The sequence below is a fragment of the Polypterus senegalus genome, chromosome 8, assembly GCF_016835505.1.
Source record: "Polypterus senegalus isolate Bchr_013 chromosome 8, ASM1683550v1, whole genome shotgun sequence".
Classification (NCBI taxonomy): domain Eukaryota; kingdom Metazoa; phylum Chordata; class Cladistia; order Polypteriformes; family Polypteridae; genus Polypterus; species Polypterus senegalus.
In genome coordinates, this window is record NC_053161.1 from 161,955,146 (window position 1) to 162,027,234 (window position 72,089).

The window sequence follows — 72,089 nt, forward strand, 5'->3', positions numbered from 1 at the left end:
AACAGAATCACAACAGGTAGCAGTTGGGCCTCAGTAATAATTGGCTGCTGAGTAGCCCGCCTAGTAAAACACCATTTTATAGCAGAAAGTGCAGCCCTTGTGGATTGTTGGTAACACCTTGATGCCCCTTTATGGAAACAAGTGCATTTGGGGTATGCTGGAGGGGCTCATTGTTTCACTGCATTGTTCGGAGGCTGTGCCAGATTGTTAACCCCAATGCAGTACATGAGATGAATGGATTATAAAAACTGTGATGTCCCAGGATATCATTCAGACAGACTGCACTCTTCAAACACATCAAACTTAACTGTCTTCAAAGAATATGACTAGCTGTCGTAATGTGGTGTCATTGAATCTCCATTAAGGAAAGACTCTTACTGGAACAGGAGGTTCGGACAGACAGAACTAAAAGGAGAGCTCTCATCCTGTTAAAGAGATGTCGGTCAGTCATTGGAGAATGACCCTCTATAACGTCCTTGGACAAAAATGAAATGATATGGTAAAAATGGATCAAAATAAGAGCAATTGACAATTGAGGACTGAACACGTCAAATTTTTATAACAAAATGGTGGCTGGAAATGAGGTTGATGGGAAATGACATCATCGTTGAGGACCGGAAGTGGCATTATTATGGCGGGATGGAGGTGATGATATCATAGAGGGGCCTGTAGTGTTATGGGTCTACAGCTCGTTCAGCAAAGGCCATTTGTTAAATCAATAATCACCGCACTCGCGGCAGCTTCGTGAGGGGGCGTAGTAGTCGTAGCAAGCCGCCGGGCGATCTGCAGTGTGGGCGTTTCTCACCTAGTGCACAGGTGAGGGATCGCCCACATCCGTGATTGTCCTCGTGGCTAATGTGCTGCAGCTGCTATGGCCCCTCGCAATATAAAAGAAGCGCAAGTCGGTTGGGGGGAAAAACGAAAAGAGAAGGAGACGGAGGTTACAGGAATCTACCATTTTCGGATGGCTCGGCCTCTCCTGCAGTTGATGAGATTGCACTTTCAGTGTCACCATCGGGGATTACTCCGCTCATTGACCTTTCACCAATAATTGCCGCTATCCTGTCATCCAATGGTGACCCTGAAATAAGACTCTGGCCTCCTCCCGTGGCACAGAGGTCTCTTTTATTTATGGGCTGCAATTCTTTTTTTAAGAGGACACTTTCAAATCAAACCACTTTTTCTTGATTTCTGCAGTAGTTCTACATACAGGTGAGACGGCATTTACCGCATTAGTAACCTGTCCCCACGCCAAGTCTTTTTTTATTTTTTTTTTGACATTCCGCCTGAAAAAGCAGCAAACAAAACTGTCTTATTACATTGTACCTCATTTAAAAGCACTTCCACTTCGTTGCCTGTGAAGTTTTTTTTTTTTTTTCCTCTCTTCACGGGATCCATGATAACGGTTCTATAGTGCCCAGGCGGCATTGGGTTTTTATAAGGAAGGTTGTTTGCCAAATAAAGTAATTTGAGGGCGTTTCTGTATGCAAATTTAAATTACTATGCACGCGCACACAATTTAGAAGGAGTGCGATTCATCATTAGTCATTTCGTACAGCTGTGCGTACTCACGTTTGATAACTCACAACTTTCTTGTGCTTACGGCTGTTGGTATACGCACTAGTTTAGAGCTTGTTTTACTCTCGCTTGATAAATGAGACCCCAGAACTTGAGGGACCTTCAGATCTCAGTATGTTATTACTGGCAAAATAGTTGGTTATGATTGTTGGATTTTATGTACAAATTGTTCTAATATTATAAAATCTGAAAAACTAATGGAATTTATTTCTGAGATATCTTGAATTGGGATTCAGATACCTTAAATGCTAAAAATTGTTTTAAAAACCACCTTGCATTCACTTTAAGACTTATATGATTTATTCATAGATTAATAAATCTTGCCTGACTGAATCTGCTCATCTAAAACTCACAGTCCTTGTATCTTCGTACATCTATTCTTTTGGGGAGTTTGAATTATCCATCCATTATCCAAACACCAATCCCAGCCAACACGAGGCGCAAGGTAGGAATAAACCTCGGCCAAGGCGCCAGCCCACCGCAGGACACAAACACCCACACACCACTAGGGACAATTTAGGATCGCCAATGCACCTGGCCAGCATGTCTTTAGATTGTTGGAGGAAACCCACACAGACACAGGGAGGACCCGGTAAGCGAATCCAGGTCTCCGTACTGCGAGGCAGCAGCGTCACCACTGCGTCACCGTGCCTCCCTAGTTTGAATTATCCGAACTTTTAGTCAGGTTGTTCCACGCCAAATAATAATGCGGATTTGAGAGGACTTTTACTTTGATACATCACCGCGCGCCGGAAGTAGCTGTTACGTTCTTGTACCTCGTGCAGGTATTAAAACTGCCCGCGAGTCTTTAACGCTGCATGGTGTGCATGCGGCTTTGTATGCCTTGGTAGTCGTAGATCGGTTTTGGAGGGTTGACACCTGTAAAGAGTTTTATTTGGTAGAGAGAAAAAGAGGTGAGTACTCCTAACTCTTTAACTTTTGGTTATTGGATTTTATATGGTTTCAATTTGGAGCTATTCCACAAACTACGAGCGGTACATTCAACCACGCGTCTCTTTGCTTTTCTTGGACTGCCAGCCGCGGCCCGCATATCTCGTGTTCGGCTTACTTGCGCTTGTCGAAGCCCATTTCATGTACGTGGCGCTCGGACGGACAGTAACCGCCCTTTCGGCGTTCGTGGTTTACCTGGCATTGCTGCACGTGTCAATCTCGCGAAAACGTCGTTGCTTTACTCAAACGGCTTTTTAACTTCTGGGTATCGTTGGGGCCTTCCAACTTCGCTGTCCGGTGGAGCTCACCTGTTCATTAGATGGTCTGTAAGGAGTCCTGTGTCCCACTTTTACCTTTAGAACGCGACAAACGTGAAAGCATTAGATCTTCTATGTCTGGGTGGGAGACATAGTGGACATGATCCATCCACCCTGTTTGTAATCTGCTTAGCCATTTTGTTCTCATATAAGCACGCAGTCTCTTTGCACTTCAGGGCCACCTTAGCCAGGGGACAAAGACGGAAATAAAACTCTGCACCGGTGGAACAATAATAACGCACACAGAGAGGCAGATGTTCAACTAAACCCAGGTATTTTAAACTCCAAACAGTCAGATAAAGAATGAGTCATAGCCTTCATTTACATAATATTAGGCCCAACTATCGCGCTTCCCTGAAGCTGATCGTCTAACGTGAAATAACCACGCGTTTCCCAACAGCTTCGTAACGCCTAATATTTCGTTATCTCGTACTTAACATCGCTCGTTAATTTACGAGTATTTCCCCAAAGCCCTTGGTAACTAAAGTAGTACTCGGTCTTATCCTAAATTAACGAGTTATCCGGCCTATTTGTTCTTGTTCTGCGATTCTGTTTCGGAGAAAAGAGGTCGTTCTAAGTTAAGCACAAAAAGAAAAACACAATGACGCTTTTGTTGGGACAACGTAGTAATACATAACAACATCGACTAATATCTGTCTACTATATAATAAAACCCTAAGGTCTGTGTGTCCAGACCCTCCGAGCGATCTGATTGGTCAGTTTGGCTTTGGTGATGCGATGTATGACGCAGGAGGAGGAGTAAAGGTGCACATTGGGAGAGTCACCTTTAAAGAAGGAAAGCATAAAACTGGACAGGAGGCGGGAAGGGCTCCTCGAAAATAAGTCCGAGAACTTGCTTGGGGGATAGAGAGACACATTCACAAACTCCTCGGGCACTACCTGGCTTTGATAGGTACTGTGTGGCCAGTATACATGTAAAATGCTGGTTACATTTAGTACAAAAGAGGCTCTTTGTAGCTTTAACACCAGCGGAGTACATATTTAGTTAACTAATGGAACTCGCTATGTAGTCAGTTACATACCTGTAACTGTGACAGAGATTGAGAGGTGAGATGTTCAGTGTTTAATATTAATACAGTGGTTACCAGTTGTTACTTTACAATGAGTTCTGCAAGAAGGGACACGGTTGGATACTTGTTTAGCGCAGATTTTCCAGACATGTTAGTTTCTTCCTTCAAGCAAATAACCCTAAATGCATTGAATAAATTACCAAGCAGTGTGGTGGAGAGTAGGACTTTAGGGGCTTTCAGATCTCTACTTGATATGATTTTGGACAATCTAAGTAAATAGGACAAGCAACCTTGATGGACTGAATGGCCTGTTCTCATCACAATTTTTTGAATGTATTGAAGCATACTTTCATTAATTAACAGTGTTAAAGTAATTCAAATTCTCCTACTTTTTTCTGCATGATTTCAAATAAAAAAATTTCAAATAACTGTGTGTTGGCCTTGTGAGTATATTTAGGCAAACACCTCATGGAAATGATATCTCCTAGTGTTTTAGTATATACAATAGAGTTTTGGAGAAAAAAAAAAAAAACGCACCCCTATCTCCTAGACATTTTTCATATATTACAACAGGAATGAACAAAAACAGAGTGCACAAAATATTTTTAAATTCCGTTTCAATTAAAAAAAAAAAAAAAAAAATTTGATGCATCATCTGTAAACTTTTAAGGAGCATTAAAACAATTTTAAAAAGCATCTAAAGTGCCCAGTTAGTTTTTCAGAGTGAAACGGAACAAGATCAAGTGCAGAGTTGTAGATTATAATAAAAGGAGTCCTGAAAGGAATCTGTATTGCATAGAAGTCAAATGTCACATGAACCATTTCTTGTCCTCTCGTAAAATGCGCGGGAGGTTTTTGGTTAGCATGTTGAAGCTGGCACTGGTAAAACCTTCTGCCACTCTTTACAAAAATTGGATTTTTATTTTTATTGAGACCTTATTTAGCAACTGGCTTTTATCATTAAGCACTTTTTTTTTTTTTTCCCAAAAAGGTCTATTTTAAAACCACTTTCTAAGCCCAGTTTCATAAGTATTGATAGGTCAGAATTGCTCTTCATCCATCCATCCATTATCCAACCCGCTAACAGGGTCGGGGGTCTGCTGGACGCAGTACGCAAGGCAGGAACAAACCCCAGGTAGGGTGCCAGCCCACCGCAGGGCACACACTAGGGACAATTTAGGATCTCCAATGCACCTAACCTGAATGTCTGTGGACTGTGGGAGGAAACCCACGCAGACACGGGGAGAACATGCAAACTCCACACAGGGAGGACCCGGAAAGCAAACCCAGGTCTCCTTACTGCGAGGCAACAGCGTACCACTGTACCACCGTGCCGCCCAGAATTGCTCTTATTGTGGACAATTTTATCCAGAGTCGTTTAACAGTGTTGATTTAAAAATAGGAGTTATACATTCATGTTTGCCTCCTGCACATAACAAGCACTACACCCCTATTGTTTAGTAGAATTCCACCCCCATAGAGCTTGGGCTATGCAACTGAAACGGGTTTAGTGCTGTGGAATCTGCAGTCAATTCACTGAAGTGTCTGATCGGTTTTATGAAATCTCAGGTTACGGAATTGGGATCTAGTAGCAGAAATTCATACACCCATGTAGTAGGCAGCAGCTGCTCAAGTAACATCCATCCATTATCCAACCCGCTATATCTTAACTACAGGGTCACGGGGGTTTATCTGCTGGAGCCAATCCCAGCCAACACTGTGCACAAGGTAGGAAACAAACCCCAGGCAGAGCGGCAGGGCACACACACAAACACCAGGGACAATTTTGGATCACCAGTGCACCTGACCTGCATGTCTTTGGACTGTGGGAGGAAACCCACGCAGACATGGGTAGAACATGCAAACTCCACGCAGGGAGGACCCGTTCGCTTCCCGGGTCTCCTAACCGTGCCGGCCAAGTAACATGTCCAGTTAAATGAATTGAAAATGATTTCTTCTTTCGGACTGTATTTTAACTCCTTTTGATCTTTCTTGTTTGTAGTACTAGGGTGTTGTACCGTATTAGCCATTATGGTTGTAGTGAGAAGTCCTGCAAAATGACACCTTTTATTGGCTAACTAATAAGATTACAATATGACAGCTTTCGAGGTAACTCAGCCCCCTTCTACAGGCGAGATTACAATTCAAGGTGATCTTTCTTGTTGAAATTTGTGAAGTGTGAAGTGGATCGCTTCTGATGTGTGGCACTTTTTTGTGCTGGGGCGTTTAAAATTTTTTTCATTCCACTGATCATATACAGTTTATCCTGTTTTTGCAGTCCTGCTTACTACAAAGCAGCACTTGCATCCAGCAGGGAGCCTTAGCTCCCCAAATGCTTTGTGGAATTTTTCTAAATCGAGTTAACGGAGTAACACAAATACTCATGACACCCTTAAACCAATACATGTTGTGATCTGGCGGCCTGCCATACTTTTCCAGTATTATAGGAAACTAGCCAACCGGTGGCGTACCATACGCCGCATAATCGGGCCGTTTTTTAATGATTTTTAAGCACAGGGAGAAAATTAACATTTGAAAAATCGGTACTGTAATAAATCGGCAAGAAAAGCAACATTGTAACAATGCACGGAACGAACCAACACACAATCGTCCGTGACTGAAAACTGGCAGACCGCCATCGCTCGTGTGCCCACCTCCAACTTGTCACTTGAGTCGTTGTCGTCTTTGCACAGTCCAGAAGCACCTGTGACTCACGTAGACTTTCCGTGTTCCTGCAGGAGCATCTAAGAAGACGCATGTTTGTCGCGGATGCGAATTGCTGTATGTAGCGTGTAAAACAGTTTGTTATGGTGCACGCGTCGTAACCGAAAAGTCGGTTTTTAAAGACTGCTTACTTCATTGTGTTTTAACCTCAGTTGTAAAGGATTGTTTTGAGGATCCCATGGGATACACCTCGCAAACCGTTTTACATGCTGCATATGGCGATTCACATCCGGCGTGACTCCTTCCTGCGTGCGCCATAGGTGTCTGTCTTGTCGGCGGCTTAGTGAATCCACGCCCCTTCTGGCGTGCTTTCCATGGTTGTCTTGCCTTAGTGAATTTTATATATAGAATTATATATATATATAGAGAGATATAGAGATATATATAGAGATATATATATATATATATATATAGAGATATATATATATATATATATAGAGATATAGAGATATAGAGAGATATATATATATAGATATAGATATATATAGATATATATATATATATATAGATATATAGATATATATATATATATATAGATATATAGATATATATATATATAGATATATATATAGATATATATATATATATAGATGACAAAAGTCGACATCTGCCCTAAAAAAGTTAAAACTGTTGTAATGTTCTCCAAACTGTCTAACTTGACTCCTTAACTAAGCAGATACCATAACAATTAAAAACCTTTGTGTTTTTGGTGCTTTTCTGGTATGTGTCGAACACCTCAGTTACTTCAGCTTTCATGGAATACGTGTGGTTTAATGTCTGTGTTTCATGAAATCAAGAAATAGAAAAAATGGTAAATAAAAGTTAAGGAATCAATAAGTGCAAAAGATTTTATTCACATTTTTGATTTATTAAAGATACCAACAAAAGGTGGTTTAACAGGTCAAACTGTGGTAACCCTTTTGATTCAGAAGGCCAGTCACTCTGTGCAAGTCGCCACCTCGGCCTCCAGCAGCAGGACCCCACGCCATCAGACTTCCTCCTCCATGTTTGACAGTTGGTGTCGCACACTGAGGAGCCATCCTGTCACCAACTCGACAACATACAAACACCAGATTTAAAATTGTTTATAATCAGTCTATAAGACTTTTTTCCAGCCTGCAGTTGTCCACAGCTAGTATTTCAAGGACTTTTTTTTTTTGTCCTTTACGGAATGGGTTTCTTTCTGCCGCTCGCCCTGTCAAACCTGTAACACAAAGTCTCCTATGCACAGTACAATCTAACACTTGCTTTTTTCGACCCGCACTGTTAAGCTGTGCTTGAAGCTGTTGTGCAGTGAGGCGCCTGTCACTCCAGCTGTTGGCCCTCAGAAACTTGTCTTCTGATTGGCTTGTGACTTTGGTTCTGCCAGTTCCCCTCCTATCAGAGTTTCTTCCAGTTTCCCAAGGCCTTTGGATCGTGTAGGATACCACTGTACTCGCCGACACATTGATTGATTGATTTTTTTTTTTTCCTCCTTCAGTTTTTCTAAATGAAAGGCCTGCACTTCTAGAGTAATAATGCTGTGTCTTATTTCATTTGTTACTTGCAGCTTTCTTGCCGTTATCACTTGAATATTGCAGGGCTGTGGAGTCGGTAGATAAATACTCCGACTCTGACTCCTCAGTTTCTAAATCTTCCGACTCCCCGACTCAGACTCCTCTGTATGTATATACTATGCTAATGTATTTTCTACATCCATTGAAGGAAAGGAAGGCAACATACATGTCATTTCACCACAGAACTACTGGCTAGGAAGCCAACACTCTACTATAATGCCAGATTAAAGACAAACACAATTGATTGGCGGCGCGAGATTGCGGGTGTCCACATGGACGGGCAGATCCAGCTTGCGGAAAATCTCGACCACCGCCCCCATCCAAAGTAATGTGATGCCTCTGTCTGCTGCAGTGGCTGTCTCCTCTGTCAGCCAGCCGGAAATTTAGTGCATTGTGTCACTCACCGGCCAGCTGATCAGCAGAACGAGCCTCTGCTGGAGACAGGTAGGGAGATCTGTGTTCTCGGCTCCTTCAGCCCCCTTCACTAGCGCATAGCGAAGGGGAGCCGACAGAGCTGAGAACACACCAGATGATTTTTCAGGCGTTTGACGCGTGATGACTCGTTGAACGGCTGAAAAATCGGCAGTTCATCTGTAAATGTATGGGGGGCTTTAGGCTAGGATCACAGTTCCCTGTAACAGTGGAACACGACACAATGGAAAGCGGTGCCGCACCTTACCTGTGCATTACATCCCATATAGTGACGCATACAGTCAATGAAAAGCATGCTTCATGGTTACTTGACATGTTCGTTTTGTGGTAATATTATGCACTGCATGCATTGGGCTTTATTCTTACAGCAGAGAAGTAGTTCATTATGACTGTTTGTGAATTGGGACATTTCAACTTACTTTTTTAATTCCCATTTAAATTTAGTAGGAGTCGGAGTTGGTTAACTTTTTGCCGACTCCGACTCCAGGTACCCAAAATTGTCTCTGACTCCACAGCCCTGGAATATTGTCCAAGTAGTACTTCAGAGGATGTAGTAACACAGTCTGCTTCAACTCTGCTTTAAGACAGAATAGGTTTTTAAGTAATCAACAGAAGTTGGGACACCTGTGCAAATTATTTTCCTCAACTTGCAAGGCTTCATTTACTTGAATTGCTGCCGAACATCTGTAGCTTGTAACCTATTAGTTGAACCCTGGAGAAGGCCCATCTGTAATATTCTGAAATGTCCCTTTTTCAATTTTTTCCTAACCTAAAATTTAAACCCCTGAGAGGTTACTGCTCACCTTTTCACCATTTTAAATCATTCATTGCATTTCAGCCGATTTAATCGGAAGACAAAACGGAAGTGTTCTAAAACGTTTGACCAGATGTTTGTGTGTATATTTTTGTTTTAACAGAGGGGTAGAAATAGCTGCCAATTCCAGTTACATGGAGATGATTACAACAGAAGAGATGCATCAGGCTGACAGTCATCATTTGAAAGAAAGGATTATAAATTTTAATGAGACCCAGGCGAGTCTGTACATTAATGGGGAAGACTGTGTGCTGGGCTCGGTGGACATTAAAGATGAGCCTGTGGAAATGTCTGTTATCTCTGACACGCAAAACCGTGAAACAATAGAAAACATCAAGGAAGAGGACTTAAAGTCACCGTCCATCCTTCAGTATGGTCGTCAAGATGGAGATCTAACCATATTTGCCTCGCCTCAGGGTAGATACTCTTCATCTCGGGAAGTTTCCATCAAGGTGAGGTCTGGAACAGTGCTACCTGACACACTGAAGAAGAATGAGGCAGTCTTGTCAAGTAGAAAACGAGATGATCAGCCATCAGAAAGTAAGTGTAACATTGAAATGTATGTTTTGCTGTCATTGCTTTTACCTAAAAAAAAAAAAGAGAGTTCTTGTGCCCATTGTGGTCGAAATTTTAACATCTTGTTAAAGAAAGAAACATCCTCTAATAGGACAATTCAGTGATCAGGCTGGAGAAAAACTCTTCATTGTATCATTAATTATTCCTCAGCAAAATGCCTCGGAGGGCATCTGTTACAGAATGGTCGGAGAAAAGAAAGAATAGAGGTTCAATTTATAAACTGTTAAATATACATACGGTGTCAATCAATACATACATTTTACTCTGGTTGGTGTGTTGGTTTACACCCAAATATTTATATAGAATAAAAGTCTATTCTGGTTCTTCTTGTTTGAGATGAGACACCACCCTTGAAATTTCTGTGCATATAACAACTGTCCATTCTCGTTTATAGGACATCATCCTTCAGTACATTTTATATATTACATCAACCTTTCTTCTGGTACATTCTTTATTTGCTTGACCATCTCCGTATTTTTCCTAAACCAATTCTTATATTTTAGTGTACATTTTGTTGTTCACTTGACCTTTATTTGGTTTCCCACATTTATTAACCCTTTATGCTATTTTTCTTTAAGATGCCACACCATTAGATAGATACTTTATTAATCCCCAAGGGGAAATTCACATACTCCAGCAGCAGCATACTGATAAAAAACAATATTAATTAAAGAGTGATAAAAATGCAGGTATAACAGACAATAACTTTATATAATGTTAATGTTTAATCCCCCGGGTGGAATTGAAGAGTCGCATAGTGTGGGGGAGGAACGATCTCCTCAGTCCGTCAGTGGAGCAGGACAGTAAATCGGTGGTTTAATACATTTCATATTTCTAACAATACCCTTTTTGTAATATGGGTGTTGCCATTTTGAGTTGATCTTTCCCATTGCTGGTCACCGGATGTGAAAATCCTGCCATATTAGGCTCAGGTTCTCCCTGAAAAGATATTCTGGTTATCTTAATCTTAAATAGATTAAATCTTTAATATCTTCAAATATATTCTGGTTATCTTAATGTTAGATTGATTTGTAAAACAAAGGGACTAACATGATTTCTGTAGAGAGAGCTGATGTATACTGAGCCCTTAGCCAGAAGTTCAATGCATATTTTTGGTGCATTGTTTTAATTCTCAAGGGGAAATGGGCTTTTCGAATGACCTTTATAGAGGTTTGATTGCAGGGTCAGTCATTGTGCAGTACCCCGGAACAATTTCCAGATTAATGGCCCTGCTCAAAGATGGGGGATCCCTTCTGTCCGTAACAGGATTTGAACTGGCAACCTTTCAGATACCAGTATGGATCTTTAGCCTCAGAAATTGTAACCCTAAGGAAATGGGGAAAGTGGAAACGGAAAAGACACACATCCGTCTGATAGTCCTGTTTGTCGTACCATTGCAGAATGGAAAAAGGGAATAGAAAGGGGGGTTCAGTCTGTGGCTACACTTTCCATACCTGAAAAGTCTTCATACAGGCACTGGCGCTGTCTGGCAGTGTGATGGACAGTTGTATGCTACTAGGCTGAATGTATCCCTGCTGGCCTAATTGTTTAGTTAGAAAGGATAGCAGCCATACCAGCGAGTAGTTTGGACCCCTTTTCAGGCTTGCATCAAGTACTTTAATAGTTGTCTTTGCATATGTGTGTATGCGTGATCTCTAAACAAAAAGACATAAATTACAATAAGTACACAAGTACAGATGAAATATGAACATGAACAATCAAATGTCAGGCTGAAATTTTATATATTAGTGGGGGAGAGCAATTGCAAAAACTCAGTTCCTCAAAACTTTAAACCAACCAGTAGATGGCACCATTACTCTACTTTCTGAATTAAGGTGTGGCATAAGGCCCAAGACAGCCTTTGTATCTCAATAAATTAGAATGCCATTGTAAAGTTAATTTATTTCAGTAATTCAAATCAAAGTGAAACTCATATAGATTCATTATACACAGAGTGATATATTTCAAGTGTTTCTTTTCATTTTGCTGAATATGGCCTACAGGTAATGAAAACCTAAAATCCAGTATCTCCGAGAATTAGAATATTGTGATAAAGTTCAATATTGTAGACTCCTGGTGTCCCACTCCACTCCGCTAATTAACCTAATACTCCTCAAAGGTGTCCTGAGCCTTTAAATGGTCTCTCAGTCTGGTTCAGTATGCCACAACAGGTCATCGCTAAAGAAAGTGGCTGTTCACAGAGCACTGTGTTCAAGCATATTAATGGAAAGTTGAGTGGAAGGAAAAAATGGGGCAGAAAAAGGTGCCCAAGCAACAGGGATAACGGCAGCCTAGAGAGGATTGTGAAGTTCAGCCCATTTGAGAATTTGGGGGAGACTCGCAAGGAGTGGACTGGGGTTGGAGTCAGTGCTTCAAGAGCCACCACACACAGACATGTGTATCAGGGACGTGGGCAACACCTGTCACAGAATTGCTGGTGTCGAGCCACTCCTGAACCAGAGATGATGTCAGAAGTGTCTTACCTGGGCTAAGGAGAAAACGGACTGGACTGTTGCTCAGTGATCCAAAGTCCTCTTTTCATATGAAAGTCCATTTTGCATTTCATTTGGAGATCAAGGTCCCAGAGTCTGGATGAAGAGTGGAGAGGCACAGAATCCAAGTTGCTTGAGGTCCAGTGTGACGTTTTCACAGTCGGTGGTGATTTGGGGAGCCATGTCATCTGCGGGTGTTGCTCCACTGTGTTTTATCAAGTCCAAAGCCAGTGCAACCAGATGTCTTCCAGGACATTTTAGAGCACTTCATGCTTCCCTCTGCTGACAAGCTTTATGGAGATGCTGTTTTAATATTCCAGCAGGACTCGGCATCTGCCCACACTGCCAAAAGTACCAATACCTGGTTTAATGACCATGGGGTCACTGTGCTTGATTGGCCAGCAAACTCACCTGACCTAAACCCCATAGAGAATCTAACAAGAGGAAGATGAGAGACACCAGAGCCAACAATGCAGATGAGCTGAAGGCCGCGATCAAAGCATCCTGGGCTTCCATAACCTCTCAGCAGTGCCACAGGCTGATCACCTCCATGATGCAGTAATTCATGCAAAAGGAGCCATGACCAAGTATTGAGTGCATACATGGACAGACTTTACAGTAGGCCAACATTTATGTATTAAAATATATTTCTTTTATTGGTCTTCTGTAATATTTTAATTTTCTGAGATACTGAAGTTTGACTTTTCATTACATGTAGACCATAATCCACAAAATGAAATGAAAAGGAATAAATGCTTGAAATATCTTGCTCTGTGTGTAATGAATCTGTATAATATGAGTTTCACTTTTTGAATTGAATTATAGAAATTAACTTTTCAATGATATTCTAATTTATTAAGATGCACCAGTACAAAATAAATGGTTTGTTTCATACATTTTTTGTACACTTAAAAACATGTTGATATTAGCATCTTGGAGCAAAGTAAAGTGCAGTGCATCGCTACTTAACGATAAACAGTGAATACATTTAATAACCCGTTCATTCTTGAAGAGCAACCGTGGCCATAATAGCACATTTGTATATCTGAAAACTAAACATTAATATATGTTGAAGTATTCACTTTAATATAAAAACACATTAAACACTGCAAGAAAGAGAACAACTTCCTTTGCCGGTAACACAAACAACACACACAGTTAGAAAAGGTAGCAGCAAACTTTAACTTGAAAATGCAAACAAGCAGGCAAGAGTCGTATGGTGCGTTACAATGGATTAACCAAAACGCAGTGCATGCGCGGTAGTCCAACGGGGACGTGTCGTGGCCACCTTGAGCATGAAGCGGGGAGTTTCACACAGGCAGCATGTAACTGGCTACGTGAATGCAGCAAGCGCACACAGGTTTGGACGAGTGAAATCGTGTCTGCACAAAGTCGCGTGAGGTGTTCTTCCCCTGTGATTCCTTGTCAAGTAATCTTGACATCCTCATGGTGACACGATTATCATCCCCCTCGGAAGAGAAATTGTGTAAGATGAATGCAATGGGGATTATCCTGCTGAAATTTCAAATGAGATTTTCCCAGCAGAGTCTTCTGTCAATTGTATGCTGAATGATTTTTTTTTTTTTATATAAAAGAAGCAAAACATAAAATTATTGGTGTTGTGATTGTGTGGTTAATTTGTCATAGTAGTAGCTGTGTGGACCTTTTACACAGTGCATTTCTCAACACATACCCCGGTCCATTTGTGCAGCTAACATTCGGCGCCGTGCCTCGGCTTATTAGTATGTTTTATGAATACAGCGCTCTGTCCCATGCCACAGGGAAGCTTGTTTCTTCCACTTTCACTAAATATCTCGTCGTACATTGGGTTAGTATCACATTTTCTTGGCCACAATGTTTAGTTAGTAAATACAGCAACAATATTAAGTTAGCTTTACTTTTCACATGCAACTGTTATTCCAAATGCTTATATTAAACGAGTTGATTAAAAGGGCAGGCTCTGTTATGGGACGTACTCTGGACCCCTTGGAGGTCGTAGCGAAGGAGAGAATTAAAACCAAACTGAGTGCCATTATGAACAATGCAGCACATCCCCACTCTGACACACCAAAACTGAGGACTTTCAGCCACTGAATTACTCCACCAAGGGTCCTTTGTGCCAACACCAATACGTCTGCATAATGCCTCACTGGGACTTCCAAGTCAGAATTTCTTTGTGTTTTAATTGTCTAGCTTTATACTCGTTCCACTGTGTGTTCAGAGCAAAATGTGTGTGCTTGTTTGTTTACTTGCTCATCTACCTATTTATTTAAAAACTAGGCTGACCCGCCTTTTAAGTTGACCACTTCTTAAGGCAATTCAATATGTAGATCAATTTGATATTTTATACAAACTCATTAATTTGGTTTTATTGCATTTGAGCGGTATCACTTTAATACTCCATCCATCCATCCATCCATTTTCTAACCCGCTGAATCCGAATACAGGGTCACGGGGGTCTGCTGGAGCCAATCCCAGCCAACACAGGGCACAAGGCAGGAACCAATCCTGGGCAGGGTGCCAACCCACCGCAGGACACCCACAAACACACCCCAAGCACACACTAGGGCCAATTTAGAATCGCCAACCCACCTAACCTGCATGTCTTTGGATTGCAGGAGGAAACCGGAGTGCCCGGAGGAAACCCACACAGACACAGGGAGAACATGCAAACTCCACGCAGGGAGGACCCGGGAAGCGAACCCGGGTCACCTAACTGAGAGGCAGCAGCGCTACCACTGCGCCACCGTGCCGCCCCACTTTAATACTCGTAGTTTGTTATTTTTGTGATGAAATTTAAATTTTTTTTCTATATTGAGGTCGCCCTTTTGAACCCCCCTGATATTTACTACGCGGTGAGGCATTTGGACTTCATCAACATTAATTATTTCCAGAGACATAATTTTGTCTCTTTTTCCAGCGCATCGCGCACAAAAGCAAGGGAAGGATGGGAGCACCAGAACTCTGCTCACATCATGTCGCTTCGTACCACAAGCTGCAAGTAGTAAGTCTGTGATAAGCGGAATACCAATACGCTTTCCACTCACGGGACGGAAGGACAATCCCGACTGCTTTTATATAGTAAGAAAGAAGAAAAAGATATCGCACAGTCTGGAGTAGAAAATCATCTTTACCTGGAAAAACGAAACTACAAATCCCATCGTGCATTGCAAAATGGACAGGGCGTGTGTGAAACTCCGCGCCTGCGCAGCACTCACTGGATGGAAGAACAATCCCGACCGCTTTTATATAGTAAGATAAATAGCACTTTTCGGCAATCACCACCTGGTGGTGGGGGATACCCCAGAATAAAGCCTTATTATTCAAAAAATAAACGCAGGACAATTTTTTTTTTTTTTTTAACCCGCCAGATAACTTATCAAATGTGAGAATCTGTGTTTGTTGTGTTTCCTTTAGTTAGAAACTGCTACAAAACTACGGCAAAAAAATAGTTGCTTACAGTAATATTTAGTATTTTTGTTTTCTAATGGATGGATGATACAGTATATCTCATCTACAAGTAATGCCATGGCAGTTTTTTCAGCACTGCGGCTTTCCTAGACATGTCGGCTGTACCTGTGTGATGTTTCATGTTGCTAACACAAAGACCTTCATAGTTACAGCATTTGGCACCATGGGTCCCCCTCCGCTATCCAAAACCTCTCCTAATGGGGATCCAGGCTCAGAACCGTTTTATTGCACACAAAACAGTGAATCCTATAGAAACTCTGAGCCCCATCCCCTAATACACTCTTACACCCAAGTACCACCACACACACATTTACATTGTTTGTTCCTGCTTCAAATTGTGTATCTTTCCCATTCTGCACACCCTCAGCTGTGTCTGATTTATGTCCCTATATGGTGTGGCGGATGGCTGGGATCCTTGCCTGGTCAGAGTGTTGCCTCTCCCGGAGTATTAGATGGCAGCCCACCTGGGTTGCAGCAGTGCCTAGGACTTCTTCAGGGCTTGATAGGAGTTTGGTGCAGCCCTGTTGTGAATCAATGAGTGCTGCAGGAAGTAAACCGACGAGTGCCTGGAGCACTTCCAGGTGCCTTATAAAAGGAGGATGGAGACGAAGCTTGATTAGTGGAGTAAAAGAGAAAAAGAGAGAGGAAAAGGAGAGTGGTGTGTGTGTGTGTGTGTGTGTGTGCTTTTGGGACTGTGTTGTTTGTGGGGAATGAGGAAGGCATTTCCCACAAGGGAAAGTAAAATAAAAAAAAAAAAAGTCCTGTGCGCTTTGGTGTTGCACCTCTGTCTGTCTGTGCCAGGTTGCGGTGCCCAGCTGTAGAGGTCCACAATGGGCATCTACATATCATTGTCACTGCCATTCAATGGTAAATTTTGCGAGTGTATGACCTGCTGAATGACCGGAAATGTGAGGTGGTATTTGACAAAGATGGCCTGCACCACCTCCTTATTTGGAGGCTATTTCATGATTGATGCATCGTACAATAATGTGCTTGGACTTGTTTTGTTCAGGAGAACCTACTCCAAGTACTTATGTGTCACTTGTAGATTTTTGCTGTCGTTTTGTAAAGTAATATGTGAGAGCACACAAAAAAACAGAAGAGTAGTGTACTGCTGTTTCCAGTTTTCAGCCTATACGTTTGCTCATCCAGTGGGATGTTTCATCGCATTGGTTAAGATTTATTGGTTGGGGACTTTTTGATTGATGTATAACATTTGGGTATTCCTTATACAGAATAATTACTTTTTTGTGCCAGTTTATGAAACCACACATGATTTTATACCAGATTAAAAGTTAACCATAAATATTGTAACAATTTGATCACTAGGAGTGTAAAGTCGACACCCGTCACTGGAAACAAGGTATTGCTTGTCTATCTGTGGCATAGTTCACCTATATGTCATGGTGAAAGATTTTTAAATAATTGCTCTGCACGGTACCGGGGCACTCGGGGGTGTAAGAGACTACAGCTTCAGCTAAAAGCCAAATTATTCCCTGGGGACAAATAAAGTTCTTGTGTCTCTCTCTCTCTCTTTTAAATAAGCTGAGTGAAGTCAAAACCACCTAACCAAAGGTACACACATACGTAACCATTTTGAACTTTTCCCCAAAGGTAGGATAGAAAAGTGAAGTGAATATACAGTATAGAATTAGAACCCAACAAATGTATTAGTCTTCATTATTTCACTGTTGCGTTTCAAGTCCTATCTATAAGTAAGCAAATGTGTATAACAAACGAAAGAGGAGTGTGTTTTGTACCTTTTGGTACCTGATGCATTTCTAAATTTTAATTTTCTTATGCATCTGTTTATCACAGGATCAGAGGACCGTAGCAGGCACACATTAACTCAGGCTTCTCTTCAGCAGCGACCACAGCAAATTCCACTTGTGGTAAATATGAAGATATCGACGTCTGGATCTGAGAATTTGATACCAGCCTCTTTGGGGGTCAGTTTTTTGCCTTTCGTGAAACTAACCAGGATAGACTCTATCATTTCTGAATATTGTGTAAAAAGTGCAAATGTTGTGCCTTTGGATGTGTGTCAGGAGCAACAACAAAACCTTAAGAACATTTCTAAATTCAAAAGTGTACCAAACGGCTTTATGAGACGCAAGTCGCACTGTTGTTCTGAATGTGGCAAATTGTTCTCGAAACCGAGCCTCCTTAAGAGCCACGCAAGAGTTCACACTGGAGAGAAGCCATTTTGTTGTTCTGAGTGTGGCAAACGATTCTCACATAGTAGTACTTTATGGAACCACGGAAGAACTCACACTGGAGAGAAGCCATATTGCTGTTCTGAATGTGGCAAATGTTTTAGGAAAGCAAGTCACCTTCAATGCCACACAAGAGTCCATACAAGAAAGAAGCCATATCGCTGTTCTGAGTGTGGAAAACAATTCTATGAGAGTAGAGATCTTCAAAAACACAACAGAATTCACACTGGTGAAAAGCCATACTCGTGTCCAGAATGTGGCAAACACTTCTCTGATAAGAGCAATCTTCAGAGTCACAGGAGACGTCACACTGGAGAGAAGCCATATTCTTGTTCTGAATGTGGCAAACGATTCTTTCAAAAATACAATCTTCAGGTGCACGCAAGAATTCACTCTGGAGAAAAACCATACTGCTGCATGGAATGTGGTAAACTATTTGCTGATAAAACCAATCTTCTAACCCATGCCAGAATTCATACTGGAGAAAAGCTATATCAGTGTTCTGAATGTGGTAAACAATGGGCGAGTCGTTACCATCTATACATCCACAGCAGAGTTCACACTGGAGAGAAGCCATATTGCTGTCCTGAATGCGGAAGACGGTTCTCTGTCAAGAGCAGTCTTCAGACCCATATAAGAGTTCATACTGGAGAGAAGCCATATTGTTGTTCTGACTGTGGCAAACTATGTTCTACGGCAAGCCATCTTCAAAGTCACGCAAGGGTGCACACTGGAGAGAAACCATATTGCTGTTCAGAATGTGGCAAACGGTTCACTAATCGGCGGAATTTTCTTTACCATGTAAGAAATCATGCCAAATAGGTGTGTATCACTGCTCAGAATTTGAGAAACTATTTTCTAATGGTAGAGGCCTTCAGAGTCACAGAAGAATCCATACTAAGTAAAATTGCCGTACTGGGTATTTGCCCAAGGGTCTTCAGTTCACAGTAACTTCGCATTCAGAATCCTGGCAAGAGTAAGAAGTCCATTGGATAAAGACAGGTTATGCAGAAGGAATTTTTTGCCCACTCAAACTAATTGGACACTGGCGCTAGCAATAACTGTACCACCTTCCGTAGCAAACTGACATCTTCTGGATGTAAATCTCTGAGGAACATTTAAAGCAGAAAGGATAGGCTAACTATAGTTCTAGTCATGGGAAATGCTCTAATCAAGAGGCCAGATGCATCAGCCAGACTCCATATTGCAGCAAACTAGAAGACTGCAGGTCGACGCCATTGCAAAATTATGGACTTAGCCATCTAATGCTTATTCGCAAGAATCTGGCCATGGGTGAAAAATCTGGCTATGCAGCAAGTGTGGACAAGCAGCACGGTGACTGACCACCTCAAGTCTGGTTCTGAAAGTACAAAAGAATTATTCTGTATAAATTGTACCTCTTTGGTGCAGACAGTTTACACAGTGGTAGACACCCACTTGGTACCCCAATAGCAAATTGGACCTACAAGTGAAATATTACTTGATTTTGTAGTCTGTTTATATTTTATTGAGAAAAAAAAAATGAAGACTCTATATAGGTGTTTATGTATTTGTCAGGATGCCAGTAGTTTGCATTTATGATTTGTTTTAAAATTTAGCAGAAAGGAAAATGCAGAATTTGTTTGTAGTTGGAGTTTCATTTGGAAATAATATACATCTTTCTGGTTGCTTTTCAGACAGTTTACTGGAGTTTATTCTGAGAACTGGTAAACCTTTCCACTATTCCATTATTTTACTGATACTCTCCTCCGCACAGAGTCATTATCTGAGAGGGACCACCAGCTTGCAGGCTATGCGTCGCCATGTTGTTGTCAGTAATAACAGCAGTTACTAGCTTGACAAGCCGGTGGTGGTTCTGCATTTGGTATAAAGATAAAAGCTGGGGCTAATTGATCAATCGACGATCATCCAAATAAGGACAGCAAGTGCTAGAGCAGTGAAAGCAAGATGGAAAGACAAAAACAGGATTTTGAATCTCCACTTCAAATGTACATTTCGCACAGTGCCTGAAAAACTCGGTCCCGCCAGACAATGTCCTCCATGACTTTCCTGTGCTCTCACTTGTCTCCATTTTTTTTTTTTATTTTTTATTATTATTTATTAATTTTATTACAATCAATACATAGCAATCAAGTTTTTACAAAAAAAAGAATTATGCTAAGAACAGATCGATCCCCACCCCAGAGAGAGAGAGCAAGCCAAACGGTGTAAAATTTAAGGCTTGTAAAAATACCTAAATCAACAAATTCTCTATGCTTTATAAAATCATTTCAAAATATTACTGATTAGATCCTGCCATGTTTTGAAAAAAGTCTGCACAGATCCTCTGAGTATTTGATTTTTCCAATTTTAAATAATATAACACATCAGTTTCCCACTGACTTAAAAGAGGAGAGTTTGGGTTCTTCCAGTTTATCAGAATAAGTCTACGTGCCAACAGTGTAGTGAATGCAATCACAATTTGTTTGTCCTTCTCCACTTTAAGACCCTCTGGAAGAACCCCAAACACAGCTGTTAATGGGTTAGGAGGGATTGTGAGTCCAAGACTGTCTGAGAGGTAATTAAAAATTTTTGTCCAGAATAATGTTAATTTGGAGCAGGCCCAGAACATGTGACCTAGTGAGGCTGGGGCTTGGTTGCAACCTTCTCAGGTTGGATCATGCCCTGGAAACATTTTGGAGAGTTTTAGTCGAGACAGATGTGCTCGATATATAATTTTAAGTTGTATAATTGTATGCTTTGCGCATATGGAGCTCGAGTGAATTCTCTGCATTGCTACTTTCCACTCCTTTTCTGATATATTAATTGAGAGGTCATTTTCCCAGTGTCCTCTTGGATCTTTGAAAGGAAGGGATTGTAAAAGGATTTTATATATTGTAGAGATGGAATCTAACTCCTTGAAATTGAGCAATAATTTTTCCAGCGTGGATGAGGGTGCAAGATGAGGAAAATCTGGAAGGTTCTGTTTAACAAAGTTCCTGATTTGAAGATAGTGAAAGAAATTTGTAGCTGGAATGTTAAATTTGGAATGTAATTGTTCATAGGATGCAATGACGTTGTCTATATACAGATCTCTAAGCAAGTTAATTCCAAATTTTTTCCAGATATTAAAAACTGCATATGTTTGTGAGGGTCCATTTTTAATGTAGCCTATGTTGGACGAGTCATCTGAAGTGTGTTGTGCCGAGGATGAACATGAAGGCTGACAGGGCAGTTCCCTAAGGTGCTCCAGTATTACAAACCACCACTTCTGGTATGCAGTCCCTCAGCCTCGCAAACCGCTGTCTGTTGCTCTCCATGATCCAGGAGATTGTGGGGGCATCACGATTCAACACCTTAAGCTATTTCCCAGGTTGATGAAGCAGGATGGCACTAAAAGCCCTGGAAAAGTCAAAGAACATCATCCTGACTGTGGTGCCAGCTTTGTCCAAGTGGGAGCTGGCTCTGTGGAGTATGTAGACGAGAGCATCCTATGCATCTGGTAGGCAAACTGCAGAAAATCCAAATATTCTGAAACCAGGTGGTTCAAGATCTTCAGACCATTTGCTCTTACTTCATAGAGCACGAAGTTCCTGGGTTCACGGGAACACCCTTTCTTTGACACTGGGACCACATAGGATGTTTCCCACAACTGGAGAATTCAGGGAAATGGAGGATGGGTGATGAAAGACCCTGCAAAGCTAGCCGGCACGTGTTTCAGCAGCTCAGCGTCGATCTCTTTGGATCTTGAAGCCTTGTTTTTGCAGAGTCTTCCAAGCTGTCTCCCCTGCAGGTGGTCAGCTGTGGGTTGCTATGCTGCAAACTCTCATTCTAACGTCATTGATACAAATGGATTAAAAAAGTGAAAAAAAACTCATCCTGAGTGAGCCTGATTGTTTATGGAATGGGACTTGTTAATAATTTAATGACTGGAGAATGTATGTGAAAATCACTTTATAAAGCTGACCTTTGTTTATATTGGATGGTGTTGCTACTCATGTTTGACAACTGCTGATAAGTCATTTGTTTCCGTTTGGATCCCCAAAGTGACAATTGAAAGAGTGACAAGATACCAGCTGAATGCCCCAATTGAAGATTTAACAGAGTAGTCTATCTACTGAAACATTAGTTTACTTCTGTGCTCGTGAGTAGTAATGGTGGCAAACTGACAAGTGCATCCATCCATCCATCCATTTTCTAACCCGCTGAATCCGAATACAGGGTCACGGGGGTCTGCTGGAGCCAATCCCAGCCAACACAGGGCACAAGGCAGGAACCAATCCTGGGCAGGGTGCCAACCCACCGCAGGACACACACAAACACACCAAGCACACACTAGGGCCAATTTAGAATCGCCAAACCACCTAACCTGCATGTCTTTGGATTGTGGGAGGAAACCGGAGCGCCCGGAGGAAACCCACGCAGACACGGGGAGAACATGCAAACTCCACGCAGGGAGGACCCGGGAAGCGAACCCGGGTCTCCTAACTGCGAGGCAGCAGCGCTACCACTGCGCCATGACAAGTGCATTTAGCATGCAATTCATTTGTTCTGTCTGACGAAATCCTGTGCCTCAAACCTTTGCCTCAACACCAGTCAGTAACCTGAATTTGTCGAGATAAACCGTCTGTTTTTACACCATGAACAACCGTTCCCTAAGTCTTTCAGATGAAATACTCGCACTTGGGGGAGAATTTAGTCTGATATTTGGAGAAAACTTTGGTGGAGCTGCCGCCATGATTAGCCTACTCAAAAACAGTACAGAAAGCAAGAAGAGCCCAGCTGCAGTTAAGACCGTTTCAGGCCTTAGACAGATCTGAGATATAAATATATAAATACCATACCGTATTTTACTGCCAAATGAACCCCATTTACCCATCACCATTCCGTCTGTGAGGCGAATAATAGCCGGTCTCCAACAACCGCCGGTCTCTTTTAAACGCCGGGCCGTCCGAATAATTTTTTGAATAAACGCCGGGGCTACTATTGGAAGATATACGGTAAGTAGAACTATGAGAACCCAATAATGCAAGACAAACATTTACATTAAAACTTATGCCAGCACACAATGATTTGTCTGGTGTGCCACCTTCCTCCATGGAGGACTTTTCACCAATAGCACATTCCAGGATGCCACCCAATCACATTGACAGAATGTGGAAGCAGCCGTTAGTCCTTTCATATTCCTTTCTAAGACCGCATGACAAAATGGCCATTCAGAATTCTGTTTTGGTCATGACACTGCCATGATGATCAAAATGTCAAAACCAAGTACATATTGTGAAAGGTTAAAGGAAGGAAAGAAAACAAACTAGGGTCCAGTACGTAAATTACAACATGTTAAGGTGTCATGACTGGAAGGACCGGCCCGTCTTATTTTAATCCACAGAGTTTATTGTTTTTGGATTGAGGTACTAGTTACGGATTTTCTTTATGAAAACACAATGTCTGAACACTTAGGTCAGTTATACGCCTACCCGATGCCAAGGCACCTTGGGCTAAAGGTCACAGGCCAGCTTTATAGCTGTGCCATTGGAGTCGAATGATCCGTATGTGACACGGTGATCTGTGAGTTGGGTGATTTTTAGTACGTTTGTTAAGTTTTCATGGAGTCTGTACATTTCAGAAACATAAATAAGACTTGTAAGGCCACAAGCAGAAGAATCTTTAAAGGTGCCTGTAGCGAGCGGAGTGCTGTAAAAGAATTAAAAGGTGCAATAATGGTAGACCTCTCTAAATATATCTGTATTTAGTATACATGTAATAGTGTCCCAAACAAAAGTTTGGATAGCCTTGGCCAAATGACAACTTTTATTGAAATTTGAAATAATAATTAAAAAAAAAAAAAAGTAAATACATCTTGGACAGCAACCGGGCTTATTTAAACACAGTCATTTTTTATTAAAATGTTAATGCACATTGTATTTGATTAAAATTAAAATTTTGAAGAATTGAAAGCGAACACGTGCCATTTACAAACGTTTGGACACCTTTTCAGTTGTAAGGTCTCCGGACTTGTTAGGTTGGTGGTCTGTTCTGGCTTACCTTTCGATCGAGAGAGAGATGGTCAATGATTGTGCTAAACTGGTATGAAGAAAGCCTAATCCACATGTAGCACTGGGCAAAAGAAAGTGAATGGGACCAAGGATGGTGGTGAGGGTTTAAACGACCGTCCCACCCTCATGAAAGCTACGTCGGCCGAAATGGACATCACAATCTTATCTATTGTGATGGAAACCAGGCCAACCGTGAGCCCCAAATCCCAATACGAACACACCAAGTGTCGTGAGTTCAAATAAAGGATTGTTTATTAACCAAATTTGTCCTCACAATACCTCAGAATGGCACAAGCACAGGTTTCTCTCTCTCTCTCTCTCTCTTTCTCCGCGATCATCTCTTCTCCTTCCAGCTCCTCTCACCATTGCACTGCCCTCCTCCAGTTGAGTGTTGCCTTCCTTCCTCCCAGCTCTGAATCACCTGAACAAGGGAGTCCAATCCCACTTATTAAGGACATAGGAGTACTTCCAGTACCAGGGCCACTGCCCAATGGAAGTACTTCCGGGTCATACAGAAGTCCCTTTTTTGGGAGCTCATTTCCCTGCAATGCCCCCTTGTGGCACCCAGGGGCCCCAGCAGGGATATGTTACTGGACTACACTTGTCAGCATGCTGTATTGGTTCCATACTGGGCACTGATATCCAGGGCTGCTGCCATTAAACATGCTGGGGGAGTAAAAAGTCCCCAGCAACATCTACCAGCTCTGGTGGGCTGTCCGTCTATCCAATCTGGCCTTCTCTTCTGGGTCTGATCGCTTTCTCGTCCCCAGCAGGAATGCCTGTTTGTCTGTTAGGAGTCTCCTGTCCGAGTAAGGAACCATCCCCTCTTCTGGCAGGGATGCCCGTGCAGCCCCTGTGGCATATTATCCATCCATCCTCGCTTTTCTACCATTTCTGCCATGGTTCCTTATGAAGGATATGCATTGTTTCTAGTATGACTGCAACTACTGTAGAAAAGAGCACATTTCCATGAAGCACGTCCTGCCGCTGGACACCGTCATCTAGCTGAGGACATGCTGTGTATTCTGAACACCTGGCTAAAGAGAAATGCTCAGAGTTTTGCACCAGGCTGGATGTCATTAATATATTGGTTTGGGCTTCATTTCTCGATCTGTAATGTATTTCTCATATCGTGGCATTGGCACACAAGACATTGCTCAGCATTCACTTCAACAGCGGAAAGGTTCCAAATTAATAAACATGGAGTGATGCTCTGCAACCCTCAGACTTCAAATGGCAGTAGTAGACGTGGCACCTCTGCATGACCATCGTGAGGCAAAGGTCATAAAGTCACTCGGTACCCAACCATACTGGTTAATGCACGATTGTTTCTTGTACCTATAGAGTATATGTGAAAATGTATTTAACCCCTTCCTGATCTTCTTTATTGTTGCTATATCTAAGGTCTTTTTAGGTCAGGTCAGGGAGCAGGCACGGGTACAGCACGTTGCTGCACCCACCACATGACGAAACAGCTCAGGATCCTGGTTGGCAACCCCCCCTATGGCAGACACGTGGTCCAGTCGCACCATCCTGAAAATGACCTGCCACAGCCAGGTATTACATGGGCATCCCCTTGCCCTGGTCCTGCCACTCAGGTCCTCAACAATGAAGATCCTGTGAGGCAGATCATCCTCTGGGAATCGTGCCACATGACCACGGCGCAGTAACTGACGCTCCCTCACAATGCACGTAATGTGCTTCATTTGAGACTCTGCCAGCAACCGCTCGTTGGACACAAACCAGTAGTATGGAAATTATTTAAATGTTAATCTTTAATTTTGATATGCATATTTTTCAATTTATCCCTGATTTAAAAACCACAAAGAAAACTCATCTGAATGACTCCTTCCCTGGCAGAGGACCAAACGTCGACGGTGGTGCTGGTTGACCCATTGATCTACACTCTTTAACAATAAAGGTTGCAGAGTAGTTCTAGAGTTTAGAGCGGGGGTCCTCAATCACAGTCCTGGAGGGCCGCAGTGGCTACAGTTTTTTGTTCTAACCTGGTTGCTTAATTAGAAAGCAATTCTTGCCAATAATTTAATTTCATGGCTTGTTAGTGCTTTAACTCGGCTATGTCCGGTCATTCTCATATCCTCGATTTTCTTCCCCTTTCTAAAGATGTCATCCAAACGATTTGAAGGCTAAAATGGAGGAGTAATTCTCAGTACTTCACTTTTTTCTCTTCACTTTCCTTCCAAGTGTTTAATTAAACCCAATCGTGCATTATACATACACACAGGTGTCAATGGTGACAAGCTAAATGGAGAAATGCTGCTCTCTTTTGTCATTTACATGTTATTAAAGACCAAGACTACAGCAGTTTAAGACTAAAATAAGCAATAAGCGTTCCAAATCTTAAGGAGCGAGACAACTAAAGTGAAGCAGAAGTGTTACTTGAGCAATAAGTGCTGCTTATTAAGCAATTGGGTTGGAGCAAAAACCTGCAGCCACTGCGGCCCTCCAGGACCGGGACTGAGGACCCCTGGTTTAGAGCAATGCCATTGGAGAGCCATATTTGGTTTCCAAAAGATCCAACCATGTGAAGGTTCCATAAAGAACCATTTAGTTGTTCAGATCCGTAACAGACCCCATACAGCAAATAATCACAACTAGATGATAACAGATTGGTGTAATACTCATGGATCCTGATTTTAAAAGGCCTCTTGCTGCATACAATAACACAGGCTAAGTCCAGCTTTTCATCATCTGTTAGTGTCCTGCTAGATAGCCGACCATACATTATAAAGATTTTTTTTTCTACACATTAGGACAGGGGTGGCAAACTCTGGGCCTGGAGGGCCGCAGTGGCTGCAGGTTTTCATTCTGACTCTTTTCCTAATCGGTGGCCAGTTTTCACTGCTAATTACAGTGGTGTGAAAAACTATTTGCCCCCTTCCTGATTTCTTATTTTTTTGCACGTTTGTCACACAAAATGTTTCTGATCATCAAACACATTTAACCATTAGTCAAATATAACACAAGTAAACACAAAATGAAGTTTTTAAATGATGGTTTTTATTATTTAGGGAGAAAAGAAAATCCAAACCTACATGGCCCTGTGTGAAAAAGTAATTGCCCCTGAACCTAATAACTGGTTGGGCCACCCTTAGCAGCAATAACTGCAATCAAGCGCTTGCGATAACTTCCAATGAGTCTTTTACAGCGCTCTGGAGGAATTTTGGCCCACGCATCTTTGCAGAATTGTTGTAATTCAGCTTTATTTGAGGGTTTTCTAGCATGAACCGCCGTTTTAAGGTCATGCCATAGCATCTCAATTGGATTCAGGTCAGGACTTTGACTAGGCCACTCCAAAGTCTTCATTTTGTTTTTCTTCAGCCATTCAGAGGTGGATTTGCTGGTGTGTTTTGGGTCATTGTCCTGTTGCAGCACCCAAGATCGCTTCAGCTTGAGTTGATGAACAGATGGCGGACATTCTCCTTCAGGATTTTTGGTAGACAGTAGAATTCATGGTTCCATCTATCACAGCAAGCCTTCCAGGTCCTGAAGCAGCAAAACAACCCCAGACCATCACACTACCACCACCATATTTTACTGTTGGTATGATGTTCTTTTTCTGAAATGCTGTGTTCCTTTTACGCCAGATGTAACGGGACATTTGCCTTCCAAAAAGTTCAACTTGTGTCATATCAGTCCACAAGGTATTTTCCCAAAAGTCTTGGCAATCATTGAGATGTTTCTTAGCAAAATTGAGACGAGCCCTAATGTTCTTTTTGCCTAACAGTGGTTTGCGCTTTGGAAATCTGCCATGCAGGCCATTTTTGCCCCGTCTCTTTCTTATGGTGGAGTCGTGAACACTGACCTTAATTGAGGCAAGTGAGGCCTGCAGTTCTTTAGACGTTGTCCTGGGGTCTTTTGTGACCTCTCGGATGAGTCATCTCTGCGCTCTTGGGGTAATTTTGGTCGGCCGGCCACTCCTGGGAAGGTTCACCACTGTTCCATGTTTTTGCCATTTGTGGATAATGGCTCTCACTGTGGTTCGCTGGAGTCCCAAAGCTTTAGAAATGGCTTTATAACCTTTACCAGACTGATAGATCTCAATGACTTCTGTTCTCATTTGTTCCTGAATTTCTTTGGATCTTGGCATGATGTCTAGCGTTTGAGGTGCTTTTGGTCTACTTCTCTGTGTCAGGCAGCTCCTATTTAAGTGATTTCTTGATTGAAACAGGTGTGGCAGTAATCAGGCCTGGGGGTGGCTACGGAAATTGAACTCAGGTGTGATACACCACAATTAGGTTATTTTGAACAAGGGGCAATTACTTTTTCACACAGGGCCATGTAGGTTTGGATTTTTTTTTCTCCCTAAATAATAAAAACCATCATTTAAAAACTGCATTTTGTGTTTACTCCCCATGGGCTCACCACCTATGGGAGGGGCCATGGAGGTTGGGTGCAGTGTGAGTTGGGACGTGGAATGTCACCTCTCTGAAGGGGAAGGAGCCTGAGCTAGTGCGTGAGGTCAAGAGGTTCCGGCTAGATATAGTCGGACTCACCTCGACGCACAGCTTGGACTCTGGAACCAATCTCCTTGAGAGGGGCTGGACTCTCTACCACTCTGGAGTTGCCCCGTGAGAGGCGCCGAGCAGGTGTGTGCATACTTATTGCCCCCACTGGAGCCTGTGCATTGGGGTTTACCCCGGTGGACGAGAGGGTGGCCTCCCTCCGCCTTCGGGTGGGGGGGAAGGGTCCTGACTGTTGTTTGTGCGTATGCCAACAGCAGTTTGGAGTATCCACCCTTTTGGAGTCTCTGGAGGGTTGCTAGAGGGCATACCTTCTGGGGATTCCCTCGTTTTGCTGGGAGACTTCAATGCTCACGTGGGCAATGACAGTGAGACCTGGAAGGGCGTGATTGGGAGGAATGGCCCCGATCTGAACCCAGGGTGTTTTGTTATTGGACTTCTGTGCTCGCCACGGATTGTCCATAACGAACACCATGTTCAAGCATAAGGGTGTTCATATGTGCACTTGGCACCAGGACACCCTAGGCCTCAGGTCGATGATCGACTTTGTGGTCGTGTCGTCGGACTTGCGGCCATATGTCTTGGACACTCGGGTGAAGAGAGGGGCGGAGCTGTCAACTGATCACCACCTGGTGGTGAGTTGGCTTCGATGGTGGGGAAGATGCGGTCAGACCTGGTAGGCCCAAACGTGTTGTGAGGGTCTGCTGGGAACGGCTGGCAGAGTCCCCTGTCAGAAGTAGCTTCAACTCCCACCTCCGCAGAACTTCAACCACGTCCCGAGGGAGGTGGGGACATTGAGTCCAATGGGCCATGTTCCGTGCCTCTATTGTTGAGGCGGCTGACCGGAGCTGTGGCCGCAAGGTGGTCGGTGCCTGTCGTGGCGGCAATCCCCAACCCGTTGGTGGACACCGCGTGAGGGATGCCGTCAAGCTGAAGAAGGAGTCCTATAGGACTTTTTGTCCTGTGGGTCTCTGGAGGCAGCTGATAGGTACCGCAGGCCAAGCGAACGCGGCTTCGGTTGTTGCTGAGGCAAAACTCGGGCATGGGAGGAGTTTGGAGGCCATGGAGAACGACTTTGGACGGCTTCGAGGAGATTCTGGTCCACCGTCCGCGTCTCAGGAGGGGAAGCAGTGCAGTGTCAACACCGTATATGGTGGGGATGGTGCGCTGCTGACCTCACTTCGACGTTAGGGTCGGTGGGAGGAGTACTTCAAGACCTCCTCAATCCCACTAACATGCCTTCCAATGAGGAAGCAGAGCCTGGGGACTCTGAGGTGGGCTCTCCCATCTCTGGGACTGAAGTCACCGAGGTGGTCAAAAACTCCTTGGTGGCAGGGCCCGGGGTGGATGAGATACCGGAGTTCCTTAAGGCTCTGGATGTTGTAGGACTGTCTTGGTTGACACGCCTCTGCAACATCGCATGGACATCGGGACAGTGCCTCTGGATTGGCAGACCGGGGTGGTGGTCCCCTCTTTAAAAGGGGACCGGAGGGTGTGTTCCAACTATAGAGGGATCACACCCTCAGCCTCCCTGGAAAAGTCTATTCGGGGTTCTGGAGAGGAGGGTCCGTCGGATAGTCGAACCTCGGATTCAGGAGGAACAGTGTGGTTTTCGGCCCTGGTCGGAACAGTGGACCAGCTCTTCACCCTTAGCAGAGTTCTGAGGGTGCATGGGAGTTTGCCCGACCGGTCTACATGTGTTTTGTGGACTTGGAAAAGGCATTCACCGTGTCCCTCGGGAATCCTGTGGGGGTGCTCCGGGAGTATGGGGTACCGGACCCCTGATAAGAGCTGTTCGGTCTCTGTACAACCGTGTCAGAGCTTGGTCCGCATTGCCGCAGTAAGTCGAGCCCGCTTCCAGTGAGAGTTGGACTCCGCCAGGGCTGCCCTTTGTCACCATTCTGTTCATAACTTTATGGACAGAATTTCTAGGCGCAGCCAGGGTGTTGAAGGGGTCCGGTTTGGTGGACTCAGGATTGGGTCACTGCTTTTGCAGATGATGTTGTCCTGTTTGCTTCATCAGGCCGTGATCTTCAGCTCTCTCTGGATCGGTTCGCAGCTGAGTGTGAAGCGGCTGGGATGAGAATCAGCACCTCCAAATCCGAGAGCATGGTACTCAGCCGGAAAAGGGTGGAGTGTCCTCTCAGGGTTGGGGAGAGATCCTGCCCCAAGTGGAGGAGTTAAGTATCTCGGGGTCTTGTTCACGAGTGAGGGAAGAATGGAGCGTGAGATCGACAGGCGGATCGGTGCGGCATCCGCAGTGATGCGGGCTCTGCATCGGTCTGTCGTGGTGAAAAAGGAGCTGAGCCGTAAGGCAAAGCTCTCAATTTACCATTCGATCTACGCTCCTACCCTCACCTATGGTCATGAGCTATGGGTAGTGACCGAAAGAACGAGATCGCGAATACAAGCGGCTGAAATGAGTTTCCTCCACAGGGTGTCTGGGCTTTCCCTTAAAGATAGGGTGAGAAGCTCAGTCATCCGGGAGGGGCTCAGAGTAGAGCCGCTGCTCCTCCGCATCGAGAGGAGTCAGATGAGGTGGCTCGGGCATCTGATCAGGATGCCTCCTGGATGCCTCCCTGGTGAGGTGTTCCAGGCACGTCCAACCGGGAGGAGGCCCCGGGAAGACCCAGGACACGCTGGAGGGACTATGTCTCCGGCTGGCCTGGGAACGCCTTTGGGATTCTCCCGAAGAGCTGGAAGAAGTGGCCGGGAGAGGGAAGTCTGGGCCTTTCTGCTTAAGCTGCTGCCCCCGCGACCCGACCTCGGATAAGCGGAAGAGGATGGATGCATTTTGTGTTTACTTATGTTATATTTGACTAATGGTTAAATGTGTTTGATGATCAGAAACATTTTGTGTGACAAACATGCAAAAGAATAAGAAATCAGGAAGGGGGCAAATAGTTTTTCACACCACTGTAACTCCTTTTCCCTTCATCTTCATAGCCTTGTTTTTAAAGATTCAGTCCTCTGAATTGATTCTTTTCTTCTTTAAATTACATCCGTTATCCGGCCACCATATCCTAACTACAGGGTCACGGGGGGTCTGCTGGAGTCAATTCTAGCCAACACAGGGCGCAAGGCAGGAAACAAATCCCGGGCAGGGCGCCAGCCCACCACAGGGCGCACACACACAGACACGCACACACTAGGGACAATTTAGAAACAGAAATGAGACAATAGATGATCAGCTATATTGGGGCTTCAAACTCCAACCAATTTCACTCTAACCAATCTCTTAATAAGTGGATGATTCTTGCTGATAATTAACTTTGTTATTTAATTTCATGGCTTGTCGCTGCTCTCATTCTACCACAGCAGACATTTCCAAAACTGTTGACTTTTCTGTTTTTTTCTAAGAATGCCGTGAAAATGTTTTGGTGACCTGAGAAATCAACCTTACCAAGACCATCACCTCTCTTTAATTTCAGATATTATGCGTTGGGTACAGGTGAACTGGTCATTTGGCGGCTTGTTTTGTGTCTCATTATTGTTTGGCTGTTAATTAAGGAAAAAGAGACAACTAGGGGACCTGAGTCAAGTTAAGTTAAAATTAAGGCAAAAGAAGTTACTTAGCAGCAAAAAGTGTTGAGTAATGAAGATGGTTAGAATGAAAACCTGCAGCCACTGCAGCAGTCCAGGCCTGCAGTTTGCCACCCTTGCATTAGGATATTTTTTAAAGCACAAAGAATCAACTGCATATGCAAAGAACCTTTGCCCGAATTAAATGCTGGTTTGTCAAGCACTGTTACCCTGTAAAGCAGGGGTTTTTAACGTCGGTCCTGGGGACCCCCCTATGGCTGTGGGTTTTTGTTCCAGCCAGGTTCTGTTTTATTTTGGAATCCTGGGCTAATTAAGTGAACTGTTATTTCCCAGATTGTGTGTTTTGGGAACAATATACAAATTAAAAGACTAGGTAAAATTATTTATATATATATATATATATATATATATATATAAATGTACTAAGCAGCTATATCGGAATAAAGTATTTTTTCCATCTTAATGTTCATTCTGCTTTTCCGGGTGTTCTAATTGTTTAATTATTCGATTGTTTTCTAATTAGTGGGTCTAACACTAAAGTAGTTGCAGTCTTTCATGAATTCAGTCTCGTTTTTAACTGCCATTATTAAGATACAATGAAGGGAGCAAACTGCACAGAGAAAGGTGGAATAATATAAAAGCAACAAAAGTGAGTTAAGCATTTCAATCTCTAGCAAAAGCAGAAATATTTCTAAATGTCTTATAAATGTAAAAATCTTGCCTCTGTGATTTCTTAATGTAGAATAAGAGAAGAGAAAAAAAATACCAGCTAATGAATTGAGATCAGTGTTATCAGTTGTCTTTGATTATGAATCTGGTGGAAGCAAAAACCTGAAGCCACAATGGAACCCCAAGACTGACTTTGAGAACCCTTAATGTAAAGAACCAAAAGAACGTCATTAAAGAACCAGGACTTTTAGACGTATAGAATTTACTTTACTGTCCGGTAGCAGGTTTCACACTTCTGGACTCCCGATTTAATTCAGTGTCTTGTTTGTATATGATATGAGCGTCAGTTTCACGTCCCCTTCCCATAGCATGTGGAGCAGCGCAAAGCTTCGAAGCAGTCAGGACACAGCCGGGGCTTCAGCGACGGTTTGTAGCTTCGGGCGTCATTAGTCACGTGGTTACAGAGAAGCCTGCTTCGAAGCCCCGGTATCAAGCGTCCCATTCCACCAATTGTCAGTACCGTTATCTGAAACCCACAACTTCAGGATTTGAAGTCCAGAGCTTTAACCACTACGCCACACTGCCGGCATCTCAAACACAGCCCGCAAATGATCAAATTTACAAACGTGCGATTATCCATTTAAATGTTAATGACAGTAAAGGTAATTCAACCCTAGCGGATTACCATACACGTGATAGCACGGCGGGCTTTGGGCGCCTGGTGTTGACATCTCGAATCATTAAAAACACGTGACGTCATCCCCCAGCGACGGCAAATCAGTGTAGGTTACGGAGAACTTGCAGCGGGCGGGCATAAGGTGCATCAAATCATCGGGCAGCAGAAGAGTAAGTGATTTGGAGTCGTCACATTATGGAGATTACAATTCGCTGCATTAACATTTTACCTGACAAGACAGTGAAGAAAGCCGAGCGGCTCATTCTCTTATGGTCGGCCGTCCTAAAAACTCCCTCGCTTGCTCTGCCCCAGTTGTCAGACGGGCTTCGCTGGAGTGCACTCCGGCCGTCAGTAGGCCCAAACACCACCGACACATTGGTCTCGATTGCCCGTTCACTTGTTCTCTTTCGATCTTCGTTGGAGTGCCGCCTGAGTCCCCGAACCTCTGCCCCGCTTTGAGGCCTGCGTGTCCACGGCTTGCTTCACCCTGTCGAGTTCCGTCATCTAACTGAATTTGTATCGAGTGCCATAAAGATTTGAACATCAATATGCACTGTTAAGTAAAACCAGTGAAGGCATTTAAAATAAGGAATCTTCTCACTCCTCTTCCTTTAAACTATAATCTGTGTGCCAAAGCCCCGACTGGAAGTGCCAGTTAAGGAAATAACATTTTTTTAAGTCATTCTTTAGTTCGATTTTTTTTTCTGAAATATTACACAAGCATTAACGAGCGTATCGAAAAATGATTAACCACGCTAATCAGTTGGCTCAGTTTACAAAAGTAAAACTAAAGTGAATGAAAAGAAAAAAAAAAATTGCAGAAGTCGTACCATACAAATTCATTACACGGCAGTAAGCCTATTCTCTAATTACAATTAGCGGTGTTTTAACAGTACTTTACAGTAAAAGAATGATTTAAGTCACTGAGAAAAATATTTAAAAGGGTGATGTTTAAATATTTATGAATGAAAATATACCCTAAAATAGTAAGAACATTTCATAAAATGTTATGTTGCATTTCTAAAATAGATCCGAAAGTAATACTATGTCTTGAAAATGCGTTAAGATAAATCAGAAAGCACTGGCATAGGCAAAAAGAAACCTAAACGCTCCATTGTGTCATTACAAAACTGACAATTACTGTAATGGATTCCAAATCCGTGCCATTAATGTTCCTTTGAAAGGTATTTAGCATAAAAAAAAAGCCTTTTAGCTTTAAGAGGATCATGAAGCCTTGACTATTTAAAAGTTAAATTAGTACTCGGGCATATAAGGAACAGTAAAGTTTGATTATTAATGTGAGATCACGTGAAGACAATATAACAGGCTGCTTTATAGGAATTCTGAAATAATAAAAATTGGCAAGTTTAATATTCCAAAGGCAGTCTTCAAATTGGGACAAATCTGAAAAAAGGAGGACAATATTAGAAAAATGAATGAATCACGAGAATTATTTTAACTTGTCTGTTAAATATTACTTCTTATACATATTGCAATATGAGCTTTCTCCATGACCCTACCCGCAATGCAGCAGGTTTGGAAAATTGAGGGAAGGATGAAATGTTATTAAATGGCAAATGTCTTCTGTATTTTATGATGTAAGGAGAAATCTGACAAACGCGGTATGAAAAGTCTGTGGTCACAAAAGAATCTGTTTAAACGTAAACATCCGGACTTTCCTTGGTCTTTAGTAATTCGTATGACGATGATATAATAACGTTTAAAGTTTTATTTTAAGTAGTATTTATTATCAGTTGTTCGAAAACAACATGTCAGTAAATTAAGTGTGCGTCATATCATTCTTTATAAACCCTGCCCTCAAGTCCACCCTCCATCCCAGTTAAATTCCCCCCACGTGTTCTGTGTGTCATTGTCACTTGTGAAATTCTAGCCCTTGCCTTTACTGCATTTCTGTCGCAACACAGTGAAGACACCTTGTGTGATTTTACATGTGATATAAATCTGAGAGTCCAATAAAAACTCCTGTCATTGCAGTTAGTGAGCACTCGTACCCCTGGATTGTTCTCCTTTTAGTCTGCGGTCCCCTCACGTCACTCCTGGTCATTTGAGTGTGACATGTTGCTGTTCACGTGCTGTAGTGCTGCTTAACTTGACGTAAATCTTAACTGCTCTTTTGTTGTATCATTCTGTTGCCATTAAATCCTGTTTTTTATATATCGTTGCACAGAAAGGAACACACGGCCATTTCCTGTACAAAGATGAATCCAGCGGAGGATCAGGCTGACATAAATTCCATGGAGATAATGACTGTAGATATCAAGGAAGAGGAGGATGACACTGAGTGGGAATATGCCCCCCCTAAACAGGAGGGTCTCTGCATTAAGTGTGAGGACTATGAACTGGTAAGTGTCGGCATTAAAGAAGAGACAGAGGAGAATCCTTTGAGCATTGATGTGCAGCAACATGAAGTGGTAAATGGTATCAAGGAAGATGCCATCTACTCCCAAGCTGTCTTTCAACATGGCCATCAGGATGGAGCCAGAACTGGTTTTGTCTGCTCTCGGAGTGGACCGCGTTTATCTCAGGAGTCTCCCATCCATGTGAAATCGGAATCCTTCATAGTGAACTTAAAGATGATGGAAGAAGAATCCGGAACAGTGGAGGATCAGCCATCGGCTACACAACATTTTGAACGAAGTAAGTGAATCATGAAACTGCAAGTTAGTCTGAGGTGTTTACTTGAAAAGGTTTAGAGATGGAGTGATGTTCTTCTTTTCTAATACATTTTTTAATTATTAAGCTTAGTGTAAATGTTCATCCTGATTGTGCCTATTTGTACCATACGGTCTCCTGAAATCATCTCCACCTAAGCTGTCATCGTGCCCTGTGGTGAAAATCGCGTCAAACTAGAATAACACCATTTTTGGAGATTTTTACACATAATGGAAAGAGTCGAACCTGGGATTCTGGAGCTGTGAGACAATTCTAACCGTGTGCACATGTAGGCCTCTCTTTTGCCTTTTTAGAATGTAACACCAAGTGCTTTGGAGAAAATTAACTATATGAGGAGAGTGCAGTACTGACTGCTGTCTATAGCCGGGCCACGGCGGACACCCCAGGTTAACTGTCTGTGTTTCCCAGGCATGGAGATGAGAGGTCAGGAGGCAATGGTGACAAAGTCTCAGCCAGCTGTTCCAGGACTTGGGGACTGGCAGCTGCTGATGGTGAAGCTTGAGCAAGTTTGGTTCCCTGCTGTAGGCTTGAAGCATCTGTCGTCCTGTAGTTCATATCCCTAACCCTAAGCAGTGAAACCCCTAGGTGGGCACAAAGACCTCTGAAACCAGTTCAAGTTAAGAGCCTAAGCTAATATTAATGTGACAAGAGTTGATCTTATTTAAACACAAAAAAAGTAGTTTAAATTCTCGTACTGTCTAATTTGAATACATAATGAGAGATCTGAAAATCGAGAGTACACCTTATGAGAAGGATTTAGGAGTCGTAGTGGACTCTAAGCTATCGACTGCCAGACAGCGTTCAGAAATCATTAAGAAGACTAACAGAATGTCAGGTTATATAGCGCCTTGATGTGTGGAGTACAAGTCACAGGAGGTTCTGCTCAACGTTTATAACACACTGGTGAGGCCTCATCTGGAGTACTGGGTGCAGTTTTGGTCTCCAGGCTACAGAAAGGACATAAGTGCTAGAAAAGGTTCAGAGAAGAGCGACTAGGCTGATTCCAGGGCTACAGGGGATGAATTATGAAGAAAGATTAAAAGAGCTGAGCCTTTACAGTTTAAGCAAAAGAAGATTAAGAGGTGACATGATTGAAGTGTTTAAAATTATGAAGGGAATTAGTCCAGTGGATCGAGACTTGTATTTTAAAATGAGTTCATCAAGAACACGGGGACACAGTTGGAAACTTGTTAAGGGTAAATTTCACACAATCATTAGGAAATGTTTCTTCATGCAGGGAACCACAGACACTTGGAATACGCGACCAAGTAGTGTGGTAGACAGGAGGACTTCAGGGATCCTTTAAAACTTGACTTGATGTTATTTTAAAAGAATTAAGTGGATAGGAGCTCTGTTGGACTAAATGGTCTAATCTCGTCCAGAATTTCCTAATGCTCTGATTTCTAAACTCTGTGACACAGTTCAACCCTGAATAGTAAACTCTGACGACCCAGTAACACTGCTTGCTCTTTTTCTCTTTAGAATGGACGGCTAAAACCTGCTTAGTCTTCCTTTCATCAAATAAGCCACTTCCGGTCCACCATGTGAAAGTTTATTTTTCTTTCATTTAACTTCCTTTAAACTACAACTCCATGGAGAAAGACTTATCTGTGTGGTTTTTGCAGACTTTGTCCTGACCAACTCGCTGCATGTTTTCTCAGCTTGGCATTTGTGTCCAGCAGGGGGCGCTCACTCACATATTAGTGCTGGACAGCAATTAACATTTTTAATTGCGATTAGTCGCATGATTGTCACAATCACACTGTTATGCGCAATATTCAATAATGAACTCAAAAGTAGCGTATTGCGTGTGTTTGGTTTGCAAACACTTTAAACAAATAAGGTGCTTTTTAACAGCAGTATTCCATTTACATAGTAGCAGTTAAAATATTTCTTATAAATCTCAAATTAAGTATTAATGTAATCAAATCAAATATAAAACCAAAGCTGCCAGGGCATTAACGTTTTATCTAGTTTGTTATATAAAAACAAGTTACCCTCAGAGTCCAGAGCCACGATCACAACATTATAACAGGCCCCTTCTGAGCAACAGCAAGTTAACATTTCTAAGTCCGTTTTCTTTTTTATCTGAACAGATACCAGCAGAAACATTTTCTTTTATCAGGGAGCAGCATAAACAGTCTATGTTCAGTAGCGACTCTTTGAAGACTAATATTTTTTCCAAAAAACTCAATTTTCTGAAAAGCACATAAATCAACATAAAACGCCTGTTGTGTCTGTTTGCCGTTTGCGGCAGCATTAGACGGGGACGTAGGCTCAACAGCCTGCAGGAATCCACAATGGCCTGGCTGTCTTTGTGAGACCGGTGCGCGGCGTTGGCAGTTACAGCGAGAAGGTTTGTACCTCCTATCTGTCCTCCCATGCGAAAGTTGCCATCGGTGCATCAGCTACACGAATGTGTTCAGCGCCACGATCAGCTGGGGACCGATCAGGTGATGCCGGTACCTCACTTTTGTTTTTCAACTTCCATCTCCAGATCACTTGCATCAAAATCGGAGTCGGACTCTGCGGGAATACGAAAAAAAGTTTTGCTTTGAGCATTCACGTTGGTATCTCTCTCTCCGCATGCCATTTTAGAAGCTGTTTGCTCTTCGCTACTCATACATGCGCAGGGAATCGAGGTCAGATCAACAAAGCTAACTGTCCTTCTAGCAAAAGCGTATCGAAAAGTGCTGTATCAAGATCACTGATCTCTATTGATCTCTAGTGAGACTGAGGCTTTCAAAATAATTACAATAACAAAACACAATAAAATAATTGTCGGCGTTAATGTGATAATAATGCGTTAACTTGCCCAGCCCTGATATATATATATATATATATATAGGTGCGATCACAATCTGATTATTTGGGTGGTTACCTACCAGGTAACTCTTGTGGGTGGTCAGCCAGTCGGCAAGACATCTGCCATGTCCTCTCAGTTGTGAGAAGCAGATTATAGACATGATATATGGTACCTGGCAAATAATACAAATAGTACACAACACATATTTCACCTTTATTTGGGCTTGTTAGGTGTGTACACACTTTTGATTCCCCTTGCGTTACCTGATAGGTAACCACCCAAATATCAGATTGAGATCAGATCTATGAATGTAATACTCCAATCTACATCTACACCCTGTCATATAAGCGAATCAGCTGCTGTGGTCTCAGATGCTGATGTCCAAGGTTCGATCCACGTAAGGGGGAGCACAAGTGCGTACAGTTGACAAGCCAGACCGCTATCTGCTCCTTTGGGCAAGGAGGAACAGGATGAGCACTGCCAGAGCCTATAAAATGACCTCCAGCAGGCCACTGGTGTGAATGTCTCTGACCAAACAATCAGAAATGGACTTAATGAGGGTGGTCTGAGGGCCCGATGTCCTCTAGTGAGCTTGATTGGCATTTGCCATAGAATATCAGAATTGGCAGGTCCACCACTGGTGGGCACCCTGTGCTTTTCACAGATGAGAGCTGGCTCACCCTGAGCACATGTGACAGATGTGAAAGGGTCTGGAGAAGCCGTGGAGAACGTTATGCTGCCTGTAACATCGTTCAGCCTGACCGGTTTGGTGGTGGGTCAGTGATGGTCTGGGGAGGCATGTCCATGGAGGGACGCACAGACCTCTACAGGCTAGACAACGTCACCTTGACTGCCATTAGGTATCGGGACGAAATCCTTGGACCCATTGTCAGACCCTATGCTGGTACAGTGGGTCCTGGGTTCCTCCTGGTGCACGACTATGCCCGGCCTCATGTGGTGAGAGTATGCAGGCAGTTCCTGGAGGATGAAGGGATTGATACCATTGACTGGCCCTCGCGTTCACTCACCTGACCTCAATCCAATAGAACCCCTACTGGGTTCTGCTTCTGAATTCCAGTTCCCTTGCAGCATGGGTGGCAGGATTGGCACTCCAGCCACTGTAAAAATCTTACACTGTTCCAGTGTGGTGAGGAGGTGTCACCCAATCCGGGTGGTCTGTCATGTGGTGGGTGTGCCAATGCGCTATACTAGCGCGTGCTCCCCCGACTGCGGGTGTCCAAACTAGAACTACATGTGAAGAACACCGCCACCTATTATTCTGGCAGCTTCCAGCTCTCCCCAGTTGATTCTTCCTTCTAGCATCCTAGCCAGGACAGGAATTCTAAGGAGTCCCAGCTGGGTAGTGTCCACAATGTGGTCATCCTTGCGTTATGACTTCCCAGCTGGGCAAGAAATCCTACTCCATCCTGGCTGGGATACATGTCCATCTTCCAGGGCACTTAAAACATATAAAGATACATTTATTTAAACAGATAGGAAAACAAAGTTTAAAACTGATTAACATAAATGGAGCCCAGCATTATCTGTCGATAGCATTAACTGTTGAACGATGGTCTGTTGACATTGGAGGAGAGGAAGAAGAAAACTAGTCAGCAGCATCTCTGGAGAAAACAAACCTCTAGGTTTGGCAAAACCAAAGTCAAACACAGTCCTAGTTCTGAAGACCTTGACCTGCTCGTCTCCCACCCTCTCCTGGGTATTCTACGGTGCCATTTGTGCTAGGCCGACTATTGTAATGACAGAATCTTTGCATTTGTTCATTCTAAGGCTCCCAGTATCTCAGATGTCTTTTCTACAGGCATAAAACAGCTTGGCAGTAGAGGGAAAGTAAGAAAGACGTGGAATTGGTTGGGGATTGAATTTAATTTTAGTTTTAAATTTGACTTGTTTGTATGAAATCTTACATGCTTTTAATAAATTAAAAAAAGAAAGACAGAAACTTAACTTTAATAAATTATCAACCATATCATCTGAAGTAATACCAAGTGAATAGATTACAGCACATATCCACTAGATGGCAGCAGTGGCTCAATAGTGTAGCTTACTTTATTTAGGATGTCATCAGGTGGCTCTGAAGCCTAACAATTGGCTTTCCACATTATTGTAACTCAACATGCCAAGCATATCAAGCTCAGATTGAGTCATAACATTAATAAAGGTCTAACGCCACATACACAGAGACACCATTTACTTGTTGCTCTTGAACAGTAGCCAGTGTGCCGCCTTCACAGTACACAGGCAGCCACTCAAACATAATGGGCCATCACTAGCATAGAGTTATCCTTGAATGAACATCATAACAACAGTGTCATCCTAAAATAACATCAAGTTTTTCTGCTAAAATTAGTGGAAGGAATTTGAATTGAGGACCAGACAGGAAACGTGCTAAGTTCTTAAACCAAGAAATGAAGCTGCTCCTTTGTCAAATGAAAACAAAATCTTAAATCATAGTCAAAATAATGGAAAGAATGGAATACCATACCAGGAAAGCTGTTGTAGTAAAACAGAGCACCAAGTCTTACCAGGGTTTGTCAGTCAAACTAAAAGGAAGAGAAAGTGACTGCTGATAGTACTGTACATGTCATGACCTCAGACCTGACTACTGTAACGGCGACATAACAAAAGACCCCACAAATATGGCAGCGTTTCTAAATACCAGATGGAGTCAGAAAAAGACATGAATAAATTCTAACAATATTAAATTGTGAAACTGAAAACTAACATCAGAATTGGATTCCATATCCCAAAAAACTAGAACTATATACTTTAAATAATAATTTAGAAATACGCTTCTACAAATGAATAAAAAAATTATAAACAGAACAAATAAATCACAGCACACATAAAATCATTTACTTTTATATTTATTGCATCCTTAAAGGAACAAACTGTAAACCTATCCGTTAGTTAGTTACCGTATCATGACACAGAATCCATGTTGCTTTGTAGGCAGAAACAATTTTCCAGCTGCGATTTTAGATATGGGTAGAGATGCCACCAGAGTTGGAGAGCCGGCCTTTTTAGCAGCCATCGCCTGATATTCTTCCTCTTTGTGTGTGTTTTCCTTCCGCATCCCCAAAGATTTCATTGTGAATTAAAAAAAAAATGCTTTGTATTTGTGTGTGGGAGTCCTCGAGTGGAATGGCATTGCTCGTTTTTTTTTATGTCCACCTCTGATGGGATAGCAGCAAATCCTCCCAAAACTGAGGCTTCCTAAAACTATGGGTTACATTATCAACCTTTTAACTTACCTGTTTCTTGGAATATATTTGAATTTTTAGTAGTTGTGGTACAAAGAGATTCTTCTTTGCCTGTCTGACCATCAGTCAACATGTCGCTACACTCTGGTGCCATGGTAAACAAAAAAAAAAAAATGAAAATGCCCAACTTCATTTCAATTAAGGGAAGGCAGCAATTTGTTTACCTGATGTACTCCTTACTTACCCCGTTGCCGCACCGTTTCTTCACTGTTGTTCCCAGTTCCTGTAACCTTAATACGACTTGACAAGAAAAGTGGTAAGATGACAGTAGGCTTACATTTGAACATGCCAGATACAAATGTACAAAAATTGGCTTGTCTTATTTATTGCATGCGATGGGGTCGGTTGGCATCCTGGGGTCCCTTGAACCCAACCCCGTCAATAATGTTACTGAGATGAGCCAGGCAGATGAGGACACATACATACAGAAAGGGGTAGGTGTAAAAGTGAACGGAGCTTTTATTAAATCCAGCAAAATCAACAGTGTCCAAATTAAAGTGCAGTGCATTATCATTATCAATACATAAATAATCCATAAAATGGTGCAAAAGTGGAGGTTAAAAACAAGTCAATACATTTCCTTTAAAAATGAGGTAAAAACACAGAAATCTGTTCTGTATGATTCTAGTCCCCGGTGCTTCCCTTTAATTCAGTCATCTCCTCAGCTTGACCACAAATGAGATCTTGCAGCTGATGAGATGCCTAACCAACAGTTCTGGTTCGGGTCCTAGTAGCCCATGGCCCCCAGTAGAACACCATGCTGAACCACTTTTCTCCTTGGCTTGTGCCCTGGCATGGAACCACACTGAGCCTCTGACTCTCGCTTCCAGTCTCGCGCCTCTGCAGTCCATGGTTCCCCCACAGGATGTCTCACCTAGCCTTCTGTTAGCCTTTCTCCTGGACTTACATGACGAGTCACTCCATCTCCCTGATTGCTTAGCAGGAGTGGCCTCCTTTAAACCCTGAGCATCACCCACACGCACAACAAGGGACTTCCTCCCAGCTGCCTGCCTTCTCTGTTCTCTCTCTTTCTCTAACCTGACTCTCCCAATTCCTGCTTTCTTTTCCCTTGAGAGTTGCCCCTCTCTCTCACGATTGTTTTGAATCTTTTTCTTTATTTCGGTCTTGCCGGCTCCCCCTTATATTCCTCTGTCGGCGCAGTGCCTCAGTTGCGCACCCCGAAATGCCAATAGAGCAGTCAACACAGACCTCACCCTCACGGTAGGTGAGCTTCATCTCATTCAATCCATCAGCTGCGTGCGCCTGCACACCCACGGAGATCGAGCCAGCTATTCAGTTATCTCTCTATTATATTAAAAAAGGTTTTCTGTCATGTCTGCATTATTCAGCCTTAACCAATTCCCCCCTGACCGCTTGACCAATCGTTACTCCTACTGCACATATCCTCTCCCCGCATCACCACGTGACACTTCAGTGCTAACTCGCCCTTTAACATAGTCGGTTACAATGGCAAGGCAGAAAAGTAAGTTTTCTATTCAAGAAGGTCCAATTTTTTAACAGAAAGAGCAGATAATGAACATTGGGAAAAACAAAAAGAAAATGAACAAAAAAAAAAAAGAGATGCATGTTTTTAAGTCAGTGGGAAACCGATGTTTTTATACTATTTGAAATTGGAAAAAATCGAATACTCAGTTAGAGGATCTGTACAGATTTTTTTTTTCAAAACATGGCAGGATCTAATCAATAATATTTTACAATAAGCTCTTAAAGCACAGAGGAAGCAATTATTTCTGCATTTCTTTTTCTTCTCCATTCATCTCTATTGGCCTATCAAACTAAAATCAATTTAGGTATGTTTACAAGCCTTAGATTTTACGCCGTTGGCCTTGCTCTCTCTCTCAGGGGTGGGGGTCGACTTGTTCTCAATTCTACTTTTTGTCAAAATTGATTGATTTGTATGGAATGATTGCAATAAAATGAATAAAATTTCAAAAAAAAAAAAGAGGTGCATGTAATAAAAATTGAGAACAAAGCGAATCATCCAATAAACAAGAAAGAGAAAAACATCCCAAACAATATGAGAACAGAAATGCAATAAAGCAACATTTATAGAATGTAAGTTGGAGGATAATGTAATTCATAATATTGTTTTTGACCAGGCGTTAATGAAATATAATATTGTATTTACTTTTTAGTACTTAGACGTTTTTACTTTTACTTTTTACTATGTTTTATTATTCATTGGTATTTACAATAGTCAGTTGTAGTGAAGTACTCAAGTAACCGATTTTCTATCTATAATAACTAAGGACCAAACCATCTTCCTTCTGCGCCCTGCATACTCTTCTATATACCATCTCTTTAAATATTATCCCTTTCTCTAAAGGAGAGCCGCCCTGATGCCCTTCAAGCGGCTGATCCTCGAGATAGCAGGCACCCAGCGCCCACCCCCAGGGTTTTGCAAGTGAAGCAAGCAGGGGGCGGAGCACCCTAGTTTATGTAATAAAAATAAAACAAGCACTATCCGCTAAGCCACAGACTCTGCATACCACATTACAGGGCTGTAATGATAACGCGTTCCAGATGACACAGGGGATCTCGGAAGGTCTTCTTATTTCGTTACTTGACCAAGTGCATGCCAGCTCTCAATTGATTTTTGTGAACCCACTTTTCCCATGCAAGGGTTTAAGGGTGGCAGAAGTCTAGCCCAACAAAATTTGAATGGCAATTTTTTTTTTTAGGAAATTTTGACAGCTCTAGTCTCTTTTCCAAGTTATCACTTTGTTTTCTCCTTAAGACAGCCAAAAATGAATCTGCTGCAGATTAAATGAAAGTACCAGAACATTGTTATTAATTTAGTTCATTTTAGCTGTTTGTGTTTCCTAATTTTTCATTTTTACTTAAAACAGTTCATTTTTGTCTTTCTACAGACTGCTGCAGTTTCTCTTTTCCTTCATTGGTTCAACCCTCCCTTCAGTGCAGACTAAAACAAACACCACATGATGGAAACATGAAAAAAGTGACTTCTGGATCAGATATTTTCATACCCGCCTCTTTGCAGTATAACTCACTGCCTGTTCTGCAACTGCCATGTATGGATAATACTAACAATCCGCAAGAGGTGAATAATACAAGTTCACTGGCTTTGTATCTCTGCCAAGATCAGAGCAAAGGTTTGAAGTACAAATCTAAATACAAAAATGATCAGTGGAGTCATCTGAGACAGAAATCATACGGTTGCCCTGAGTGTAGTAAAGAATTTTTACACTTAAGCCATCTTCAGAGACACGTAAGAATTCACACTGGGGAAAAGCCATATTGCTGTTCTGAATGCGGCAAACAATTTTCACAAACAAGCCATCTTCAGAGCCACAAAAGAATTCATACAGGAGAGAAGCCACATCGCTGTTCTGAATGTGGCAAAGGATTTTTGCGAATGACTGAGCTTCAGATACACAAACGAACTCACACAGGAGAGAAGCCATATTGCTGTTCTGAATGTGGTAAGGGATTCTCTAATAGAGGTAGTCTCCGGAGACATTGTAGAGTTCATACAGGAGAAAAACCCTATTCCTGTCCTAAATGTGGAAAACAATTCTCCGACAGGGGTCATCTTGGTAAACATATAAGAATTCATACTGGAGAGAGGCCATTTGGTTGTTCTGAATGTGGCAGACGCTTTTCTGTCAGGAGTCGCCTTCAAAGTCATATGAGAATTCACACTGGTGAGAAGCCATATTGCTGTTCTGAATGTGACAAGCAGTTTGCGGACAGGACCAGTCTTCTCAACCATACAAGAGTTCACACTGGAGAGAAACCGTATTGCTGTTCTGAATGTGGCAAACTATTTTCAAGGATGAACAGTCTCCAGATCCACATAAGAACTCACACGGGAGAGAAGCCGTACAGCTGCTCTGAATGTGGCAAACGATTCTCTCAAAAGAGCAACCTTCATAAACACACGAGAATTCACACTGGAGAGAAGCCACACTGCTGTAATGAATGTGGAAAGCGATTCTCTGTCCGGAACAATCTTAAGATTCACAAAAGAATTCACATTGGTGAGAAACAGTTTTGCTGTTCTGATTGTGGGAAACGATTCTCTCACAAGAGCAATCTTCAGAAGCATACAAGAATTCACAGTCGAGCAGCAATACAACAGGATGCCACAACTAGCAGGTGACTTTGTTGTTGGTGCACAGTACATACCCTTACGGGGAATAACTCAAAAGAGAATCGTTCTTGTGAGTGTGACAAACAGTTCTCACAGATAAGCCAGCTTTAAAGCACTACAGAAGTTCACACTAACAAATCTCACAGTGTTTCATTTTAACCTGAGGATCTGAAACTGGCAATGTTAAGTAACCAACTCAGGCTTCAGAGAGTTGCAGAAATTATAGAGCTGCATACAGGGACAGAGAGAAATGATGCAGTACAACTTTTACAGACACAAACTGAAAAACACCCACCTTAGGAATAACTTCACCAACAGGCCAAGGAGAAACTGAAACTTCCTGGAGAAATATAGTGAACAGGCAAGAGCAAAGTAAAGAAGCATGGTGGAGAGGGCAGCTGTGGTCAGATATAGAAAACAAAACCTGCCTGAAATGGAGTGGTCTGATGGCCTTCTGTTAACTGTTTGTATAGGTGATGCTGTGTTTGTCTGGATGACTGTTCAAGGTGCAATTCACTACTTGCTGTAGTTTGGCATGGTCCAAATGGCAGAAGGTTTGTAGAATTGGACTTCCCATCTTTAGACAACATGCGTCCCCCTGTTGTAAACCCCAGGTTTGAAATATTAATGACTCCTTCTAAACCAGTGTTAACATCCTGTCTCTTTTGAAGGCCACCAGCCACAAGCTGTGTTTGGAACTGAACCAATATGTATATGTTTTTTTTATTCCTTAACTTTAGAGATGGGACTTGAAAACCAAATGAGTGCCCCCACTAATAAATTAAGTGTATTAATATATATGTTGCATAGTTTACTGTTAAATAATGAAAAGAATACGCAACACATTTTTGCCCTTATTTGGGCCCATCAGGCGTACACACTCCACTGCTCCCCTTGCGGGGATCGAACCTCGGACATCAGCGTCAGAGACAAAGTCCCTTTGCGCTGCATCATGGCGTGTAGTTCTTTATTTGACAGCTTGTAGATCGGAGTAATTACATTCATAGCATTCGTAGTCTGAGTCCCGACCTAATTGTATGGGTGGTTACCTACCAGGTAACGCATATGGCGCAGCATAAAGGGACTTCGTCTCTGACATCTGAGGTTCGATCCCCACAAGGGGAGCAGTGATTATGTACGTCTGATGAGCCCAAATAAGGGTGAAACACGTGTCATATACTCTCTGCATTATTTGACAGTAAACTATGCAACATTCCATGATCTGCTTCTCACAACTGAAGAGGGCACCATGGCGGATGTTTTCCAAATGGCAGATCAACCACGTGCGTTATCTGGTAGGTAACCACCCATAAAAGGTTGGGATTCAAGACTACAAATGCAATGAATATATAATATATATATATATATATATATATATATATATATATATATATATATATATATATATATTTATTTCTACTCGTATGGAGCATCATTCCATGTCATTTCCCCCAAGTTTAGGTTCTTCAGACCCGGGACTTAATTTATAAAGTTTGTGTCCATGCAAAAAGAAACTTGAAATTTCTCAGACAAATGTCAGGATTTATAAAACCTCACTGAGGAACAGGTGCATATTTATGACCCATGTGTATGCAAAAATTTGTAGAAATTGGGTAACAATGCCACCCTTGATCAAGTAAGGAAATGCAGCCCAACCAGCTAAATGGGAACTTGCAGGCATAATAATTCATTGCACCAAGTCATTATTATAATGTGCGTTGATGTGACAAATATGTTTCACCTCCACACTGTTGAATATGATGTACTCACCACTGTATTTTAGTTCACTTTTCAGAGGCTCAATGCTGCATATTTGCACTAAAGAACCTTTTGGGTTTTTCATCACTTTATATCATCTGCCTGTTGCCACTTCTTGGTGAACTTAGCCAAGCTTCGCTCCATTATGCCTGATTGTGCTGGAATCTTTTAACCAGCTGGCGAGGCACTACATCCATTTTTTTGTATGGTGTGGGTGCACGGAACATGTTTTTGCCAAATAAAAAGGAAATTTGCAGTTTTCCAAATGTGATCAGAGCAATTTACTGCACTCACAGTAATAAGGACACCTAGCGAGAATGGAGCTGCTTGTGTTAACCGTGAGAAAAGACATTCCATTAAGGCGTAAGTGATCTGCGATACCTTGATTGGGTGACAAATGTCAGGTGTCAGTGGCCAGTGTGAGCTTGTGTTTCATTTATTTCGAGGCAGAGTAGCTTTGACAGACGTGATGGGTGCTGTAAGTGGTGGCTGAACCCTTAGGGCTCATTTATACTTCACGCTCAGAACGCGTACGCGTCCGCATCATGGCTGCCACGCGTTCCCAGCGTTCATTTCACGCGTCCTCTGAGCAGGACCTCAGAAATTAACGCGACGCGCGCGCGAGTTGCAGTACCAGCAAAAAGTCGGGCGCAGTGTGCTAAAAGTCAGAACGTGACGTCAGAGTCTCTGTTTACTATCTACATGTGACAGAAAGCCTCTATGGAGATCCTTCGGGGATCGATGTGCGCGCTTTGCTGTTTGATGAATGGTTCAAAGTGTTGAAGCAAAATGCCGACATACAGATGCATTCGTGGTGCTTTTATATTCAAGCGTCGCATATTCCCGATCGTAATGACATGATACATTTTAAAAGTGTCACATACCATCTTTTGTGCCATCTATTTTTTATTGTTTTACTTTACCTGCTGTCAGGTCCAAGAAGCTCGTAGCGATTAAAAACTGGGATGACGTTTACGATGGTCTGCTTTAATAATAAAGTAAACTACGAGGTTAAAGTGGACGTTTCGAGATTAAAGCCGAAATTTCCACTTTAATCACAAAATACACGTTTTCACCGTGTCTTTTATTTTTTTTTCTCAGTGGCTCAAATACAGCGCTATACATTATGTTGAAAAAAAAAAAATAGACGGCACTGAGACTTTTAAAATGTATCGTGTCATTACGATCGGGAATATGCGACGCTTGAATATAAAAGCACAACGAATGCATTTGTATGTCGGCATTTTGCTTCACCACATCGAAGCATCCATCCCGTAGGATCGGCATAGAGGCTTTCTGTCACATGTAGATAGTTCCCGAATGCAATGACACGATTTAGTCGCTACGAGCTTCTTGGACCCGACAGCTGCGGCAAGCAGCAATAGATCACCACACAGAACAAATTAAATGTATGATATTCCAACTCTCTGCACATTTAGAATCTTTAGATTCATACTTGATATCACTTTCATGATGAAATGCATTAAAGTATGTATGTTACATTTTACATATAATTTCATTTAAATAATGAATACTGTTAATAATTACACACATGGGGGTGACACGGTGGCGGAGCGGTAGCACTGCTGTCTCGCAGGGAGTTATGTTGCTGGTATTTCCTGCTTGTATTCCACACTGTGCTCCGGTTTCCTTCCAAAGATAAGCAGATTTGGGGATTTGGTGCTGCTAAAATGATGCTAGTGTGTATGTGTGTGCTTGTATTCACCTTGCGATGAGCGGAGACCTCGTCCAGGGATTATTTCTCAGTCGTGCCCAATGCTTGTTGGAATGGACACATCCCTGGATTGATGGATTTAATCAATAAACATCCTTTTCACAGATATTGCGGTAAGGTGTTATCGGAATTTAATAGGTGTTTTAGGCAATTCACAACACAGAGAAGCCAAACATGTTCTCACCGTGATAATATCTCACACTGCCACCTGGTGGACTCCTCCAGATTTACGTAAAGTACGCAAGTATAAACACTTCAACGCTTGCGTAGCAGGAGCGTCCGCTGCAGCATGCGTCGCGTCGCGTGAAGTATAAATGAGCCATTAGTGTTTGAAATGGCCTGCACTGTTCATTGTAACAGCAATCACATCATCACGTGCTAGGTTACAGTGGCTATCCGCTCAGACACCGTACCTAGACCCCCAGAATGGAGAGGAAAGGCACTATAATGCTACACGTGATCCTGTGCACTCGGTTGTGGAGCACGGCTTTGATACTCTTAAATGCAGGTGGCGCGGTCTCAGCGAATCAAATGGGAGGCTGCTCTACCGGCCAATGAAGTTGTGCAGCATTGGGACTGCATATGTATGAGGTTCATTAGCATACTCTATATATGGATGTGTCGGGTCTCTGCTTGAGTTGCGTTCACATGTACATATTAATAAGGTGATTCTAAAATATAAATGGTAAAGATTTTATAAATCTGATTGTTTTGGTATACGCATTTTCTTGTTTAGTTTTTTTTTTTTTTTTGGTGGCATCCACAAAAAAAGGGAGTTGTAATTAAAGGGAATGACACACACAGGGAAAAAGTATCAAACACATGATGAAAAGGAGGTGTAAAAAGGCCTGGAAAGCCAAGAAAGGAGGTGAAATCTGTCAGAATTTAGAAAGCAGTCCTGACAGCCCCCCATCAGTGCAAATGAATATCAACTGGTTTAGTCCTAACTGATAGCCTATAAAAAAGGTTTCTCATTTCCAAGATGTCACACAAGAAGCATCTTATGATGGGTTCAAGCAAAGAGCTCTCTCAAGACCTTCACAACCTTATTGTTGCCAACCGTCCTCATGGCATTGGTGACAGACGTATTTCTAAACTTCTGAATGTTCCAGTGAGCACCGTTGGGGTCATAATCCAGAAGTGGAAAGAACATCATTTCACCATAAACTGACCACGACCAGGTGCTCCTTGCAAGATTTCAGACAGAGGAGTCAAACAAATAATCAGATAAGTTCTCCAAGAGCCAAGGACCACTCGCTGAGAGCTTCAGAAAGACCTGGAATTAGCAGGTCAAGTTGTTTCAAAGAAAACAGTAAGTAATGTACTCGGCCACCATGGCCTCTATGCATGCTCACCTTGCAAGACTCCGCTGCTGAAGAAAAAGCACATTGAGCTTGTTTAAAGTTTGCTGCACAACATTTGGACAAGCCAATGAAATACTGGGTAAATAGAGTCTGGTCAGATGAGACCAAAACTGAAGTCTTTGGATGTCATTGTACACAATGTTTGGAGGAGAAATGGTACTGCACATCACCCCAAAAACACCAACAGTGATGTGTGAAGGTGGGAACATCATGGTGTGGGGCTGTTGTTCAGCATATGGCACTGGCAGATGAAGGAAGGATGAATGGAAAAATGTACCGGACATTCTTGATAAGAATCTGCTACCATTTACCAGGATGCGAAGATGAAACGAGGGGGGACATTTCAGCAAGACAAGGATCCCGAAAGCACAGCCAAGGAAACTCTCAGTTGGTGTCAGAGAAGGAAAATAAATCTGCTTGAATGGCCCCGTCAGTCACCCGTCTTGAATCCAACTGAAAATCGATGGAAAGAACTGAAGATGACAGTTCATAGAAGAGGACCCCGGAACCTTCACGATTTGAGGGGAGGAATGGGCCAAAATTACACCTGAGTAATGCATGTGACTACTTTCTCAATACAGGAGGTGTCTTGAAGCTGTTGTTACCAACAAAAACTTTTCTATGAAGTATTAAATACATTTCAGTAACACTTACTCTTATTCAAACACACACACACACATCAGGGATGATTTAGCTTTGGCAGTCACCTAACCCATGTGTTTTTATGGCTTTGGACTGTGGTGGGAAAGCAGAGCATTCCTACATGACATAACAGCAGTAAATGATTTTAGAGAAGCATTGTGGTTTTTATGCATCCTACATGTTAAAGCACTGCAGCTGTATTCCGCTAGGGCACGTTTGGCATTTCCAATGGCAACTTTATTTACGTGGATTGTACAGTCAGAACGTGGACGCGGTGCTGCCTCCTGTGTAGTTCTGCTGGAGTCCTGTCAGTTTTAGGCACATTTACTGTTTCAGGCTGTATTCAGTATTGACATTGCCTCTCACGTGACTCTTTATTATCAACTTGGCCGTTCATTTCGCCTCCTTTTTACTCTGCGTGATGGCCTACAGTTTAGTTCAAATGAGTATTTTACAGTTCATCTTTTGTAGATGTACTGTAGCTGCTAATTTTTTCAGCCTCACTTGGACATCAAATATATTGTTGTAACTGAGAGTGACAGAGAGCACTTATATAAGCTGGGCTCAATGCATTGTGGCAACTACAGATGGATAACTCTGCTGTTGGTGCCAGGTAAGGTCCTTGCTAGGGTCATCTTCAATAGGATCCATGATCACTTGCTCGTATACAAGCGACCGGAGCAGCCTGGTTTTACACCTAAGAAGTCTACCAGCGACCTCATTCTGGCACTGAGGGTTCTCGTGGAGCACAAAAAGCAAATATCAGCAGTTTCTTTGATTTTCATAAAAAGTTGAGCTCAGTTGATCGAGTTGCCTTGTGGGATCCCCTCAAAATTTTTGGATATCGTGGCTGGCCTGTGCACTGGTACTGTGAGTGTTGTGCAGAGTGAAAGCAGGACCGCTGTATTTTTCCCAGTTGATTCTGGGGTTTGTCAGGGGTGTGTTCTGCTCCTACTCTATTTAATGCGTGCATGGACTAAGTGTTGGGCAGGCTCATGTGGTCCAGGGGCTGTGGAGCATCTGTTGGTGAAGAAAGATTCACGGATCTTGACTTTGCTGATGATGCTGTGATATTCACAGAGTCAATGGAGGCTTTGATCAGGGCACTCGAGAGACTGAGCGAGGAGTCTGAGTGTCTGGGCTTGTGAGTGTCCTGAATAAAAACCAACATCCAGGCCTTTAATGACCTCTTGGGCACAGCTGTCAGCAGTGTGTGTGTCTGAAGAGAGAGTATCGACCCTCTCAAGAAGTTTACTTACCTTGGCAGTGACATTCATTTCTCTGGTGACTCTTCCTATGAAGTCAGTAGACGGATTAGGAGAGCATGGGGGTGGGGGTGTGTATGGGGTCATGAGGTTGCTGGAAAGGGGTGTGTGGCGCTCTCAATATCTATGCAAAAGGACGAAGGTCCACGTCTTTATAGAGTCATGGTGCTTCCTGTCTTGCTAGATGGTTGAGAGACATGGACACTATCCAGTGACCTGAGATGAAGACTGGACTCCGTTGGTTCTGTGTCTCCCCAGATAGTCCTTGGGTACCACTGGTTTGACTTTATATTGCTCATGGAGTCCCGAATGAGGCACATTACTTGCATCGTGAGGTAGCATCAGTTACGGCACTACAGCCATGTGGCGCATTTCCCAGAGGGTGATCCGGCTCATAAGATCCTCATTGTTGGGGACCTGAGTGGCTGGACGAGGCCAAGGGGTCACCCACGTAACACCTGGCTGCGGCGAATAGAGGGTCATTTCCAGAGGGTGGGACTGGACCACATGTCAGCCTGGGGGGTTGCAAACCAGGATCCCGAGCTGTTTTGCCATGTGGTGGGTGTGGCAACGCACTGTACCAGTGCATGCTCCCCGACCTGAACTGACCTAAATGCGTTGTCTATCTTTACCAGTAGTCTAGAAATATGCCAATACACACTGTAGATTTACAGAAAGTTTTTTCCTTTGCAGCAGTTAACATTTGTCTTTTACATATTTAACACATCATGTGTACACACAACAAACATTTAAAGATTAACTGAAGTCTTTTTAGAAGACTTTTCAGCCATAGAAGGTTTATCCATCATAACCACAGGCTTGTTTCAGTCGGACCAGGTTATCCATTGCTGTTTTCTGTTTAAATCGATGTTCATACTTCAAGCTCCACCTTCAAGTGTTGGAACGAGTTGGAAATTTCAAACTGAGGGAACCTTCACATTTATTCCCAACTCACATTTAAGCCAACTTAACTCCTAGTTGTCTCCAGACGCATGTGTAACATGTCTGACTCTGCAAGACTAGATGTTTGGTGACTGGAGCCAAGGGGCTGTTATTGCTGTTTCAGGTTTTTCTGTCAGCTTTCTTACTTTGTGGCCTGGTGGTGCAGCTGCTAACCTCACTTGGGACTGTAGGGGACTTAAATGGAAAATGTGTGTAAAGACAGTTAATTTATTATAGTTAGCCAAACACTTTCTGTTAAAGGAGTAAAGGATCTCATTCATAGGATGAACCAGCGATAGATCTAAAGTACACAGTTGGCAGATCATGTACAGTGAATCCGGAAAGTATTCACAGCACATCACTTTTTCTACATTTTGTTATGTTACAGCCTTATTCCAAAATGGATTAAATTCATTTTTTTCCTCAGAATTCTACACACAACACCCCATAATGACAACGTGAAAAAAGTTTACTTGAGATATTTGCAAATTTATTAAAAATAAAAAAACTGAGAAAGCACATGTACATAAGTATTCACAGCATTTGCCATGAAGCTGAAAATTGAGCTCAGGTGCATCCTGTTTCCCCTGATCATCCTTGAGATGTTTCTGCAGCTTCATTGGAGTCCACCTGTGGTAAATTCAGTTGATTGGACAGGATTTGGAAAGGCACACACCTGTCTATAGAAGGTCCCACAGTTGACAGTTCATGTCAGAGCACAAACAAAGCATGAAGTCAAAGGAATTGTCTGTAGACCTCCGACACAGGATTGTCTCGAGGCACAAATCTGGGGAAGGTTACAGAAAACTTTCTGCTGCTTTGAAGGTCCCAATGAGCACGGTGGCCTCCATCATCCATAAGTGGAAGAAGTTCAAAACCACCAGGACTCTTCCTAGAGCTGGCCGGTCATCTAAACTGAGTGATCGGGGGAGAAGGACCTTAGTTAGGGAGGTGACCAAGCACCCGCTGGTCACTTTGTCAGAGCTCCAGAGGTCCTCTGAGGAGAGAGGAGAACCTTCCAGAAGGACAACCATCTCTGCAGCAATCCACCAATCAGGCCTGTATGGTAGAGTGGCCAGACGGAAGCCACTCCTTAGTGAAAGGCACATGGCAGCCTGCCTGGAGTTTGCCAAAAGGCACCTCAAGGACTCTCGGACCATCAGAAACAAACTTCTCTGGTCTGATGAGACAAAGATTGAACTCTTTGGTGTGAATGCCAGGCTTCACGTTTGGAGGAAACCAGGCACCGCTCATCACCAGGCCAATACCATCCCTACAGTGAAGCATGGTGGTGGCAGCATCATGCTGTGGGGATGTTTTTCAGCAGCAGGAACTGGGAGACTAGTCAGGATAAAGGGAAAGATGACTGCAGCAATGTACGGAGACATCCTGGATGAAAACCTGCTCCAGAGCGCTCTTGACCTCAGACTGGGGCGACGGTTCATCTTTCAGCAGGACAACGACCCTAAGGACACAGCCAAGATATCAAAGGAGTGGCTTCAGGACAACTCTGTGAATGTCCTTGAGTGGCCCAGCCAGAGCCCAGACTTGAATCCGATTGAACATCTCTGGAGAGATCTTAAAATGGCTGTGCACCGACGCTTTCCATCCAACCTGATGGAGCTTGAGAGGTGCTGCAAAGAGGAATGGGCGAAACTGGCCAAGGATACAGCAGGTGTGGCAAGCTTGTGGCATCACATTCAGAAAGAGTTGAGGCTGTAATTGCTGCCAAAGGTGCATCGACAAAGTATTGAACAAAGGCTGTGAATACTTACGTACATGTGATGTCTCAGTGTTTTTATTTTTAATAAATTTGCAAAAACCTCAAGTAAACTTTTTTCATGTTGTCATTATGGGGTGTTGTGTGTAGAATTCTGAGGAAAAAAAATGAATTTAATCCATTTTGGAATGAGGCTGTAACATAACAAAATGTGGAAAAAGTGATGCACTGTGAATACTTTCTGGATGCACTGTAAGTGACTTCTTTAGTTGAAATCAATTTTCCTCAACTGGTTTATATATTGAAAAGAACATTCTAGGGTTTTGGTTAATTGGCTCACTTTGTATTTTATTTATTTATTTTTAAATGAAAATTAATACATTTCTGTACATGTACTGTATGCATTGGCTCTGATTGCCTATTCTGTAAGTGGATTTCCTTTTATGAAGCATTCATAATTCTCAGCTTGTCCCTGTAATGAAATTCTTGTAAATAAGACCCACATTATTCAAGTTTGGATATTTTCTTTCAGTAATTTACAAATGTGGTTCTTCCTGGTGGTGACATTTTTTGTAGTTTTGTATGTTTCGGTACATTAGGCTTTGGTCACACATTGTGTTAAAGTCAAGGTTCTGTCTCTGTCTTACGACAAACCAAAAAGCTCCTGACCCATAATAGGCCTCTTCACTGTGACTTTTCAACTGGGCACCTTGGGGGTGCTTGACCAAAAGACAATCCAGCTATGTGACAGACAGTAACGTTTGAAATGAAACAAACCTGAAGCCATTATTAGGGGAGTCGAGTCATTGATTGTTCAAAGGTGTGTGGCTTTTGTATCTTTTGGTAAATTCACTTTGGATGCGTGGGTTTCCTCCCACAATCCAAAGACATGTAGGTTAGGTGGATTGGCGATTCTAAATTGGCCCTAGTGTGTGCTTGGTGTGTGTCCTGTGGTGGGTTGGCACCCTGCCCGGGATTGGTTCCTGCCTTGTGCCCTGTGTTGGCTGGGATTGGCTCCAGCAGACCCCCGTGACCCTGTGTTTGGATTCAGCGGGTTAGAAAATGGATGGATGGATGGATGTTCGTTTGTCATTATTCTTACATCCTACTTGTTTCTTACAGAAGCTGCTCATCTTTTATTCCAAATGCCCTTCTTCTCTCTTTTTTTATTAAGCTCTGTTGGTCCAGCTCATAAATTCGTTTGGCATTTCTTTTTGTGAATGCCTCTTACACTCTCATAAATAAAGGTGCTAGGGTGGTTCTTATGAGTGATGCCATAGGGGAACCATTTTTGGTTCGCAAAAAGACCCATCCACATAAAGGTTCCAGAAAGAACCTTTTATTTCTGTAGATCAGTAATGGGCTCCATTGAGTAAACTACCACAAAAAGATGGTGACAGATTTGTGAAATAATGAGGGCTTATTGATTTTGAAAAGACTCCTGGCTTTCTTAAGCTATTAGTGTCAAATAGGGAACAGAAACAGAACCAAAGATGAGTACCTGCCATAAACATATAGATATCATGGCAATTTAATATAATCAATGTCTGTTTGTATTAGAGTCTGGCTGCTGTGGCTCAAAGCTCGAGCTTTGGATTGAATTCCAAATTCACAAAAGCTCTTTCAAAGTCCCAAATTCATATATATTTTATGTAGCTCGGAAATAAATATTCAGAATTCACTCCAAACCTAATCAACTCTTAAAGTGATAACAAGTGCAAGTTGTGCACAAAATTTAAGAAATCAAATCAAATCAAACTTTGTCACATACAAATGATACGCACAGTATACAATATACAATGAAATGCTTAGTTCCTCAACTTCTATGTCTGTGCCTTAAGATGACTATGAAGGCAGAGCAACAATACATAACTTGAGGAGTTAAAAAGTCATTAATAGAATTCTAAATATATAGTAGTAGTAGTAGTAATAATGATGTACTTAGTTTCTCTGTCTCTCTCTCTATTGTGAAGCCCAAGGGTGTGTACAGCCACCCTAACCCCAACACAGACAGGCAGGACACAAGTGCAAGCGCACACACTTTTATTTTTCTTTCTTTCCCCTTTGCCCATTTCCCACCAGTACAGCACCATTCCAAGCACAAAGCACAACTCAGCACTCAACTTTCTCTTCTTCCTCTGTTCTCTCGACTCCACTGTACTCCACTCCTCCTGCCGAGCTTATATATACAGTCATATGAAAAAGTTGGGAACCCCTCTCAGCCTCCATAATAATTGACTCTCCTTTCAACAACAAATATAACAGTGGTATGTCTTTCATTTCCTAGGAACATCTGAGCACTGGGGTGTTTTCTGAATAAAGATTTTTAGTGAAGCAGTATTTAGTTGTATGAAATTAAATCAAATGTTAAAAACTGGCTGTGCACAAATGTAGGTCCCCTTGTAATTTTGCTGATTTGAATGCATGTAACTGCTCAATACTGATTACTTGCAACACCAAATTGGTTGGATTAGCTTGTTAAGCCTTGAATTTCATAGACAGGTGTGTCCAATCATGAGTGGTAAAAGGTATTTAAGGTGGTCAACTGTAAGTTGTGCTTCCCTTTGACTCTCCTCTGAAGAGTGACAGACAGCATGGGATCCTCAAAGCAACTCTCAAAAGATCTGAAAACAAAGATTGTTCAGTCTCATGGTGTAGGGGAAGGCTACAAAAAGCTAATCTCAGAGGTTTAAACTGTCAGTTTCAACTGTAAGGAATGGAATCAGGAAATGGAAGGCTACAGGCACAGTTTCTGTTAAACCCAGCAGGTCTGGCAGGCAAAAAAAATACAGGAGCATCATATACGCAGGATTGTGAGAATGGTTACAGACAACCCACAGATCACCTCCAAAGACCTGCAAGAACATCTTGCTGCAGATGGTGTATCTGTACATCATTCTACAATTCAGCACAATTTGCACAAAGAACATCTGTATGGCAGGGTGATGAGAAAGAAGCCCTTTCTGCACTCACGCCACAAACAGAGTCACTTGTTGTATGCAAATGCTCATTTAGACAAGCCAGATTCATTTTGGAACAAAGTGCTTTGGACTGATGAGACAAAAATTGAGTTATTTGGTCATAAGAAAAAGAGCTTGGCATGGCGGAAGAAGAACACCGCATTCCAAGAACAACACCTGCTACCTACTGTCAAATTTGGTGGAGGTTCCATCATGCTGTGGGGCTGTGTGACTAGTTCAGGGACTGGGGCCCTTGTTAAAGTCGAGGGTCGGATGAATTCAACCCGATATCAACAAATTCTTCAGGATAATGTTCAAGCATCAGTCACAAAGTTGAAGTTATGCAGGGGTTGGATATTCCAACAAGACAATGACCCAAAACACAGTTCAAAATCTACAAAGGCATTCATGCAGAGGGAGAAGTACAATGTTCTGGAATGGCCGTCACAGTCCCCTGACTTGAATATCATTGAAAATCTATGGGATGATTTGAAGCAGGCTGTCCATGCTCGGCAGCCATCAAATTTAACTGAACTGAAGAGATTTTGTATGGAAGAATAGTCAAAAATACCTCCATCCATAATCCAGACACTCATCAAAGGCTATAGGAGGCGTCTAGAGGCTGTTATATTTACAAAAGGAGGCTCAACTAAGTATTGATGTCATATCTCTGTTGCGGTGCCCAAATTTATGCACCTGTCTAATTTTGTTATGATGCATATTGCATATTTTCTGTTAATCCAATAAACTTAATGTTACTGTTGAAATACTACTGTTTCCATAAGGCATGTCATATATTAAAAGGAAGTTGCTACTTTGAAAGCTCAGCCAATGAGAAACAAAAATCCAAAGAATTAAGAGGGGTTCCCAAACTTTTTCATATGACTGTACAGATACACAGTATATATACTGCTCAAAAATTAAAGGCACACTTTTAAATCTGAGTATAGCATCAAGTCAATGAACCTTCTGGGCTATTGGTCTGGTCAGTGAAGTAGCAGAGGGGCTTGTTAATCAGTTTCAGTTGCTTTGGTGCACTAGTGGGGCAACACTGAAACAACCCCCAAAACAGGAATGAATGGTATAACAGGTCGAGGCCACTGACCTTTTTCCCCTCCTCATCTGTTTTTTCACTTGTTTTGCATTTGGCTACGGTCAGTGTCACTACTGGTAGCATGAGGCGATACCTGGACCCTACAGAGGTGGCACAGGTAAGATGGCACATCAATACATGCCATTGTCAGAAGGGTTGCTGTGTCTCCCAGCACAGTCTCAAGGGCATGGAGGAGATTCCAGAAGACAGGCAGATGCTCTAGGAGAGCTGGACAGGGCCCCTCATAGAAGGTCCTTAACCCATCAGCAGGACTGACCGCTATCTGCTCCTTTGGGCAAGGAGGAACAGTATGGGCACTGCCAGAGCCTACAAAATGACCTCCAGCAGGCCACTCGTGTGAAAGTCTCTGACCAAACAATCAGAAACAAACTTCATGAGGGTGGCCTGAGGGCCCGACGTCCTCGGTAGCACGATTGGCATTTGCCATAGAAGACCAGAATTGGCAGGTCCACCACTGGCAGGCACCCTGTGCTTTTCACAGATGAGAGCAGGTTCACCCTGAGCACATGTGACAGACGTGAAAGGGTGGAGAAGCCATGGTGAACATTATGCTGCCTGTAACATCATTCAGCATGACCGGTTTGGTGGTGGGCCAGTGATGGTCTGGGGAGGCATACCCATGGAGGGATGCACAGACCTCTACAGGCTAGACAACGGACCCTTAACTGCCATTAGGTATCGGGATGAAATCCTTGGACTCATTATCAGACCGTATGCTGGTGCAGTGGGTCCTGGGTTCCTCCTGGTGCATGACAATGACCGGCCTCATGTGGTGAGAGTATTCAGGCAGTTCCTGGAGGATGAAGGAATTGATACCATTGACTGGCACCCATGCTCACTCGCCTGACCTCAATCCAATAGAACACATCTGGGTGGGACATTATGTTTTGGTCCATCTGATGCCATCAGGTTTCACCTCAGACTGTCCAGTGATGCCCTGGTCCAGATCTGAGTTGTCATATCATTAGGAGCATGACCACCCTACCCCGACGTTGTCAGGCGTGCATACAAGCACGTGGGGGGCATACAAACTACTGAGTACAATTTGGAGTGGCTGCAATGAAATTTTGGCAAAATGGACTTGCCTGCCTCATCATTTTTTCACTTTTATTTTTGGGGTGTCTTTGAATTCAGTCCTTTCTCTGTAGGTTGATCATTTTCATTTCCATCCTTTCGTTCCTAATACATTACCATCCATCCATCCATTTTCTAACCCGCTGAATCTGAATACAGGGTCACGGGGGTCTGCTGGAGCCAATCCCAGCCAACACAGGGCACAAGGCAGGAACCAAACCTGGGCAGGGTGCCAGCCCACCGCAGGACACACACCAGGGTCAATTTAGAATCGCCAATCCACCTAACCTGCATGTCTTTGGATTGTGGGAGGAAACCGAGCACCGGAGGAAACCCACGCAGACACGGGAGAACATGCAAACTCCACGCAGGGGAGGACCCGGGAAGAGAACCCGGGTCTCCTAACTGCGAGGCAGCAGCGCTACCACTGCGCCACCGTGCCGCCATACATTACCATATCAGTCCATATTAGCAGAGATAGCCAACAGGATTTTTTGCCCATTGAGATCTGATTTGTTTTCAAAGTGTTCCTTTAATTTTTCTGAGAAATTTATGGTTCTTATGGCATCCACAAGATGAAGTGAATTGGTATATTCTAATGATTTCTTGTCCCTCTGACTAAACGAGTGTCCTCTTCTACGCGGTGGTGTGCTGGGGAGGCAGCATAAAGATGAAGGACACCTCACGCCTGGACAAACTGGTGAGGAAGGCAGGCTCTATTGTAGGCATGGAGCTGGACAGTTTGGCATCTGTGGCAGAGCGACGGGCACTGAGCAGACTCCTGTCAATCATGTAGAATCCATTGCATCCACTGAACAGTGTCATCTCCAGACAGACGAGCAGCTTCAGTGACAGACTGCTGTCACCGTCCTGCTCCACTGACAGACTGAGGAGATCGTTCCTCCCCCACACTATGCGACTCTTCAATTCCACCCGGGGAGGTAAACGCTAACATTATACAAAGTTATTGTCTGTTTTTTACATGCATTTTTATTACTCTTTAATTTAATATTGTTTCTTTGTATCAGTATACTGCTGCTGGATTATGTGAATTTCCCCTTGGGATTAATAAAGTATCTATCTATCTCAGTTCGTGACCTGCCTTGCCGTGAGTAAGGCATGGAGGGCACACAGTTTCAAACCGTGCCTTTGTGTCTCCAGTTGAATGTTACGCAACGCGCTCTATTGAAGGTGCAGCGCCGTATGTGCAGAACATACAGAAGGTGAAGTGACGCATAGAGAAATAACAGAAAACAACAAGTTTAACAAGAAAAAGTTACGTTTACAGAGACGTTTTTCCTTTTTTGCCTATTAATCAGTGTAACAACCTTTCTCTATTCTTGTATGAACTGTTTGCTTTGAATTTTCTTGAAACCTTTTTGAAACAAACTTTTTGTACTGCAATTTTTTGTTTGGTACGTAATTGATTCATGCTTGATCCTGCCTTACCTACCACCAGCTACAAAATCCTTTATGGGATATGCGGAGGGGTCCGCTGCACTACACTGTAAACCCCAATAATAAAGCTTACTCATAAGAAAAAAGTTAACTGCAATGAAAACCTGCTAAAAAAAGTTTTTATAACACAAAAAAATGTAAGTGCAGTAAACTAAAGTGGCTGTTTTGATTTGTAGTGACTCTGTTTCTTTGAGTAATTTACTTCTCAAATTAATTTAGTAAGCTCGCACATGACATGACGTTACATGAGGTCGCCATAACGTCCTTACGCCTCGTGCACACCATCCGCATTTTGCCAACGCCCAACAACGTTTAAGCAGAACGAATTAAAATTTTATCTGAAAACTGATGCCTTAACTGTGCCGTTTGTCAGCATTTAATGTTAGATTTTTTTTAAACCGAGTTGCTGTTTCTTCAGATTTTCACTAACCCACCTAACTGCAACAGTAGGTGTACACGGAGCATTTCTCTTGGCTTCTTGCTTATTTGGTGAGTAACATTAGCGGTCAACTTCTACCGTTCAAGCTTTGTAAATGGTACTAGCCTGATGTGTAGGATTTAATGAGTGCTATCGCCAGTTAACAACATGAAATTGGGTTAATGCTCGTAACGAGCGAGAATTCATTCGTAATGTTAACTTTTAGCCAGCCATGTCATCTGATAGTCATGTTACATGTGATTAAAGTGAACGTTAACTACACTGGCTAACCATGCCAGGCGCTGCTGTTTAAGTTTAGGCAGGTGTTTGTGTTATTGAACCCTGTTGCAAGATTGTCAGTCAGTTTTAACTGCTTATCATGTTACGTTTTTAACTTACTTTATACCTTAGGACAGCGTTTCCCAACCTGGTCCTATGGCTGCAGGTTTTTGTTCCAACCCGCTTCTGTTTTATTGGACTCCAGGGGGGTATTTTCTGTACGTCGCTTAAATCATCCGAGATCAGATGTCTCATCTTGGATGAGTTAATGCCAATGAAACTCATCCGGGATAAGTCGTTTTTTCAAACGCAGCCGTGTAGTAGATTAGTCTAGCTGGATCTAATCATCCGAGATGAATGCGCGCGCCCGCGCTGATTGAAAAGTCCATATATATTGAGTCTAGACAACATGATCAGCAAGTCTTTGATAGGCTGCAACAAAATGACGAAAGAACGGGTACATTTTTTTCACACAAGCTGTGCGTGCGTGCGTGCGTGCGTGCGTGTGTGTGTGTTTCTCGAAGAATTTCAAGATTTAATATGCACAAGGGGTAACACTGCAAAAGCAGCCCAAACCAGAAAAGACGGCTGGCAAAAAGTGGCCGACAGATTAAACGCGTGTGCATTGAACTTACTGAAAGCAGAGTTTCATTTCCTATGTGTCAGATTAATTATTATTTAATACTAGCCATGTGCGCCCAACTACGTTGCGCGTGTTAAAGTTGTCTGTGAAGGGCTCCCTGTTTAAACTCGGCTGCCAGTCGTGAACTGGGCCCTTCATCGCACAGCATTATGATTTTTTATAAGGGAAACAAAATTACAAAAGAAAACCCTTGGATATTGATTTGATAGGAACGGCCTACTCGGAATCACTGTCCGAATAGTAATTATGTGCTGGTGTAGGAGCATTTCTGTTTCTGTCCGTTCACAGTCCGTCTCGTTTTCACAACTCTATCATTTTCTCTCACGATGTCTTCTCAACCTTTCTCCAATCTCGCAGGTTGCTTTGTGGCAATCCAAAGAGTAAGGCAATATACACGGAGCAATGGTTATAAAAGCGGGACACATAGGTATCCAGGCTCTTTAAAGCATAAACAGGGATCACTTCACTGACATGTGAGCAAGCCACGGTACAACTGTGAGACGCGCAGCACTTGTCGGCTACAACGTAACAATAATAATTTTTGGAACGTGCTGTTACGTTGTCATTCATTTTACCCACTGTCTTTCTTTCATTCATATGTTACGTAGGCACGTACCTTTTATCTTCGGCAGTCTCATTCTCTAACCAGTCCTCAGGAGCTAACCAGCGTAACACTGTCCACCACCCCTTTCGTTATTCTGGCACATTGTTGACATCCATGAGTAACAACAACGTACTAAACTGGAAGGTGGTCTACGCATGCGTGGAATTCGCGGACAGCAAAGATCAAGATCTAAATGAAGATCTCTTTAGTTAATTTAAAGCACAACAATTAGTTTAGTTTGAATGTCTGTGTTTTGAGGTGTGACTGGCGTACTACAGTCTTCAGTAGTATAAGCCTGGAGGAGATTCTTAATGCAATGGCTCTGTTTTAGCTGTCTCTCTACTGCCATCTAGTGCTTCTTTTAATTCATTTGTGGACAAACAAAGATCAAGATCCAAATGAAGATTATATATAGAGATGTCATAATTCCAGATCAAACGTGAGCACAAGGAGAACATGGGGACAGGTTAAAGTGAAGCACAAGAATATACTTCAAACTGATATGGTATATAACTATTTAAAGAATTGTTGACATAAAGAATCATATATGATATAAAAAACATTAATTTTAAAGCTAATTATAAGGCAGACAAGCAAAAAACAGGTGGAGGTCCACGCCGTCCAGACCTAACCCTTGCAGAAGAGTTGGCTCTCCATCAAAATGCCCATTGCCCTGTTTCCGAGGGCATTCCAGCGGGAAGCTCCTTCTCATAACCAGCGGCAGGATGCAGTGGTCACTTCATTTCAGGTAAAGGATGGTCATTGCATATATTTGTCCTCAATGTGTGCTATAGGTAGGGTCCATATAGCCCTCTTTTTGTTGGGTCAGTTGCAGTGAATGTCCTATCCCTAGAGCCTGTGTATGACCAACAAGATATTGACGAAGGTCAAATATTTGATGAAGACACTGTGTCTGATTATTCATCAGGAGGAGAGGTACATTTTCCAAATAATGTTTGATCAAAGTCCACTCTGATCAGTCCCATGTGCCCCAATCACATTTGGAAATCCTGGGTAATGAGAATGTTAGGCTGATTGTGAGATTCTTTATGGAGCTGTGGGTGTTTTTGCCTGTGTATTACCTGCAATGGCATGAAACACTTCTTTTATTGTCTGCACACGCAGGTGTCCAGGAAACACCATGAAAACCCAAAGGAAATATTTCAGAGCCAAACAGACTTTACGGATTGCCTGGCAAACTGCACTTTTAGACAGATTTTCCGCATAGCCTACAGTATATAAAAAAGTGCCGCTTGCAAAAAACCTCAAAGCAATGCATACTGTCTGTGTGGTTGTGACAGCCCGACTTCGCCGAGTTTGATTTCGAATATAAGGAGCTAATAAATCTTTAAGGTACAATATTCCCCCTCAGCTAAAGCGGTATCTTTTGAAAATAATTTCCTCCGGGAGCAATAAAGGATCTTGCCGATTGTACAAAACCCTCTCTATATGAAATTCTCTTCTTATAACTTGCACACCGATATCAACTGGTCGCTCATTCATGAACGGTAAAGCCATGACTGGATGAATTAAATGCACGGACACTGATTAAGTGTGTGAGCTCCGAGCAGGTTTGAGGATTTGGATCTGCTGCTATGACAACACATCCAGCAAGAGTTTCGAAAAACCGACAGATCCAGGATCAGGCCAAATCGTCAACTGTTACATCCGGCTAAACGAGTAATCCACGTACGAAAAATACCCCCGAGGGCTAATTAAGTGATGTGTTATTTCTCAAGTTCTGTGTTTTGGGAACAATATAGAAATTAGAAAATTAAGTTTGGTAAAATATATATATATATACAGGTATATGAGTATACACTGCTCACAAAAATTAAAGGAACACTTTAAAGAAACACATTAGATACATCAGATCTCAATATGAAGTTGGATATCTATACAAATAACGACAGGGCAATGTCTTAGGAACAAAAGGATGCCAAGTCTTTTAATGGAAATAAAAGTTTTCTGCCTACAGAGGGCTCAATTGTGTAGACACCCTAAAATCAGAGTGAAATGAAGATGTGGCAGGCTAGTCCATTTTTTCAAAAACTTAATTTCTGCTCCTCAAAATGCTTTTCAGTATCTTGTGTGGCCCCCACGAGCTTGTATGCATGCTTGACAACGTCGGGGCATGCTCCTAATGAGACGACGGATGGTGTTTTGTGGCATTTCCTCCCAGTTCTGTATGAGGGCATCCCTGAGCTGTTGTACAGTCTGAGGAGCAACCTGGCGGCGCCTAATGGACCGAAACATAATGTCCCACAGATGTTCTATTGGGATTAAGTCAGGGGATCGTGAAGGCCATTCAATTGTTTCAATTCCTTCATCCTCCAGGTACTGCCTGCATACTCTTGCCACATGAGGCCGGGCATTGTCGTGCATTTGGAGGAAACCAGGACCTACTGCACCAGCGTAGGGTCTGACAATGGGTCCAAGGATTTCATCCTGATACCTAATGGCAGTCAAGATGCAGTTGTCTAGCCTGTAGAGGTCTGTGAGTCGCTCCATGGATATGCCTCCAAGATCATCACTGACTCACCACCAAACCAGTCATGCTAAACGATGTTACAGGCAGCATAATATTCTCCACGGCTTCTCCTGGCCCTTTCACGTCTTTCACATATACTCAGGGTGAACCTGCTCTCATCTGTGAAAAGCACTGGATGCCAGTGGTGGACCTGCCAATTCTGGTATTCTATGACAAATGCCAATTGAGCTCCCCGGTGCTGTGCAGTGAGCACAGGGCGCAGTAGACATTTGGGCCCTCAGGCAACCTTCATGAAGTCTTTTTCTGATTGTTTGGTCAGAGACATTCACACCAGTGGCCTGCTGGAGGTCATTTTGTAGGGCTGACCCACCACCAAACCGGTCATGCTGAATGATGTTACAGGCAGCATAACGTTCACCATGGCTTCTCCACACTTTCACGTCTGTCACATGTGCTCAGGGTGAACCTGCTCTCATCTGTGAAAAGCACAGGGTGCCTGCCAGTGGTGGACCTGCCAATTCTGGTCTTCTATGGCAAATGCCAATCGTGCTCCAGAGGACGTCGGGCCCTCAGGCCACCCTCATGAAGTCTGTTTCTGATTGTTTGGTCGGAGACTTTCACACGAGTGGCCTGCTGGAGGTCATTTTGTAGGCTCTGGCAGTGCTCATCCTGTTCCTCCTTGCCCAAAGGAGCAGATACTGGTCCTGCTGATGGGTTATGGACCTTCTATGGCCCTCTCCAGCTCTCCTAGAGTAACTGTTTGTCTCCTAGAATCTCCTCCATGCCCTTGAGACTGTGCAGGGAGACACAGCAAACCTTCTGGCAATGACCCGTATTGATGTGCCATCCTGGAGAAGTTGGACTACCTGTGCAACCTCTGTAGGGTCCAGGTATCGCCTCATGCTACCAGTAGTGACACTGACTGTAGCCAAATGCAAAACTAGTGAAGAAACAGTCAGAAAAGATGAGGAGGGAAAAATGTCAGTGGCCTCCACCTGTTAAACCATTCCTGTTTTGGGGGTCATCTCATTGTTGCCCCTCTAGTGCATCTGTTGTTAATTTCATTAACACCACAGCAGCTGAAACTGATTAACAACCCCTCTGCTACTTAACTGACCAGATTAATATCCCATAAGTTTCATTGACTTTATGCTATACTCTGATTAAAAAGTGTTCCTTTAATTCTTTTGAGCAGTATATATATATATATATATATATATATATATATATATATATATATATATATATATATATATACACACATATTAAAATGTATCGAGCAGTTATATGAGAATATTTTTTTTTTCTTTTTAACAATATTTTCATCTTGATTTTCATTCTACTTTTCCAGGTGTTCTAAATTAGAACAACAATTAGAACTTCTAATTGTTTATTAATTTACTAATTAGGTGGTCTGACACTAAAGTAGTTGCAGCCTTTGATTATTCATTATGTTGTTTGCAAGCGTGTCTGCTCTGCTCATTTTTAATTGTCATTAATAAGATACAATGAAGGGGAAAAACTGCACAGAGAGGGCAAAGTATAATGAAATCAACAAAAGACAGTTAAACATTTAAATCTATAGCAAAAGCAGAAATATTTCTAAATGTCTTATAAATGTAAAAATCATGCTGCTGTGCTTTTCTGAATGTAGAATAAAAGATAAATAATACCAGCTAATTAAATGAGATCAGTGCTATCAGCTATTGTCACTGATTAGGAATCTGGTTGGAACAAAAACCTGCAGCCACAGGGGGTCCCCAGGATGGAGTTTGGGAAACACTGCCTAAGGATAACTACTTTGTAATTTTACTAGCTCCTCCAAAAAGCGCAATAGCAAGTTAGTGGACTTAAAGTGATGGTCCACTCCAAAGTTCTCAAGGTGGCTAACAGTTAATGAAAATCCAATGGGGGTTGTTGGTGCAAGACGCTAACAAATGTTGGTATTGTTAGCACCTGTTAGGGCTATGTAAATTAATTGTAACTTCTCTCTCTGTGTACCTTGACACTGTTCCTGTCTACTTTAACTCTATGCAGCTATTATGTGTTCTGCTAGTTCAGAACAGTTAACATTAATTGTTCTTTTAATTTTAATGTTTTATAAAAAGTAACATTACCAAGATACTGTATGTATATGTAACTACAGGACAAAACTGACAAAATCTGGCCTCACAGAAGTATCTGTCAATTCTGGATCTTGACTGCGCAAAGCCTCGGCGTCAATTTCAAAACGCTGGCTGGTAAACCTGCAATAATATACGAGAGACCAGTGGCTAAAGGTAGCAGCAGAAGGTCATGCAGTGAGGAGAAACTACACGATTTTATAGGACTACAATTTGTAATTTTGTGGAACTCAATAATAAGATGTGCTAATAAAGTTATCCATCCATCTTTCCGTCTGTCAATTTGTTCCAACTCGCTGAAGCCTACGCCAGCCAGCATCTGGAGCAAGGCTTGAACATCCCTTGGACATGGTGCCCCAAATTTCTTCTTTCACGTCTCACCAATATAAAGATACACTATACGGACTAAAGAATTGGGATGCCTCACCATCACACCAATGGGGACTTTAATGAAATTGCATTGTAAACATAGACTTTAATATATTGATGGCCCCTCTTTGTGGCTATAGCAGCTTCCACTCTTCTTGGAAGGCTTTCCGCAAGACTTTTGGAGTGTTTCTGTGGGAATTTTGTGCCCATTCATTCTGTAGAGCATTTATGAGGTCAGAAACTGATGGTGGACGAGAAGGCCTCGCTTGCAATCCCCGCTCCAGTTCATCTCCAAGGTCTTCGATGTGGTTGAGGTCGGAGTTCTGCGCAGGCCAGTCATGTCTTTTTGGATCTTGCTTTGTCCACTGGGGAACTGTCATGCTCGAATAGAAAAGGGCCTTCTCCAGACTCTTTCCACAAAGTTGAAAGCATAAATGTAAAAGAGGCTCTTGTGTCTTTAAGGCGCTGAGGCCCCGTCACGTGAAAATCTGACAGAATGAGCAGGTGAGTTACCCTAACCCTAATTTAGAGTCGTTCCACATGTACAGGTAAGCCGGAACTGCTGGAGACGCTAAAGAAAGCTTTAAGTTTGTGTGTTTGTTGATCCATCTGAGTGGATGAATAGTAACTTTCTCAAGCTAAATAAAGAAAAAACTTTAGTGATTGGAAATAATGGATATAATGAGGTTATTAGAAATAAACTTGATGCATTAGGATTAAAAATCAAGATGGAGGTAAAGGATTTAGGGGTAACTGTTGACTCTGACCTGAGTGAATTTTAAATCGCATATTAATCAGATCACTAGGACAGCATTTTTTCACTTAAGCAACATAGCAAAAGTTAGACCTCTTATAAAATTGCAAGATGCTGAGAAATTAGTTCACGCGTTTGTTTTCAGTCGACTAGATTACTGTAACGCACTCCTCTCAGGACTACCCAAAAAAGACATAAATCACTTGCAACGAGTGCAGAATGCAGCTGCTAGAATCCTAACTAGGAAAAGAAAATCCGAACACATTTCTCCAGTTTTGATGTCACTACACTGGTTGCCTGCGTCATTCAGGATTGACTTTAAAATTCTGCTTACGGTTTATAAAGCCTTAAATAATCTCACTCTATCTTACATATCGGAGTGTCTGACACCTTATATTCCAAATCGTAACCTTAGATCTTCAAATGAGTGTCTCCTTAGAATTCCAAAAGCTAAACTTAAAAGAAGTGGTGAGGTGGCCTTCTGCTGCTATGCACCTAAAATCTGGAATAGCCTGCCAATAGGAATTCGCCAGGCTGACACAGTAGAGCACTTTAAAACACTGCTGAAAACACATTACTTTAACATGGCCTTCTCATAACTTCACTTTAATTTAATCCTGATGCTCTGCATATTCAATTAATTATCATTATTATTCATGGTGGTTCTAAAATCTGTACTAATTCCTACTCTCTCTTCTGTTCTTTTTCCCCTAATCAAAGCACCATGATGTTCCTACATTGATGGATTAAAGGCCAGAAGACCACATGACCGTCATCATCAAGTCCTTCCATGAGAACCCTGAATACAATCAGGACTGATTGAGGTCATTTATGTTAGGTAGAATGCCCAGAGGGGACTGGGCAGTCTCATGGCCTGAAACCCCTGCAGATTTTATTTTTTCTCCAGCCGTCTGGAGTTTTTTTTTGTTTTTTTCTGTCCTCCCTGGCCATCGGACCATACTTTTATTTTATGTTAATTAGTGTTCTCTTATTTTAATTCTTATTTTGTCTTTTTTTTCTCTTTCTTCATCATGTAAAGCACTTTGAGCTATATTATTTGTATGAAAATGTGCTATAGAAATAAAGGTTGTTGTTGTTGTTGACCAAATGTAAGTTAACGTAACTTCTTATGTTCATGTTGTGAAGGATGGCCGGCCATTTATCCCGGCCAATACCCCCAAGCCGCCAGGTGGAGCCGTCTTTGCAGCATGGAGGTCCCCAGAAGACCAGCAGGGCATCATGGTCAATGGAGTTTTTATGCAAAGCCCTGCTGGATGCCGTGGGGGCCACAGGAGGGAGTTGCAGGGAGGACTGAGGGCTTCTTCGTGCCCTGTGACCCGGAGGTTCGTTATAGGAAGAGCGACGGACTTCCGGGTTGAAGAAAAGGACTATTTACCCTGACCCGGAAGAAATAAGGACTTGTGGACTATTGGGCAGAAACACCTCCGGGTCAGGGAGTAGAAAAGGACTGTGGGAACTCCCAGGCAACGAGGTGAGCTGGGTGGAAGGGTGGCAACGCGTCTGGGAGCTGGAGGATTGGTTTATTTGAGAATTGTTGATTTATATGAGTATTGTGGTGGAGAGTGTGCTTTGTACACTGTGGGAGAAAAATAAAGTCAACTTGGGGACTTTTACCTGGTGTCTGGAGTCGTGGACAGGGGTTCAAGGGAGCGAGAGCGCCCCCTATCGTTCACAATGTTTAGAAGTGTTAAATGTTAGATAGGAACCTTTTCTGAACTAATAATTGTTAGTATTAAACATCACTTAGTGTTTATTATTACCATAACTACATTCAATGCAATTCAGTATACTACAGAATGCTTATAATCTGTTTAATGTAGAACCTGCCTTTAACAATTAGTTGATTATTATATTAAATCTTTAAAAGATGTTAT

At 42.5% G+C, this 72,089-nt stretch overlaps 1 protein-coding gene across 1 annotated transcript; it reads left to right on the plus strand.

Annotated features, from left to right (window-relative positions):
* The first annotated feature begins 2,362 nt into the window (after positions 1–2,362).
* Positions 2,363–47,279, plus strand: LOC120534659 (zinc finger protein 595-like). The gene is made up of 6 exons (XM_039762250.1): positions 2,363–2,492; positions 9,507–9,943; positions 17,761–18,979; positions 35,600–35,680; positions 35,754–36,223; positions 45,238–47,279. The coding sequence occupies exons 2-6, from the start codon at positions 9,538–9,540 to the stop codon at positions 46,488–46,490; spliced, it is 3,429 nt and encodes a 1,142-aa protein (XP_039618184.1). The 5' UTR covers positions 2,363–2,492; positions 9,507–9,537; the 3' UTR covers positions 46,491–47,279.
* Positions 47,280–72,089: the final 24,810 nt, after the last annotated feature.

What these genes read in the sequence shown, in the direction of transcription:
- LOC120534659 (XM_039762250.1), top strand. Translation starts at nt 9,538, where the DNA reads ATGGAGATGATTACAACAGAAGAGATGCATCAGGCTGACAGTCATCAT. An exon ending in GTAGTGCTGCTTAACTTGAC is followed by an intron (nt 35,681 to 35,753) that starts GTAAATCTTAAC and finishes ATCGTTGCACAG; the next exon opens with AAAGGAACACACGGCCATTT. An exon ending in TACACAACATTTTGAACGAA is followed by an intron (nt 36,224 to 45,237) that starts GTAAGTGAATCA and finishes GTCTTTCTACAG; the next exon opens with ACTGCTGCAGTTTCTCTTTT.